Below are 71,317 nucleotides of genomic sequence, written 5' to 3'. Positions count from 1 at the left end.
CTGCCTGAAGCTGGCAGATGCCCACTAGCCTCAGTGCAAAACTCACATTACCTACAAAAGAATAAAATAGGTCTCATCACCTTTAATTCCTTCCCAAGAATCTGTGTCATTGGACTCATAGTGAGCCAAAAGAGGGCTCCCACAGTTGATTTCCTCTACTTCTTTAGTTTTGTGTGACTATGTGGACAGAAGGAGGAATAGATTATCTGAGCAGTGGGATTCAGTGAATAGAGGAATGTGACCTGAGGATGGCTGTTCTTTGGATTCAAAGGAAGAGCACCCTGATTAGATAGATTATTCTTTTTCTTAAGATAGAAATATAGAATGGGTTGGAAGAGAGCCTCGGAGGTCATCTAGTCCAAATCCCCTGTGCAGTGAGCAGGGACATCCTCCACTAGATCAGGTTGCGCAGATCCTTATAGAGCCTGACCTTGAATATCTCCAGGGATGGGGCCTCACTGCAACCTGTTGCAGTGTTCCACCACCTTCATGATAAAGAACTTGTTCCTAACATCCAATCTCAATCTCCTTTTCTCTTAAACTGGGTAAGAATTCCTTATCTGTGGAGTGAGGACATACCTAAGCACTTATCAAAAGAAGAGTGGCCAGCAGGTTGAGAAGCGATTCTGCCACTCTGCTAAGACCTCAGCTGGAGTACTGCATCCAGCTCTGAAGCCCTTAACACAGAAAGGACATGGACCTGGTGGAGCAGGTCCAGGGGAGGGCCACAAAGACAGTCAGGGGGCTGGAGCACCTGTGCTACAAAGACAGGCTAAGGGAGCTGGATGTTGAGCAGAAAGCTGTAACTTCAGGCTGATTCTGGACTTCTTTCCCACATAACATTTGCTGTGTAGCTGGCCCACAGAGGACATAGGTTAAGTGAGTATCACAGCATGGAGACGGCAGTGCTAGAAGATCATATTGGTAACCTCAGTGCTTTCTGGTAATTGTAAGGCCTCTTAAATGTGATAAAGGAACAGAAATACAGATCAGCATTCTCCTCAACCCTAGCCATGTACCTCCCCACCCCAAAGCATGGACATTGCACCTGTATGTTGATCATAGGTGCTGATTTCTAGGTCTACACATTTCCCATGCATCACCTATTTGCTGAAGATAATTTTGTATTTACTGACATAGCTGACACCATTTGACACAACCCATTCAGTGGCACTTCAGCATTTGTGTCTGAAGTCTGATAGTCTGAGTCATTTCACAGAATCACAGAATGTTAGGGGCTGGAAGGGACCTCGAGAGATCATCCAGTCCAACCCTCCTGCCAGTCCTACCCTATACCAGATCACACAGGAACTCATCCAGGCGAGTTTTGGATATCTCCAGAGTGGGAGACTCCACAAGCCCCCCAGGCAGCCTGTTCCTGTTCTGTCACCCTCACAGTGAAATAATTCTTCCTCCTGTTTCCATGGAACTCTCTACACCTCAACTTCCACCCACTGGCCCTTGTCCTGTCATTGGGCATTGCCGAGCAGAGCCTGGCTCCATTTTCTTGGCACTCACCCTTTACATATTTATAAACATGAATGAGGTCACCTCTCAGTCTCCTCCAAGCTACAGTGCCCCAGCTCCCTCAGTCTCCCTCAAAAGGAAGATGTTCCCAGTCTCCCTCAAAAGGAAGATGTTCCACTCCCTCAATAATTTTCATGGCTCTGTGCTGGACTCTCTCAATCAGTTCCCTGAGGTCCTTCTTGAACTGAGGGGCCCAGAACTGGACACAATATTCCAGATGTGGCCTCACCAGGGCAGAGTAGAGGGAGAGGAGAACCTCTCTGAACCTACTAACCACAGCCCTTCTAATACACCCCAGGATGGCCTTGGTCTTCTTGGCCACAAGAGCACATTGCTGGCTCATGGTCAACCTTACATCCACTAGGACCCCCGGGTTCTTTTCCTCTTCACTGCTCTCCAGCAGGTCAGTCCCCAATCTATACTGGTCCATGGGGTTGTTCTTTCCTAGGTTCAAGATGCTGCACTTGCCCTTCTTGACCTTCATTAAATTTCTCCCTGCCCAGCTCTCCAGCCTGTCCAAATCCCACTGAATGGCAGCACAACCCTCTGGTGTGCAAGCCACTCCACCCAGTTTGGTGTCATCAGCAAACTTGCTGACAGTGCTTTCTGCTCCCTCATCCAAGTCGTTGATGAATATATTGAACAACACTCATCCCTGTACTGACCCCTGAGTGAGGGACTCCACTTGTTACAGGCTTCCAACTAGACTCTGTTCCACTGACCACAACTCTCTGACTTCTTTCCTTCAACCAGTTCTCAATCCACATCGCTACCTGATTATCAGACCACACTGCCTCAGCTGAGCTGCAGGAATGCTGTGGGAGGCAGTGTCAAATGCCTTACTGAAATCAAGATAACCACATCCACTGTGGAAATGTAAAATTTAAAGTAGGACTGAGAAGCAAAACCTCTTTATGGATTTAAAGTAGGACTGAGAAGCAAAACCTCTTTATGGATTTCAGGAACAAAAAGAGTAACCCACCCATCAGAGCCCAAGAGGAATTACCAAATTACAGCTCTGCTGAAGAGTTCAGTGAGTTACTCATGAACTTGTGAGAAACAGATAGCACAAAGGTAACTATTTACCATGTGCTGAGGGTTCGTTCTCTATAGGAAGGATATATAGCACCCAGTCCCTATAACCCCCTATGCAGTGTGTGTTTGGCATATGGCCTGTGCCAGGCAGCAGACCTCATGTGTCCAACCCACCACAGTTTCATGTTCTGTAAAGAAAATTCTGGAAATTTTGTGGATGACACCAAGCTGTGTGGCCTGGTTGACACACTGGAGGGTAGGGATGCCAGCCAGAGGGATTCAGACAGGCTTGAGAGGTGGGCACAAGACAACCTCTTGAAGTTCAATGAAGCCAAGCACAAGGTCCTGCACCTAGGTCAGGGCAATCCCAAGCACAAATACAGGCTGGGCAAGGAGTGGTTCAAGAGTAGTCTTGATGAGAAGGAGGTGGGGATGTCAGGTGATGAAAAACTCACCATGAGCCTGCAGTGGTCGCTGGCAGCCCGGAGAGCAGCTGTGTGCTGGGCTGCATCCAAAGCAGTGAGAGCAGCAGGACAAGGGAGGTGATTCTGCCCCTCTGCTCTGCTCTGCTCTGGTGAGACCCCACCTGCAGTACTACATCCAGTTCTGGGCCCCCAAGATAAGAGGGACATGGAACTGCTGGAGTGGGTTCAGAAGAGAGCTATGAAGATGATCAAAGGGCTGGATAACCTCCCCTATGGGGACAGGTTGAGAGCATTGCAACTGTTCAGCCTGCAGAAGAGAAGGCTCCAGAGAGGCCTAATAGCAGCCTTACAGTACCTGAAGGGGGCCTGCAGGAAAGGTGGGAAGGGACTTTTACAAGGGCTTGGAGTGACAGGATGAGAGGGAATGGACTGAAGCCTGAGGAGGGCAGAGTTAGACTGGAGATTAGGAAGAAATGCTGTACAGTGAGGGTGGGGAGGCACTGGAACAGGTTGCCCAGGGAGACTGGGGATGTCTCCTCCCTAATGGTGCTCAAGGCCAGGCTGAATGAGGCCTTGAGCAAGCTGGTCTAGTGGAAGGTGTCCCTGCCCATGGCAGGGGGATTGAATTAGATGATCTTTAAGATCCCTTCCAGCCTAAACCTTTCGATGAATCTATGAAGTACCATCCCCTGCTTTCTGAATAAACTGCCCTCCACAGAGATGGACCAGCTGAGTCCACACTTCCTGCCTAGGGATTAATTTGCTTTTCAAAGGTGGGTTTTATTTGCAAGAAAAATGACATGGTTATATGTAAGTCATAGGCAAAATGTAAGAGCTGCAACTTCAAGGAGCTGCATCTCAGCAGATGTTTTTCTTGCCCCTCCTGTCATAACAAGTGTGGGAGAACATTTCATGAGGTGATGTCCAAACTATTGTATAAAGGTTTCAGGGCAGGTGGTTAAAGGATAATGTAGTTTTTCCCCTTCTAAAGAGCATTAAGGTGTTTTAATTGGTCAGATGTTACATGGATGGCAGTCAGCCACTGTGGAGAGGTCAAGTCAGCCAGACGGATGAGAAGCAACACTCCCTGATTGAGCAGAGAAAACGGCAATAGTATTTTTTCCCTTCTTAGGCTTGTCTCTGCAATTTCTCAGTGCCAGTCTCCTGGCAGCTCTGATGAAGAGGCTCTTGTCCCTCTTGCACCTAATGCTCCCAAGATGATGCCAGCAGCAGCTGTGGTGCGCAGGGCCAAAGCCAGAGGCCAAAGCCCTTCACACCAACACGGAGGCTGGAAAGAAGATGAAACTTGGAAAAGGGGTGCCCAGCCACCTTAGACAGAGTTTGCCAAGTTCATAGCAGCAGCCTCTGCTGCACCCTTTCTGCTGATAAACCCAGGACTTCAGTCTAGGGCTCTGTCACAGCAGGGCGGAAGGAATAAGGGAAGAGGTAATGAGAACTCAGAGAGCAGCTCTTGCCCATGGGCTGCTGAAGGCCAGGAAATAGAGTCATTGTAAAGCCTATTAGAGAACAGAATTAACTCCAGCTGGAGCTTTCGAAGTCAACTTTTTAAAACCTCTCCCTCCTTGTTAAGGGTATTAAGCAGTCACCTTTTTCAGGATCTCAGAGAGTATAACTTTCTTCAGCTTAATTCTGTCTTTCTTCAGATGAAGAAAGGCTCTTTTCTGCCTTAGTTCTAAGAAATAACTTACAGACCATCTACTAAAAACTACACAGTCTCACCAGAGAGGACTACAACTGAGAGATGAGTCATAGCTGCTACCGTCAATGATATCTTTTGTAAAAGGCAAGTAAAGTAAAGTTTTTTTCTAAGGTGTCTCAACTCTGCGAGCTCACAGAATGCTTTGAAAGTGTTGGAAGGTGGGGTGGGTGTTTTCTGTTAAAAGCTACTGTTGTGAAAGGTAGAACTACTGTAGAAGAAAGCATGCTTGCTATTGTCTTTCAAGGAGTAAGAGAAGTCTGGAGAATGCTTCTTCATCCTTTGTGGTCACCAGCTGCTCAGCAGGCTTTCAACAATAGGGACGTTAATAGCTTGTACGTGCTTTGCCAAGTGAAATGCTGTTTTCGGTCTGAGCCTAAGGGCATGATTCAGCAATTTCCTTGCCAGCAAGTACTTCAAACCTCTCCCGGAGTATTTTAAGACTTGCTATCACATGTTTCTTAGTAACAGTTTCCCTCTTTTGCTTTATCTGTGATTATACGGTAAATTGATTAATGTATCACTCATTAATAAGTTTGTTTGTGTGTTGGGTTATGCAGTATAGTGAGAAGACTTGAATGGATCCAGTGATCACTAAAGGTATTCCTGTTGACTGTAATTGTCTAAGGCACTCTTTGAGATACTTTAAATCTTGTGAGAAACTGAAGTTTGAACTGAAGAAAGCTAAAATCCATGAAATATAACCAGGACAGGGTCAACTTGTTTGTATTGCAGCTTACTGCTTGCATGTAAATTGCACAGAGGTGGGAAGATTTGTAATCTTCTACAGGCTACTAATACAGAGGGGGCTACCCCTGGGCTGGGGTTCCAGTTGCAGTTACTTGTTTGACAATAAAAATACACAGTGAGCAGAGATCAGGTGTAAGGTTGGAAATTTGAACTGACAGTCTAAGTGTGAGCATAATAGAAAAGGGAAAAATCAAAGAGCTTCAAACACAGGGGATGTGTGTGAGGTGCTCTTGTTGTACCTGCAGTGCGGTGTGGAGGGTTCATTCTGTACAGAAATACAGCATCATGAGCAGCAAGCATTGTTCTTGCTGCCTTTGTCATAAAAATCTTAACTGGAGCTAAAAAGGAAACAAAACTCATGTGATCGTTCAGCAGTTCATAAATCCCCTTTCTTTATTCACACAGGAAGACTTTTTTTTATTTTTCTCTTATTCTACATCTTATTAAAAAGCAGCAACCATTTTTGTCATGAATCTGTAACTTTACAGCCTTTTTATTGCCTTTAGTGTCCCAGGGCAGCCTTTCCAGGGATTTTTAGTTGTCAAAGAAGCAGAGTCATGCTTTGGCTCTTTCCTACTGTCTCGCTTGCTTTATTACTGCCTGAAGCTGGCAGATGCCCACTAGCCTCAGTGCAAAACTCACATTACCTACAAAAGAATAAAATAGGTCTCATCACCTTTAATTCCTTCCCAAGAATCTGTGTCATTGGACTCATAGTGAGCCAAAAGAGGGCTCCCACAGTTGATTTCCTCTACTTCTTTAGTTTTGTGTGACTATGTGGACAGAAGGAGGAATAGATTATCTGAGCAGCGGGATTCAGTGAATAGAGGAATGTGACCTGAGGATGTCTATTCTTTGGATTCAAAGCAAAAGCAACCTGATTAGACAGTAACAGATTCTTTTTCTCCTTAAAATATAAATATAGAATGGGTTGGGTTGGAAGACAGCTCCAAAGGTCATCTAGTCCAAGCCTCCAGAAGTAAGCAGGGACATCTTCCACCGGATCGGGTTGCTCAGAGCCTTGTGTTGAGCCTGACCCTGAAGATCTTCAGGGATGGGGCCTCAACCACCTCCCTGGGCAACCTGTTGCAGTGTTCCTCTGCCCTCATGGTAAAGAACCTGTTCCTAACATCCAATCTAAATCTGCCCTTCTCTAGTTCGATTCTGTTGCCCCTCATCTTATCACCATAGGCTTTTGTAAACAGTCCCTTTCCAGTCTTCTTTTAGGCCCCCTTCAGGTACTGGAAGGCTGCTGTTAGGTCTCCCTGGAACCTTCTCTTCTCCAGGCTGAACAACCCCAGCTCCTTCAGCCTGTCCTCACAGGAAAACGTGTTCCTCTGGAGAAAATTTTCATGGCATTTCCTATGCAGGGAGGGGCAGGGAATGAGAGGCAGAAAGAATTCCACCTGATAGCACAGTGTGCACTGAGAAGGCAAAGAATAATCACAGTACTTAGTGTAGTTTTGTGATTGCTGTTGTTCATAAGGGAATTAGGCACCTTTACAGATTTAGTCCATGATCTACAACTAACGTTTCCGTCTAGGCAATATAACCTTATTGGTTCAATGACAGAAGTGGGGATAAAGAGATTTTTTTTTCAGAAGGAGAAAACCCATGGGTTTGCTCAGCCTCAAACACTTGAATGTTCTTGGCAAAAAAACCAACCAAACAAAAAAAAAACAAAACAAAACAAAAAAAAACCCAAAACCAAAAACCCAACAAAAAGTTAATGAATAAAAGAACACACGCTCCAAAGCATACTTTGGGAAAGCCAAAATACTGAGCCTTATCCAAAGCATGACTTAAGAAGCAACATTCTTGAATTCTTGAAACCAAAGTAACTCTGCAAAGTAGAACACCAAAATGTTTTTAAATGTCAAACCCCAAACGATTTATTTGTTTTTAGACTGAAGGAAAGAGGAAAATATTCCCCCTCTACTCTGCTCTGGTAAGGCCACATCTAGAGTACTGTGTCCAGTTCTGGGCTCCCTGGATCAAGAAGGACAGGGACTTGCTGGAAAGGGAACAGCAAATGGCTATAAAGATGATTAAGCAACTAGATTGTCTCTCTTATGAGTAAAGGCTGAGAGAATAGAGTCTTTTTCATCTGGAAAAGAGAATATTGAAGAAGGATCTCATAAATGCTGATCAATACTTAAAGGGTGGGTGTCAGGAGGATGGGAACAAGTTTTCTTTAGTGGCTCCCAGTGACAGGACAAGGGTTAACAGGCACAAACTGGAACATAAGAAGTTCCATCTAAACATGAGGAGGAGCTTATTTAATTTAAGGGTGCCAGAGTCCTGAAACAGGCTGCCCATAGAGGTGGTGGAGCTTCTATCTCTGGAGACATTCAAAACACAGCTGGCTGTGTTCCTGTGTGAACATTTTCAGTGATCCTGCTGTGGCAGGGGATTTGGACTCAATGATCTCCAGAGCTCCCTTCCAAATCCTGTATTTCTTTGATATATTTATTTTGCTCAAGCTTTTCTGTGATTTAAACCGAATTCACACCATGAATTTCTTAACACTATAAAAAAAAAAAACACCACTGTCAAAATCACAGCTTGCTGATTTGTATCTTGAGGGGTACAAGATATATGAAAATGAAATCATAAGGATGAATGTTAGGTCACATCAAGGCATGAGCATGGCAACAAACCAAAGAATTAAGAAAATTAAACCCCTCCAAGAATAAATCCTTTATCCTTTGGTGAAGGTAAGACAAGAAAATGGCTGTGTCAGGTGTGGGGGCTCCTGTGTTCACTCAGCTGCTCATGGGCATGGTTAACACTTTGGCAGTGAAATGTAAATGTAGGGCTGTCACCTGAGCTTCTCTTGACTGAGAAAGTTGGAGCTGTTCAGCCTGGAGAAAAGAAGACTCAGGAAGGCCTAATAGCAGCCTTCTGGTATGGGAAGAGGGCCTGCAAGAAAGGTGGGAAGGGACTTTTTACAAGGCATTGGAGTGACAGGATGAAAGGGAATGGATTGAAGCCTGAGGAGGGCAGATTCAGACTGGAGATTAGGAAGAAATTCTTTATGGTGAGGGTGGGGAGAGACTGGAACAGACTGCCCAGGGATGTTGTGGATGCCCCCTTCCTGGAGGTGTTCAAGGCCAGGCTGGATGAGACACTGAGCAACCTGATCTAGTGGAAGGTGTCCCTGTCCATGGCAGGGGAATTGGAACTAGATGATCTTTATGGTCCTTTCCAATCCAAACCATTCTATGAAAGCTGACCTGTAACTACTGGCTAACACAATATGAATTGGTAACTTACAATGGAAGTGTTTTATTCTCCCTCCTGGATCCCCGCAGAATTTACATTCTTGTAAGCAAGCAAAGCCAAACGAAAATCTGAAAGCCTGACAGACCTCTGGGCTTGTCAGCCACTATGTAAGGCAAAGTTCAGCTATCTGCTCCCTGTGGCTCAGATTCTTGGCAGGCATGACAAAAGCTTTCCTCCTACCACTGCTGGAGCCTTGCCACCACTGTTTTGAATGTCTCCCTGTTTCAGTCCCTGAGAAGCTTACAGAGGATGTTTGACATTTATACCTGTATCTTTTTTTTTCTTTTTTTTTTTTCTTTTTTTTGTGAGGAAAAAAACATAAGCTGACTCCTGAAACTGCTGTGTTAGTTCTTTGAGAAGTTGTCAAAGTATTCAAATTGTCTTGGCAGCTCCAAAGACATCAGACAGATGTTTCTGTTAAACAGAAGTCTGTGGCAATCCAGAGTGGTGGTAAAGGTGATGATTTCACAATATCCTGCACTTAGTTTAGATTCTTTTAGCAAAGGTACTGGTGAAATTCTGAGGTGATGACAGCCTTTTCTTTCTGATTTGTTTGTTCTCCAAGTAAGGAAGTCCCTTATCAATACATGTTGTGCTTCTGGATGAATAGGAAGGACATGGACCTGATGAAGTAAGTACAGAGGAGGGCCATGAAGATGACTGTGGGGGCTGGAGTACCTCACTTACAAGGACAGGCTGAGGGAGCTGGGGTTGTTCAGCCTGGAGGAGAGAAGGTTCCAGGGTGACCTAATAGCAGCCTTCCAGTACCTGAAGCAGGACTGCAAGAAGGATGGAAAGAAACTGTTTACAAAGGCCTGCAGTGATAGGATGAGGGGCAATGTTTGGAATTAGAGAGGAGCAGATTTAGATTGGAGGTTAGAAACAAGTTCTTTACCATGAGGGTTGTGGAACACTGCAACAGGTTGCCCAGGGAGGTGGTTGAGGCCCCATCCCTGAAGATCTTCAGGGTCAGGCTCGACACAAGGCTCTGAGCACCATGGTCTAGTGGAGGATGTCCCTATTTACTGCAGGTGGTTTGGACTAGATGACCTTTGGAGGTCCCTTCCAAGCCGTTTTATGATTCTATGGTATCTTGACAGAATTATGATTTGCTTTTACCTGCTTTAGCTTTATTCCTCCATGTAAAACATGATGCTACTCAAACTACATGCCAGTGACTCTGAATGCCTGGAACATCAAACACCCTTTCAAAGCAGGCTCTGAAATCACTTCACTGGGTTCATGCTGCTTAATGAAAACAGGGAGAGATCTATAGGGGACCTTACATAATTTAAAAATTAAAGCAATATGGCCTTTACTACTCATATTTCATTTTCCTTTCTGAAAATGTTTATTATTAGAATGAGAAGGATGTAAGCATAAAGGTTGGATGCTGTGAATCTGATAAGGCAAATGATTTGAAGCCTAAACATTTATTTTTCAAGTAGAATTTAATTTCTACAAAGAAGCATTCTGCATGCATGGTTGCCTTTAGGAATGAGAAGGAGGATCTAAAAGTATTGCTTGTCTTAGTAGTAAAATATTGTCAGAATGACAACTGCAGCTGATCCCAGAAGAAGAGATTCATGGGTTGCTTTGGGTTTGAAGGGACCCTCAAAAGTCATCTTGTCCAGCCCCTGCACCCAGCAGGTGCACCTCCAACTAGATCAGGCTGCCCAGGGCCACACCAAGTCTAATCTTAAATGTCTCCATGGATGGGGCTTCAGCAACATCCCTGGGCAACCTGTTCCAGTATTTCACCACTCTCACTGTAAAGAACTTCTTCCTTCCATCCAACCTAAATCTGCCCCACTTCATTTGTAAACCATTCCTCCTCATCCTGTCACCACAAGCCCTTCTAAACAGTCCCTCCCCAGTCTTCCTGTAGGTCTCCTTCAGATATTGAAATGCTGCTATAAGATCTACAGCCCCAATTCTGTCAGCCTCTATTCATAGGAGAGAGGCTTCAGCCCCCTGACATCTTTGTTGCCCTCCTCTGGCCCCATTCCATCAGGTCCATGTCTGTCTTGTGTTGAGGGCTCCAGAGCTGGACACAGGTCTCACCAGAAGAGGTCTCACCAGAGGAGAACAGAGTGGCAGAATCACCTCGTCCAACCTGTTGGCCACACTTCTTTTGATGCAGCCCAGGATGCCATTGGCCTTCTGGGTTGCAAGTGCACACTGTTGTCTTATGTCCAGCTTCTCATCCACGAGCAGCCCCAAGTCCTTTTCTGCAGTGCTGTTCTCAATTTCATCATCCCCCAGCCTGTATTAATATTGAGGATTGCCCCAACATAGGTGCAGAACCTTATACTTTGCCTTATTGAACCTCATAAGATTCATTCTCCTCAGCCCACCTCTGCAGCTTGTCCAGGTCCCTCTGGATGCCATCCTGCCTTTCAAGCTTATCAACCACACCACACAGCTTGGTATCATCTGCAAACTTGCTGAGGGTGTACTCAGTCTCACTGTCAGTATCGTGGATGAAGACACTGAACGTCACTGCTCCCAGTACAGATACTGCTCCCAGTAAGTCTCCTTTTTGACTGTAGACTCTGTTTCACTGACATGAGTACAACTTCTACTCACAGGGTCAGGGAATGTGTGTTGTGTACTATGAGATAGGATTACTACTACTAATAGATATTTTGAATTGCATTAAGTTACAAACCAGCTTTTTGTAACACAGTAACATTTCCCCTTAAGTAGGAGACAGTTTGCTTGAAGGTAAAATGGTATAATCTGGTTGTTAGGATTTTAGAATCTTTTGCAAGTGCAGGCTTCTCTTTTAAAATAGGCTTCATAGTGAAGCAATCCCTAGAATGAGTTAAGCTTCATGAACCTTGTGGCACTCCAGCTCTATTATTTCTCCCTTTGCCTGTAATAGTGCTCATTATTGGCTCTGTTTCCTGAGTTAAACAGAAGCCAGGAGAACTATGCAGTTAACTTGAGAGAGTAGGTGTAAAAAATGCACATAGAAGCAGTTTTCCATAGCAGCCCTGTTTCTTTTGACTGGCTGAGATGTAGGGGTGGGCACAAGACAAAAATTACCTGCAGTAAAAAAAACGCTCTAAAAGAAGCAAGTTGAGGCTGTTCAGCCCGGAGAAAAGAAGGCTCCAGGGAGACCTTGTAGCAGCCTTCTTATTGGAAGGGGGCTACAAGAAAGCTGGAGAGGGCCTTTTTTATAAGAGTTTGTAGTGATAGGGTGAGAGGCAATAGATTGAAGATGGAAGAGGGGAGATTTGGACTGGAGATTAGGAAGAATCTCTTTACAGTGAGGGTGGTGAGAGTCTGGAATGGGTTGCCCAAGGAGATCATGAATGCCCCCTTCCTGGGGGCCAGGTTGGATGAGGCCTTGAGCAAGCTGGAAGGTGTGCCTGGCCATGTCAGGGAACTAGATGATCTTTAATGTCCCTTCCAGTCCAAACCATTCTATGAATAAGCTGTCGTGTTTTGAGAACAGGTTGTTGCTCAGCACCCACTGAGAAAAGCAACAAACTGGAACTCTTCCGTTTAACAGCTACTAAGGTGGGAATTTCAGCTGTCCTGCTCTCGAACAGTGAATATAAAGGTTCTCAACCAACTTTAAAGGTTATTCTACCATTCAGACCTGCTGATTGTATTTAGCTTGATATCCTAGCTCGAGCTTGTTCCTCTCCTGTGTTTCCATCAACATGGTAGCACTTTAAAGAGATTCATTAAGAAATGGCTATGAGAGCTCCTGCCTACATCACCATTATCCCCTCCGTCCTCCCTGGAGCACTGCATCTCCAAACACAGTGTGGCACTGCTTATGCTACAATCATAGTGTATCTGTAACTGGAAATTTGTAAGCTACTTTTGATGGAAAGATCAGTAGTCTATATTGTATTTTGTTAGGCTTCATATACTGATTTATTGACAAAATAGTGGAAATAGAATCATAGAAACTTTGGGGCTGGAACGGACCTTAAAGATCATCTAGTTGCAACCCCCCTGTCATGGGCAGGGACACCTCCTGCTTTCAACACTTCCAGGCTTGGAGACTCCACAGCTCTGAGCAACCTATCTCAGTGCCTCACCACCCTCATAGGGAAGAATTTCTTTCTGATATCTAATCTAAATTGAACTTCTTCCAGTTTGAAGCCATTACCACTTGTCCTGTCACTCCATGCCTTTGTAAAAAGTCCCCCTACAGCTCTTCTGTAGCTGCCTTCAGGTGCTGGAAGGCCATTATTACGTCTGCCTAGAGCTGTTTCTTCTCTAGGCTGAACAACCCCATCCTCACAGCATGGGGGGCTTGCCATGACTTTTAATGCAAGGATCTGTCAACTCCATGTTCACATACGTCTGTGTGAACCACAACATTCACATGATGCCCCTTACCTCAGGATCACTTGTTAGAACATCTGCTGTTCTTTCTGTACTTACAAAGTCATGTTTCTCAGCACAGATATAGCAATTGTCATCGTGCTGATACTTGTAATATGGGAGTTTCATTTCCTTGAAGCTCTTCTCTTTCCTCTGTCCTTGGAAAAACAGAAATGCAATTAGGAAGTCAAATAGCTGTCTATTGGTTATGTATGGAGAGCTGGCACATGCCTCACATGATGGTTATTTTTGCCTTGAAAAGAGCTAACATGCTCTTTCACCTTGCAGATGGTCTGCAGTGAACCCCTAGCTCCTGCAAAGAAGTTATTTTGTCTTTAACACAAGCTAGAAACGTAAAACAGCAGCAGCAACAACAAAAAGACAAGTTAAAAACTGAAGGTAAATATTTGATGAGCTATGAAGTGTGTGTGTGTGTGTGTATGTATCTGTATGTATGGTCTGCTCTAGTAAGGCCACATCTGGAGTGCCATGTCCACTTCTGGGCTCCCCAGTTCAAGAGAGGCAGGGAAATCCTGGAGAGAGTCAAGCAGAGGCTATAAAGCTGCTGAGGGGCCTGGAGCATCTCTCTGAGGAGGAAAGGCTGAGAGACCTGGGGCTGTTCATCCTGGAGAAGAGCAGCCTGAAAGAGGATCTTCTCACTACTGATCAATAGCTAAAGGGCAGGGAGCAAAAGGATGGGGCTGGGCTCTTTTCAGTGGTGCCCAGTGATAGGTCAAGGGGCAATGGGCACAAACAGGAGCACAGTTAAGTTCTACCTGAACTTATTTGATGTGAGGGTACCAGAGCCCTGGAGCAGGCTGCCCAGTGAGGTTGTGGAGTCTCCTTCTCTGAAGATTCTATACCCACCTGGACATTGTGATCCTGTGCAATCTGCTGTGGGTGTGCCTGCTTTAGCAGGGAGGTTGGACTGGAGGATCCTTTTGGATTCTAGGAAAAGGAAGGGAGTCTCAAATGACATTTGCATTAAAAAGCATTTTTGTAGAATTGGTTTTATGGGCCAAAATTTATTTGTGACATCATATGTGGTAGAAAAGTATGGCTGCTGAGAGGCACTGAACAGGAAGGGGTTGCAAAGATACTCAGACACTCTGAGAGGTTCATTCTTTACAGTGAGTGGTGAGACATTGAAACATCTTGCCCAAGGAGGTGGTGGATTCCCCCTGCCTGGAGGTGTTTAAGGCCAGCTTGGATGGGGCCTTGAACAACCTGGTCTAATGGAAGGTGCCCTTGCCCATGGCAGTGGGGTTGGAACTAGATGTTCTTTAAGGTCCCTCCCAACCCAAACCATTCTATGAATCTGTAATGAAAAGGTAACGAGAACAGGATAAAATCCAGTAAGATGTGGAAAAAAAGCAGCCTGTCTGCTTGTAGAGATGTAGGAAAGTTTTCTCTCATGTGTCATCTGCAGAAGTCATTCAGGTGATATTGCTATCTTTTAGCTAATGAAAGTTAGTTTTCATTCCGTTTTTTTATTGCAGCATCATAAAATGCAAGTTTTTCAATAAAGTCCTGAATATACTTGGGCCTCTCCAAACAGGGAAGGTGTTTCCCAGCTAGGTTTTGGTGGTTCTAATGGGTGGAGAACTACATTTTCAAGGGAAAACAGGCCATGCTACATCAGTCTTTGCTGATTTAGTGGCTGAAGGATCTGGGGTTGTTTAGTCTGGAGAAAAGAAGGTTCAAGAGAGATCTTCTCACTCTCTACAGCTACCTCAAAGGAGGTTGTAGTGAGGTGGGGGTCAGTCTCAAGGGATAGTACAAGAGCAAATGGCCTCAGGTTATGCCAAGGGAGGTTTAGGTTGGATATTAGAATCTTCTTTGCTGAAAGGGTCCTCAAAGATTGGAACAGGCTGCCCAGGGAAGTGGTGGAGTCCCCATCCCTAGAGGTGTTTAAAAGAGGCAAAGCTGTGGTGCTGAGGGACGTGGCTTAACACCAGCCTTGGTAGAGTTAGATGATGGTTGCAGTCAATGATCTCAAAGGTCTTTTCCAACTGAAACTATTCTACGTTTCTGTAATTTAGTACCAGAACCATACAATGTGCATCCTTATGTAAGCATACATCTCAGACTCTAACTGAAAAAAAAAAAAAAAAAATCAGAATGAGATCTTTCTTCCAGAAGGAAACCTTGGCTGTAAATAGTCTCTTTTAATAGATCAAACCCCAAGCTTAGTGTGTTCTGATTCCACCAAGAATCATGCTCTGTGATTTGCCCCTGGGAGCAATCACATTCATTGTGCTCATGACATGTGAAAATATACAAGGAATAATACTTCAGAGGTTTCACATCCTTTCACAACATAATCAGAAGACCCAGAAGTAGATGCCTGAGCAGTGATAGGAGTACTGTGCAGTCATATGTTTCCCATGGAAATCAGTTGTGACTTCCCGCTCTTTACTGCCACATGTCTTCAAAGCACAAACAGCTTCTGTTTGGAGCAGAACAATTATTTGCTTTACATCAAAGTTTGGATGTAGTTCTTCATTCAAACTTTGTTTCAAAGGAGCAGAATTAATGCAGCTCTGTACAACTCATGGGTGGCTTCCGCTCCTGGGACACTTTCTATTGATAGATCTTAGTATACTTCACCATCCTGGGCTGCATCAAAAGCAGTGTGACCAGTGGGGCAAGGGAGGTGATTCTGCCCCTCTGTTCTACTGAGACCCCACCTGCAGTACTGAATCCAGTTCTGGTGCCCCCAGAATAAGGGGGACATGGAACTGCTGGAGCAGGTACAAAAGAAGGTTACAAAGATGATCAGAGGGTTGGAGAGTCTCCCCTGTGGGGACAGGCTGTTGGGCGTGGAGGAAAGAAGGCTCCAGGGAGACCTAATAGCAGCCTTCCAGTAGCTGAAGGGGGCCTATAGAAAAAGATGGGAAATGACTTTTTCCAAGGGCTTGTAGTGCTAGGATGAGGGGGAATGGATTGAAATTTGAGGAGGGCAGATTTAGACTGGAGGCTAGGAAGAAAAGCTTTACAGTGAGGGTGGTGAGACACTTGAACAGGTTGTCCAGGGATGTTGTGAATGCCTCCTGCCTGAAGATGTTGAAGGCCAGGTTGGATGAGGCCTTGAGTAACCTGGGATAGTAGAAGGTGTCCCTGCCCATGATGTGAGTGGGTAATGTGAGTGTTATATAAGAGTTATATGTGTGTTATATGTGAGTGGGATCTTTAATGTCCCTTTCAACCTAAACCATTCTAGGACTTTATGAACATTAATTCAGTTGCTTGCCAGAAAGAAAATACATTCTCTGGGTTTGGAACAAGGCCTGCTGCTAATTGTTGCTCATTCCTTCTACTTTTGCAAAGACTTGTAATAGCAGTCATCTCCACACCTTACTTGGTGCATGATGGCAGAGTGATTATAGGCTGATACATCTCCAAATATTTCATTTGTTGCTGCTTGTGTTGTCCCTATGGGTAGGTTTCCCAAGAGCCAGGCCTGGTGTCTTATGCTGGACAGGTTAGACTGATGGGCCAAGGCTAAGTGCATGAAGTTTAACAAGTCTAAGTGCCAGGTCCTCCACCACAACAACCCTGTGATAAGCTACAGACTTGGGGATGTGTGGTTGGAAACCTGCAACTCAGAGAGGGACCTGGGGGTTCTGGCTGGCAGTCAATTAAATGTAAGTCAGCAGTGTGCCCAGGTGGCCAAGAAGGCCAATGGCATCCTGGCTTGTATTGGAAACACGGCAGCCATCAGGAACAGAGAGGTGATCATCCCCCTGCACTCAGCATTGGTGAGGCCACACCTCAAGCACTGTGTTCAATTCTGGGGCCCTCACTACAAGAAGGACATTGAGGAACTGCAGTATGTCCAGAGAAGGGCAGCCAAGCTGGTGAAGGGCCTGGAATACATGGCCTTTGAGGAGCATCTGAGGGAGCTGGGGTTGTTCAGTCTAAGGAGAGGAGGCTGAGGGGAGACCTCATTGCTCTCTACAATTCCCTGAAGGGAGGTTGGAGCGAGGAGGGGGCAGCCTCTACTTCTTGATGGCAAATGACAGGACTAGAGGAAAGGTTTCAAGCTGTGCCAGAGGAGGTTCAGGCTGGATGCTAGGAGATACTTCCTCACAGAAAGGGTTATCAAACATTGGAATGGTCTGTCCAGGGCAGTGGTGGAGTCACTATCCCTGGGAGTGTTCAAGCAGCCTGTGGGCCTGGTGCTTAGGGACATGGTTTGGTGTTGAACCTTCAGTGACAGGTCAAAGGTTGGACTGGATGATCTTTAAGGTCTGTTCCAACCAGATGTTTTCTGTGATTAAAGTGATACCTGAACAGGCTGTTTAATGGCACTCTTATGATTCAACTAAAACACTTGGGAAAGTGAATTAAAACCAGAAATGGGATTACTCACACTGTAAAAATCAACATGTTCTGTAGGAGTCTATCCATACAGGACAACTGTTGAACCTCCTTGAAAGGAGGTTGGAGTGATGTGGGGGTTGGTTTCTTCTCCCTAGTATCAGGTGATGGAGTGAGAAGAAATAGCCTGAAATTGTGCCAGGGGAGATTTAGGTTGGATATTAGGAAAAGTTTCTTTACAGCAAGAGTGGTCAGGCTTTGGAACAGGCATTGCCCAGTGAAGTGATGGAGTTACCATCCCCGGAGGTGTTCAAGAAATGTGTGGACATGGCACTCTGGGACATGGTTTAATGGCCATGGTGGTCTGAGGTTGACAGTTGTACTCGATGACCTTAGATGTCTTTTGCAACCAAAACAATTCTATGATTCTATAGACAACATTCCATGACAGCCCCCATTTTTTTCATCCAAGTATTAGACAACTTATTGTATTCTCAGATAAAGAGTTCAGTGTTAACTAGTGAAAAATGTGAACAGGAATATTACTGCCTTCATGCTTACTGAATCCTAGATCAAAGTCTCATCTGTGGTTGTGTGGCGTAACTGTGTGCAGTGTCTGCCACCACGGTGATGTGACTGTCCTGTTCTGTGGGACTCTTACTTCTGTCAGTGAAAATTGCTGGTTCTGCAGATTATTTGCAGAAAACCAGTTTTCACAGAATCGTAGAATGGTGGAGTTTGGAGGGGACCTGTGGAGATCAAGTCCAACCCCCCAGTCAAAGCAGGATCACCTAGGACAGAAATGCATCCAGGCGGGTTTGGGATCTCTCCAGAGAAGGTGACTCCACAAACTTTGTAGGCAGCCTGCTCCAGGGCTCTGCCATCTGCACAGTAAAAAAGTTTTCTTCATGTTGAGGTGGAGGTTCCCGTGTTCCAGTTTGAACCTGTTGCCCCTTTGCCCTATCACAGGGTTTCACTGAAAAGACAGTGACCTCTTCTTGACCTCCACCCCTCAGATATTTGTCAGCATTAATAAAATCTCTTGCCAGTCTTCTCTGTGCTAAACAGCTTCTAGTCTCTCAGCCTTTCCTCATAACACAATTTTGCTTTAGAAATTCACCCTCAGTCTAAAACTTATGCAAATGGAATGTTGTTTGTGTTTCCTGAAAAGGTTTTAAACTAACATGGATGCTGAAGTATCTGAGCCATTCCATCTGTAGTTCTCTCAGGAAGCTCTATGCCTGCATGCAGAATGAGAAGAGTGTAGTTGGCTTCCAGTATTACATTTACCTCTTTATAGCTCTTTATTAAAATGCTATTTAGAGTTGAAGATTTTTAAAGGAGGTTAAGTCCAAGAACAAAACTAAGACTTCTGGTTCATAGAATCATAGAATGGTCTGGGTTGGAAGGGACCTCCAAAGGGGCATCCATGAGGGGCATCCTCAACTAGGTCAGGTTGCTCTGTTGTTTCTTCTGGTCAGGAGCTGAGGTACCAAAAGTATTTTTCATTCCAGGCTGCAGTTACACTGGTGACAGCAACAGATGTATGCTGCTGCAGATGAGTAACTTTGTTTTCCTGACTGTGTGACTTAAACAGGCAAAGGCTCCTCTGGGAACAGGGAAACCTCACTCCTTAGTCCCAGATCTCCATCTCAGGCAAAATCTAGGTCAGGAGCAACAACTAAGTATCTTTTCTTGGTGTCTGGCTACACAATGCTGGTAACTTCTTTTTTTAATTTTATATTCTTACTTTGAAACTCCAGGGTTTCTTTCTCTGCTTACAGACCTTCAGTTCTTCAGCAAGATGCAATTCTTTCCAGGCCAGCATGAGAGGAGTCTTGGAAAGAGAAATAAAAATGAAGTGTTTAAGGAGTACAACTTGAACATTGTACTTTCTTCTTATCTCTTCAGCTGCATCTCTGCCTGCCTTCAGACTGGCTTATTTGTTCAGACTGCCAGACTTGCTGGAGTCAAATCCAAGGGGAACAACATGAACTCTGTTAACCCCAGTTCTCCCACATGGCAAACTCCTTAGTGGCTCTGAGGGATAATTTGTATAGTAAGGGTCAGAAAAATGTGGAAGTTAAAATTTTCTAGCAAGCAGAACCCGATGGAAGTCCTCACTCCTTAGTTCTCCTTCAGCACTGGGCAGAGTTAATTTACATGTTCTGCTTTTATTTTTTTTTTCCTCCTCCACAATGCATTTTCTGTCAGGGTGGCTGTGTGGAGTGGCCCAGGGCAGGAGAGCTGCTTCCATGCCTGGCTGTATGAACTATATTTCATCTCTTAAAGGAAGCCAGCTCTCAGGAACTAGAGGAAGGAAGTTGTTTTCCTGTTTCATATTTGCCCCAAAGATTCTAAAGCTACTTTTGTGACCTTAATGTGGTTGCAATTTGTCAGTGTAAAGACATGTGTGTTGTTTATCCCTGATTTTCCTCTTTGGAACTCAAGCATGATATAAAATCCTTGGTGTAGCTGTATTTTTTAATAGGAAAAATGGTGTATTTTCCTTCAGTCATATAGTTGGCTATAGATTCATAGATCCATAAAACAGTTTAGGTTGGAAGGGACCTTAAATATCATCTACTTCCAAATCCCCTGCCATGGACAGGGACATGTTCCACTAGAGCGGGTTGCTCAAGGCCTCATCCAGCCTAGCCTTGAACACCCCCAGTGAGAGGGCATCCACAACATCCCTGGGCAAGCTGTTCCAGTGTCTCAACATCCTCACTGTAAAGAATTTCTTTCTGATTTCTAGTCTAAATCTGCCCTCCACAAGCTTAAAGTTCTTCCCTCTCATCTCTACAAGCCTTTGTAAAAAGTCCCTTCCCAGCTTTCTTGTAGGCCCCCTTCTATTACTGGAGGGATGCTCTAAGGTCTCTTTGGAGTCTTCTCTTCTCCAGGCTGAACAGCCCCAACTCTCTGTCCACATAGAAGAGATTCTCTCCCCCTCTGATCATCTTTGTGACCTCCTCTGGACCTACTCCAGCAGTTCTATGCCCTTCTTATGCTGGGGGCACCAGAACTGGATGCACTGCTCCAGGTGTGGTCTCATGAGAGCAGAGTAGAGGGGCAAAATGCTCTCCCTCATCCTGCTGCTCACACTGCTTTTGATGCAGCCCAGCTTACAGCTGCCTTGTGGGCTGCCAGTGCCTGTTGCTGGCTCATGTTCAGTTCTTCAGTAATTGACACCCCCAAGTCCTCCTTGAGACTGCACTCAAGCCACTCCTCCCCAGACTATATTTGTGCTTGGCATTGCCCCAACCCAGGTGCAGGACCTTGCACTTGGTCTTGTGGAATCAACAACTGAAGAATGAATCTCCAATCAATCATAACTGGAAAACAGAAACACTCAGTGAGAGGCATACCTCATGCTTTCTCCATCTCAGGTGTTTGGTAGTTCTTTTCTAAAACTAGATTTTTAGCTAGTACAGGAGCCACATTTAGATGATTCAGCAGGGTGAGGCCACACAGCACAAGGTATACTTTGTGGGAAGTGAATGTTTAGGAATTGGCTTTGCTTCTGATTTTGGTCATTTCTGTGGTGCTGGAGGTCTTTGTGGGAATATGTTCCAGTGAAACTACTAACACAGTTCCTTTATCTACTGGGTGGTTCATTTTTTGGCAGGATACTTAAACAAACGACGTATAAAACTTAAAGGAAAAGCTGAAATGCATGGAGACAGGGAGAGAGCTTAAATGAAGACAGGGCATTACTCCATAGCTGTGTTGCTTACTGTGGTTATTCCAAGTGTCCTTTCTGTGCACAGCTGCCAGGATTGCTAAGCATGAAACATCCCCTTTGTGGCGGGTCCAAACCGCAGTGTATTTGCTGTGTCAGCTCTCATCAGCTTAGGTACTGGGAGCAGGGGAGAAGTGCTGTGACTCATGTTGGGGTCAGTGACCAGATTTTTCTGAAGTAAAAATGACCCTTACATCACATGGGTTTGATCTGGAGAAGGGATTCTTGGGATCAAGGCAAAGTTTGGCATAGTTTTCACCTTTGACTAAAAGAAACTGTTTTGTATATGGAAAAACTTAAATTTAAAAACCGTGTCTTGAGGGATTAAAACCTACAGAATATTCAAGTGGGCTCTGAACTGCTTTGGTGAGCAGCCCACAGTGACAGTCTTGTTCCCATGTGAGACCAGCATTTTCTTGGTAGCGGAAATGGTTGTGGATTGTGCTTTTAGCTTCAATCTCTGGGGTCTCCCAGGCCTCAAAACCAGTATAATTTCACAGAATCCCAGCATGATGGGGGTTGGAAGTGACCTCTGGAGATCTAGTCCAACCCCGCTGCTATAGCAGAGTTACCTATATCAGGATGTATGTCCGGGCGAGTTTTAAAAATCTCCAGAGAAGGAGACTCCCCAGGTTCTGATGAGCAGAGGGCTGGAGCACCTCTCCTATGAGGACAGACTGAAAGAGTTGGGGCTGTTCAGTCTGGAGAAGAGAAGGCTCCGAGGTGACCTTATTGTGGCCTTCCAGTATCTGAAGGGGGCTACAAGAAAGCTAGGGAGGGACTTTTTAGGATGTCAGGTAGGACAGAACTAGGGGGAATGGAAGAAAGCTGGAAGTGGGAAGGTTCAGGCTGGATGTAAGGAAGAAGTTCTTCACCATGAGAGTGGTGAGAGCCTGGAATGGGTTGTCCAGAGAGGTGGTTGAGGCCCCATCCCTGGAGGTGTTTAAGGCCAGGCTGGATGAGGCTCTGGCCAGGCCTCCATGGCAGGGGGGTTGGAACTAGATGATCCTTGTGGTCCCTTCCAACCCTGACTGATTCTGTGATTCTCTGGGCAGCCTGCTCCAGAACTCCGACACCCTCAGAGCAAAGCTTTTCTTTAAGTTCAAGTGAAACCTCGGGTGGGGTGTCCTAGTTTGTGCCTGCCCCCCCCTTGTCCTATCAGTTCAGCCCAACTGAAGAGAGTTGGGCCCCATCCTCTCACCCCTTGCCCTTTAGGTATTTATAAGCTTTAATAAGATCCTCTCTCAGCCTTCTCCAGGTAGAACAGCCTCAGGTGTCTTAGCCTTTCCTTGTCAGAGAGATGCTTCAGTCCCCTGATTATCTTTGTGACCCTAGGTTGGACTCTGTCCAGTAGTTCCCTGTCTCTCTTGAACTGAGGAGCCCAGAACGGGACCCAGTAGTCCAGATGCAGCTTCACAAGTGCAGAGTAGAGGTGAAAGAGAATCTCCTTCAACCTGCTGGTCAAACTCTTCTGAATGAACCCCAGAACCATTGTTCTTCTTGGCCAGAAGGGCACACTGCTGGCTTGTGGTGAACTTGATGTCCACCAGCATTCCCAGCTCCTTCTCCATGGAGTTGCATTCCAGCAAATCAGCCTCTAACCCATACTGCTGCAGGGGCTTATTCCCCAGCCCAGGTACAGAAGTCTACACTTGGCTCTTGTTGAACTTCATGAGATCCACCTCTACCCAACTCTCCAGCCTGTCTGCTGGCAATTTGACTCATTTGTCCTCAATTGTCATATTTTTACTCTGGTACTATTTTCATATTTCCTGAGTCTGTGGTCATAATCCCAGATGGTTTAATTTCTCTAGAAGTGAAAAATACACATACTGAAACATCACCAGTGTGATGTCCACCACTGTCAGCTGGACATGCAGTAAGAGGCCTTTGTTACCCAACACAAGATACCTTTTTTCATTGCACATTTAGCTAATCCTTTGCAGAAAGAAGGAAAAAAATTCAGATACTGACTAACAGCAATGGGAGCTTTGAATCTGATGCTTCATCCAAGAGTGAATTTTTTAGCTCTGACAATCTCCAGTATCTGAAGGTGGCCTAAAAAAAAACAAAAGGTGGGAAGGGACTTTTTACAAGGGCTTGTAGTGATAGGATGAGAGGGAATAGACTGAAGATGGAGAAGGGCAGATTTAGACTGAAGATTAGGAAAAAATTCTTTACAATGAGGGTGGTGAGACACTGGAACAGGTTGTCCAGGGAGGTGATGAATGCCCCTCCCTGGAGGTGTTCAAGGCCAGGTTGGATGATACCTTGAGTGACCTGGTCTAGTGGAAGGTGACCCTGTCCAAGGCCTCATCCAACCTGGCCTTGAACGCTTCCAGCAAGGGTGTAAGGCTCTAGGTTCTGGGAATTTGCTTGAAATTACTTGAGAAAGTCCAGAAAAGAGCCACAAAGATGGAGTAGAACATCTGTCTTACAAGGAAAGGCTGAAGGACCTGGGTCTCTAGCCTGGAGAAGAGGAGCCTGAGGGGTGACCTCATTCACGTTTATAAGGATGTGAAGGGTGAGTGTCAGGAGGACAGAGCCAGGCTCTGTTCAGTGATGCCCAAAGATAGGAAAAGGGGCAATGGGTGTAAGCTGGAGCAGAGGAGGTTCCATGTGAATATAAGGAAAAACTTCTGCTGTAAGGGTGACAAAACACTGGAACAGGCTGCCCAGAGAGGTTGTGAAGTCTCCTTCTCTGGAGACATTCAAAACCAGCCTGGACATGTTCCTGTGTGGCCCTGCTCTAGGCGATCCTGTTCTGACAGGGGGTTGGACTGGATGACTTCCGAGGTCCCTTCCAACCCCTGGCATTCTGTGATTCTGTGAAACTTCCACAAAATTTTCCCTCCCTTTCTCTCTTGAGAGAGCAGAAATGTAACTGAACTGTGTCCTCTGGAAACTTGAGGCTGAAGGTAGATTTATTGTCACAAAAACTTTCAAAGCCTTTCTCTCCCATTTCATCTTCTGTTTCTGTTTGTTCTGTACACATGTGGTGTGCCTTCCCCTCCTTGTATCCAGACACTGTTGCCATAAAAGATCATGTACCTAATTAAATCAGTTAAATTCTAATAGGCTACAAATATTTGAAGGATATGATGGACTTTCTAAAGTATTTTTGAGGTTACTCATTACTTCGATCAATTAATGTTTGTTGAAGTGCAAACACAGCTGTTTCGTATGTTTGGTTGGCTTTTACTCCTCTCGTGAGGGACTTGCCAAGTGAGCAAACAAAACATTGGGTTGACAAACCTGACTTCTGCAAAGCCCATAATCTCAAATGACAAATATTCCTGCTGTCCAAATTCAGTGGGGAGGAATCACAAAATGGTCTGGGTCGGAAGGGACCGTCAAAGGTGATCTAGTCCAACCCTCTCTGCAGTCAGCAGGGACATCCTCAACTAGATCAGGTTGCCCAGAGCCCTGTCGAGCCTCCCCTTGAATATCTCCGGGGACGGGGCCTGAACTACCTCCCTGGATAACCTGGTTCCAGGATTTCCAGTACTCATGGTAAAGAACTTTCCTAGCATCCAATCTAAATCTTCTCTTGAGGAGGTGGATAGGATATTGGTTAGGTTTTTTTCTGATGTTGTTTCCTTCTAGGTTCTACCTTACCCTTGAAGCCATGAAGTGAATAACACTGAGCTTCCAGAAATTGCTTTGAAGCTGGATCTTGTCTCTGTCGGTGTCACAGCAAAAGGCACAGACAGTTATGTTCACAGGGTCCCCTTTGTGCCACCTCTGGAATATATATTTGACTTTACAGGCCTTGAGCATCAAAACCCCACACATTTGCTTTTGTCTCTCATCTCTGTTGTGTCAGCAGCACAATTTCCCCTGTGCCCTGGGTGACTTTGGCTACTTCAGCAGCAGTCACCCCCCAGAACCCATGGCAGGCTTCACCTTGTCAGAAGCAGCACTGGTAACCTTTTCCCTTAAAAAAAAACACCCCAACTTGGATCAACAAAATATTTGCTTGTCCCTTTTAACCCCTGTGATCTGAAATATGCACAATGTAGCTCAATTTTACTGTTGCTTCACCAAAACCAACACCAGAAACATCTCCTCCTTTTCCATCTCCCCCAATAACACCTTTCTACAGGGCACTGCAGCATTTCCCAGTTGTTCCAAATTTTTCCAGAGATCTCTAATATTCTAGGTTTTGTTTCTTTAAGTATCCATTCCCTTCATTTTATGTTAGTTTGTCTTTCTGAACAGGAAATGCCTGACCTTCTGGATAGCTTGAGCAAGGAGTAAATAGGGGATTAGTGGACTTGTACAATGGCTTGGTTCACATTTCTCTATTTGCAGTGTGATCTCATTAAGGAATAGTCAAACTGAATTTGGAAAATGAATGCAGGATTAAAAAAAAAAAAAAAAGCTGCTTTGTACCTCTCAGATTCTACTTAAGAAATAATTACTGTTGACTGGATCTAATTAGAAGGTAGCCTTTTTAATTTAGCATTTTAAATTGAATGTTTATCATGAAATTCCTTATTTCTTGAGAAATAACAACACCTAAAGATCCTGAGATCATTTTTCTGGAACCCTGCTGATTTCATTCTCCCTAAATTCTATAGATCTGAGCCTACAGCTATTAATGCAACAGAAAGGAAAACGACAATTAAAGTGATTATTTCAGTAAAACGTTAAGAAAATTAACCTAATCCCTATTGTGAAGTGGACAGATTGTCTTCTTCCCCCCCCCCCCCCCCCCCCCCCCGTCGAAAAATAAATGATAACAAATACTCATAGAAAGATTTAGTTTTGTAACTACATTAAACTTTCTTTAGATCAGAGCCATGTTTGCATTACTCTGGATGGTGTTTCATAATAACTCTTGAAGCTCTCTTAAAATGATGTCTATAACAAGCTGTGTGGTTTAGATTCCTTAATGCAAGTAGCCTACTTCTGCAGCTCAGTTCTGCTTTCTTGTTAATGAGCATTTGGCACAATAAACAGAGCACAATGGCTTGTTCCCTTTTTGTGATGGATGTCTAGCACCCAGTAGCTGTGAATGCTTCATGTCTAGAGCATTTTGTTTGATCAGCAAGTACTTGTGAATGGAAAAAGTGTGTGTGCTTTGAAAACAAGGAAAGTCGACTGCCTCTGCCAGTGCTTTGCTTGTGCTGAAGCAAACTGCAGCACCACAAGTGTGATGGCCAGACCTTGATTACTTGAGGAAATTCAAACAAACTAAAAAAGCAACAGCTCCCAGATGGTATCGGTATCACAGAATCACAGGATGTTAGGGGTTGGAAGGGACCTCGAAAGATCATCCAGTCCAACCCCCTGCTAGAGCAGGATCACCTAGACCACATCACACAGGAACACATCCAGGTGGTGTTTGAATGTGTCCAGAGAAGGAGACTTCAAAACATTTTACTCCTCTGTAAAGCTCTTCCTTGTTTTTGAAGAGCCTTGGTTTTTTAATGTTTTAAATTTTTTTTTTTAAGTTCCTGAGATTATCAGTTAGAGGATTATAGAGCTGGCAGTTATTTCCTGTGGATTTACTGAAGTTTCACAAATTTCTCCTCTCTTTAGCATCTGCTGTCTGCTTTCTTTCACCTGATTTGATTTCTGTTGTTTTAATTATCATCTTCATGGCTTGTTTTAAATTCATGGAATCACAAAATGTTAGGGTTTGGAAGGGACCTCAGAAGATCATTCAGTCCAACCCCCTGCCAGAACAGGATCGCCTAGAGTAGGGCCACACAGGAACATGTCCAGAGTTTTTGAATGTCTCCAGAGAAGGAGACTTCACAGCCTCTCTGGGCAGCCTGTTCCAGTGTTTTGTCACCCTTACAGCAGAAGTTTTTCCTTATATTCACATGGAACCTCCTTTGTTCCAGTTTTCACCCATTGCCTCTTGCCCTATCATTGGACATCGGTAAGAAGAGCCTGACTCTGTCTTCCTGACACTCCCCTTTGCATGCATTATAACCATGAATGAGGTCACCCCTCTGTCTCCTCTTCTCCAAGCTAAAGAGCCCCAGCTTTCTCAGCCTTTCCTCAGAAGGGAGATGTTCCACTCTATCATCTTTGTTGCTCTGCACTGGATTCTCTGAAGTAATATCAAGCAAATTCCCAAAACTTAAGCCTTTCGCCAATAAAGTTTTCATTTAAAACAAACCCAGTGTGGCCCACAGTCAAAGATAATCTCTTCTATAGTGTCACTTTCTACTGTGTCATCTGCTGCACTGATCTTTGAAGTTTTTGGGTTGTGTCTGGTTGAACTCTATATAATGGGAATTACTGTCATAAAATGATTACAAGCTTTCAGTAACTTTTCAGGTCCATTTGACATGGCTTTAGGAAGCCTCTTTTCTGCTTTCCTTAATGATTCTTACTTAGAAACCATGATCTGGGCTGAATTTGTTAGATTTTATTTTGTTGAATATCTTTTAAAGTCTACAGGTCAGCAGGGTCTTGATGTGGGATTCTGGTCCCTGTGCATCAGCACAGGATCATCTGAATCACTTTCCATAGCCCAGTACCAGGGGTGGACAAGTGTGTGAGTAGAGGGGAAAGGCACAGGAGCACCTCTGCAACTTGGCATGACTAGGAGAGAGTTACACAAAAGGAGAAAATTGATTTCTAGGTTGGTTCCATTAGAAAAATGAAGCTGCTGTATGCAGCTTCCTCCCCTCCCCTTCCAAATAACTTTTGAACCCTTTGGTCGGTTTTAAGCCTGTTGGATCAAGAGGTTGCACTCCAGGAAGTTAATTGAGATGAGCAGTTGGTAAAAGGAGAGAGCTGCCATGAGTATCCTGCTGAAGAGGAGTCTGTAGCTTGGCACCAGAGAATGCAGATGGAAGAGAGACATGAATGCTCCAGGTAGATGGGAAGCAGTTGCTGGAGATTAAACAAAACTCAAAGCCACAAAACCACGGGAAAACTGGCAACGCTGGGCTGTGCATGGAACTCTTTTGGCTTTCCTTTTCCTGAAGAATTAAGGCATGTTTCCCTGTTCTTTTGGTTTCTGGTTTTTTGGGGGTTGGTTTGGTGTTTTGTTTTTTTTTTTTTCTTTTTTTTTTTTGGTGTCAGTTCCCCTCTGCTATTCCTCCTCTTGCTGGCACTACTCTTGCAGTCTGAGCAGGCACTTGAGTCTCTTCAGATTCATTCTTTCTTGTGTAACAAAGAGCTAAGGATGCTTAAAATAGATTTGGTATTTAGTTGTATTTAGCCTGAAAAACTGTTTGAGAGCTGCTTGAATGTTTATTGTATTGTAAACAGGCAGCTCTATTGTTTTTGAAATGTTTGTGTTTGAGCTGGTACTCTAAGTTGAAGTCTCAAGCATGGTTGTGTTACATAGAGAGAGATACATACAACAGATATCTTTGCAGCATTGCTGTGGGGTCTGCTGGATTGTTTTGACTCAAATCTGAGTGTTTTGATTTCTTACTGAGCTGAGAAGAGCAATAGAAAACCTCCACTATTTGTGTATTCCAGGCCATCTTTAAATGTTTTTTTTTTAAGTAGTTCTGCTTACAGTGCATTGTTCACAGCTGAAATGGTTTGGGAATGTTCTTTGCTGGTTAACTGGAAAGTTCTTCTTTATTGCTTCCAGGTGATTTGCACTGGTCTGCAGTCAGGGTGGCTTTCTGCCTTCCTCTAAACCAGTTGGTTTAGAAGGTGGGGTTTTTTTGTTGGTTGTTTGGGTTTGGGTTTTTTTTGTTTTTTTTCATTTTGCAAGGGATGTGAGTTTTTCTTTCCATTTAATCCTTGAGATCAGCAAGTGGGCTTCAGGTTGAAAAGGAAAGATAAACTGTCAGTGTATCTCAGGTCTGCTCACAGCAAATGCAGTCCAGAAATAACACTGTGCTGACTGCTGAAGCAAACACTCTGAAAATTTTCCTTTTCTACCATATGTGGTAGTTCTCAGAAATCTAGATCCTATTTGCACTGTGCCAAGGGGTAAAGGGCTCTTTTCAGGAGGGGATGCTGCAGGGTTTAAATAGTCTCTTTGTACCGAAGGGGGATATGTGTTGCCTTCAGTTTTGCTTATATTTTTAGTACTTTTCCTTCTATGACTTCGAAGCAGCATGGGAAATAGAGTTACCATCTGCACATGAAAAATAAGGAGACTAAAGTGATGCACTTTGGGACTTGCACTTCACTGTCCTGGCAGTCACGGAGGATGTGCTCCTGATCACTGTGCATAGAGCAGAAGGTGACCAGCCCACTCTCATTCTCCTTCCAGGTCATGTCTTTAAATTTTTAGTTGTCTTCAGTACAGAAAAATCCTCTTTGACATAACTTCAATGAACCCCCTGAACATCTTATGACATTAAGTTTAATTTTTCAAAGTAGGAAAATAAAAGCTCTTCCTGCTCTTCCCCATATTTCATCCTTAGAAGAGCTAGGGCTGATTATAAGAGTGGAACAGATCCCAAAGAAGCTCAGAGCACAAAGGGAATTTAACCTGAACAAAACCTTTCCTTGCAGAAGTGAAAACTGCATTTTTGGCTTTGAGTAACAAACTTTACTAGAGTGCCAAGTTACTATTTTTTTTCTTTACTATTCATAAAGCAAGTGGCTAAAAATGAAGGAGATGCTATCTCGGATAACATCGGAGAGTTTGTTTGTTGGTTGGCTTGTTTTACTGGTTTGAGGAAGACCTGAAAACTCAGTGAAGGAAATAAAATAGCAGATATACCTGAAGATTTGATCACAACCTTAATTCTAAAAATAAGATTCTAAACTAAGCAGCACTGTGAACAAACATGGGTGAAGGCATCAATAACCAAACCTGATAACCAGCCTTATGGCTGAGATGATTTAATGTCTGTGCTATTTTCAAATAAAGGAATTACCATTTTGAGAGAGCCTTTTGGAAAACATTGACACAAAATCAATCTTGCATTTCTGGGTACTGCTTTCAACCTCAAAACTTATTCTTCTGTTCCTGCTCCCATGAAGTAATGAGACAAGTTTGTGGCTGCAGTGTCAGGTAAGCTTAATTCTTAGCAACACAGATGAGTCTGAGAAAGTCAATAGAGGGCAAAGGTCATGCCTCCAATAATACTTCATTACATGTTAAAAAACTCCTAATTCTTTTAATTTCAGAAGCTAAGGAAATATTCAGATACATAGATTCATAGAATGGTTTATGCTAGAAAGGACCTTAAAGATCATCTAATTCCAACCCCCCTGCCATGGGCAGGGACACCTTCCACAAGATCAGGTTGCTCAAGGCCTTATCCAGCCTGGCCTTGAACAGCTCCAGGGAGGGGACATTCACAGCCTCCCTGAGCAATCTGTTCCAGTGTCTTACCACTCTTGCTGTAAAAAAAAAAAAAAAAAAAAAAAATTCTTGTTAATCTCCAGTCTAAATCTGCCCTCCTCAAGCTTCAATCCATTCCCCCTCATCCTATCACTCCAAGTCCTTGTAAGAAGTCCCTTCCTGGCTTCCTATTAGGCCCCTTCAGGTACCGGAAGGCTGCTATTAGGTCTTCCTGGGTGCCAGCCCCAGCTTTCTCAGCCTGTGTCCGTAGTGGAGGCTCTCCAGCCCTCTGATCATCTTCATGGCTCTTGTCTGGACATGCTCTAGCAGTTCCATGTCCCTCTTATGCTGGGGGCTCCAGAACTGGATGCAGTGCTCCAGGTGGGGTCTCAGAGGAATAAAGTACAGGGAATCACCTCCCTTGTCCTGCTGGTCACACTTTGTAGTGCAGGACATGGTTGGCATTCTGGGCTGCATTCCTGCTCAACAGTTAAATACCATGCTAGAATCAATCTTGAAAGTCTTTTCTTTGAACTGCAGGGCACTGCTTTATTTGAAGTTTGTTTAGCCTATTAGTTTGGGAGAGGAGGAAAAAAGGGTAAGAGGAAACCAGGAGTTGCTCATGGGAGCTGAGGTGTGTAGGTGCCATGTATGACATCAAACACCTCTCAGGAATGCTCTGTGTGTGGTTGCAGCTCTCCCTCGCGCAAGGCATAGGCTCTGTGAGAACAGTGGGATTGGGGGTGTAGGGTATTAAACCCTCATCTCCTGAGCATACAAAAATCTCTTGCTGTCCTTCTCTGTTCTTGATGGAACTTGGCTGTAGTTATGTGAACATCTTAAACTATTTATTTATTACTTAGTTTCATTCTAAGTCAGATTTCCCCCCCCCAGCCTAGTTCCCCACAGCTTGTGTTGGCACAGGGGATGCAGAAACAAGCAGCAGATGTTAGCTGGAAGGTGGGAAACCTTTCCATGGTGGCTGCTTACGCTTCCAAGAAACCTGCAAGGTCAGGAACTGCTGATGCAAGCATTCCCGGAGCTGTGAGGTGCCTCCTCCTCATAGCCAGAGTCTGGTATTTGCCCAAAGCCTTCACCCAGTGTCTTATGAACAATACGAAGCAGCTCTTTACAAGTAGCTTTGACTACATTCACTTTCAAACCAAACACTCTGCTCACTGCACAGATTACAGCAGTATTTCAAGATTTAGTACTCTACCTTGCTGTTGGCTCTGTGTCTTTGTGGCCTTGGACTTTCATAAATAAAGCCCAAGGGTGCTTTCTCAATGGCTTCTGAAGAGTCAGGATTTTGTGCTGAGCTGCTTTATTCTAACACACATTTCATCATTTCTAACACCCAGTAATGATTTTACAGATTGCATTGGGTTGGAATGGACCCTCAAAGATCATCTTGTCCAACCCCCCTGCAATCAGCAGGGACACCTCCAACTAGAGCAGGCTGCTCAGGGCTGCAATAAGTCTGATCTTGAATGTCTCCAGAGAGAGGGCTTCAACCACATCCCTGGGCAGCTTGTTCTAGTATTTCACCACTCTCATTGTAAAGAACTTTCTCCTTATGTCCAACCTAAATCTGCCCTGCTGCACTGCCCCTTGTCCTGTCACTCTAAGCCCTTCTAAATAGTCCCTCCCCAGCCTTCCTGCAGATTCTCTTCAGATATTGAAATGTAGCTGTAAGGTCTCTCTTTTCCAGGCTGAACAGCCTCAATTCTTTCAGCCTCTCTTCACAGGAGAGGTGCTCCAGCCCTCTCTGATGATCTTCATGGCCCTCCTCTGGACTCGGTCCAGCTGGTCCAAGTCTCACTTGTGTTGAGGGCTCCAGAGCTGGATGCAGTACTCCAGGTGAGGTCTCACCAGAGCAAAGTGGCAGAATCACCTCTCTCAACCTCTTGGCCAAGCTTCTTCTGATGCAGCCCAGGATGCATGCTGGGTTGCAGGTGCCCATTACTAGCTCATGTTTAGCTTCTCATCCACCAGCACCCTCAAGCCCTTTTCTGCAGAGCTGCTCTCAATTTCATCATCCCCCAGCCTGTATTGATATCCAGGGTTGTCCTGACCTAGGTGCAGGACCTTGCACTTTGCCTTATTGAATTTCATGAGATTTTTCTCAGCCCACCTCTGCAGCCTGTCTAGGTCCCCCTGGATAGCATCCCTCCTGTGAAGATATTCTGTGGTAACAAGTTCTTCACTTTTGGTGGCAAATTAGCAAAGTAGTTAAAATCCTGAGCTGTATGGTCTTATTTATTTTGCAACCTTAGGGGTGAGTAACCCTGCTGCCTTGGCTAAATTCCAGTTTACATAATTACAATCTACTGAACTCCCCAAAGAAATTCTATGCAGAGGTTCAAACTGTGCCTGCACTGCTTAGTCTGAACTGGGGTCTCCACAGGGAACAGAGCCCCGCAGAGATTCTGCAGCTGGAGCAGTGTTTGCTGTGTAATGCTGTGGTGGTAGCTGGGGTGTAAATTGCTGCCTTGCCTTCTGCCATCACCACAAAAAAAAAAAAAAAGAAAAAAGACTGCAGCAGATTCTTAAAGGTAATCAGCAAGGAATACAAGCCAGGACAGAGAAATGATAGGCTTTAGGACTATCTAGAAACATTTATTAGTATTAAATGACCCTGACAAAATTTGCTCATGGAATGAGTCAGAAAAATGTTAGACCTGTAAGAAATTAACCTAGAGAAGGTCTGGAGGAGAATTCTGATTTTTCTGAGGGCCTGGAGGAAAGCAAAGATGAAAGGTTAAAGGACAGGACAGATAGATCATAGCATGACTTTTATCAGAGGGTTGAAAAACCAGCTGTCAGGAGTAAGTAGAGCTCAGTTACTCTGCTTTGGGGCAGGACAGGGGACTAGAAGATTCGTTGACATCTCCCTGAGTTACATTTCAAGTTGTTGTTTGTCCTGTTTTCTGAGGCCTCTAAATCCAGCTCTTACCACAATGCTCTTTGCAGGCTGGGATGTTGCAGATTGGAGATACCTGCTAAGCCTGCCCACCAAGGACCAGGGCATGTTTACTAGTAACTAGTCACAGGGATTTTTTTTTTTTTTTTCTTCTCAGTTGCTGTGGAACTAAGCTTGACTAGAAGCAGTTGGTTAAAATTACCTCTCTGCATTTAGAGCAGCACCTGAGCAGGGAAGCAGCATTTTGGTCAAACCCCATTGCCATAGTCTGGGAACTAAACAATTCCCTTTCTAGGCTCCTGTCCTTCTGCCTAAATGAAACTTTGACTGCTGCTGTGAAAATCACTGCCCTCTGGTGATCCATGAGGCATCTGTACCTAGTGAACACTGACCTCTACATGCTGCAGAGGTGTTTTATTACCTGTTGTATTTTATCATGTAACTAGAATCACAAGGTTAAGTTGGGTCTTCTTCTTAACATCCAGCCTAAGTCTCTTCTCTAATTTCAAACCATTGTCCCTTGTCCTGTCACTGCAGTCCTTTGTAAACAGTCCTTCTACAGCCTTGGTGTAGGCCCCCTTCAGGTACTGGAAGGCCACTAATTAGGTCTCAGTGGAGTCTTCTGTCTCTTCTCCATGCTGAACAACTCCAGCTTCCTCAGATTGTCCTTGTAGCAGAGGTGTTCCAGCCCTCTGATCATTTTTGTTGCTCTCCTCTGGACCCATTCCAGTAGGTCCATGTCCTTCCTGTATTGAGGGCCCCAGAGCTGGACACAGTACTCCAGGTGAGGTCTCCCCAGAGGAGAGCAGAGTAGCAGAATCACCTCTCAACCTGTTGGCCATGCTTCTTTTGATTCAGCCTCCAATGCAACATGCATCCTGGGCTGCAAGTGCCCGTTGTTGACTCAGGTTGAGCTTCTCATCCACCAGCACCCCCAAGTCCTTTTCTGCAGGGCTGTTCTCAGTTTCATCATTCCCCCAACCTGTACTGATACCAAGCGTTGCCCTGACCTAGGTGCAGGACCTTGCACTTTGCCTTATTGAATTTCATGAACTTCTTCTCAGCCAACCTCTCCAGACTGTCCAGGTCCCTCCATATGCCATTTTGTCCTTCAGTCTTATCAACCACATCACTCAGCTTGGTATCATCTGCAAACCTGCTGAGGGTGCACTCCGTCTCACTGTCGATATCATTGATGATACTGAACAGCACTGGTCTCAGTACAGACCCTTGAGGGACACCACTTGTCACCTGTCTCCATCTGGACACCGAGCCATTGACCACTGCCCTTTGTATGCAATCATCCAGCCAATTCCTTATCCACTGGACAGTCCACACATCAAATCCATCTCTCTAGCTTAGAGAGAAGGATTTTGTGGGGGAACATGTCAAAGGCCTTGCAGAAGTCCAGATATGATGACACTGATGATAGTCTGAAGAGCTACAGTATGTAACGTCAGTGGCTGAGAAGCTGCAGAAGCTCTTTGCTGCCAAGTAATTAAAGCTAACCCAGCTGGTTTAGTCTGAAACAGTAATAATGATTTTTGATTAGAAGGAAATAGAGTGTGTAGTGCACTGCCATTGGACAGCTCACTCTGTTGCATCAAACAGATTCTAAGGCTCTTTCTGCAGTGTCTGTTGAGGTGGTCATGTGATGTTTCCTGCATTCTTGTTTTGATATCCAAAGTCACAGAAGAATAAAGTGCCCCAGATCTTCCACTTTCCTATAGTAATCAGTTTAAAACTGAATTTTGTCTTTGATTCAGCCAGCACTCAGACCTACTGGTAGACTCAGTTTTAATATGTCTTCTCAGTGCAGTGGCTGTTTTCAAATGATTGCTGTATTCTAGAGCAACTTTTCATGAGGGTGTCTAGAGATAAGACAAAGAGGAATGGGTTTAAGCTGAGGAAGAGCAGGTTTAGACTGGATCTTAAGAAGTACAAGGGTGGTGAGACTGTAGAACAGGTTGCCTAGAGCAGTTGTGGATGCCTCCTCCCTGAAGGTGTTAAAGGCCAGGCTGTATGCAGCCTTGGTCAACCTGCTGGTGGCAGGGGCATTAGAATCAGACTTTAGATCAGAATAGCTCGGGTTGGAAGGGACCTCAGAGATCTTAGTCTTAACATCTAGAGAGGAACTTCTGAGGAGGAGCCTTTTTGCTTCTCTGTGCATTTTACTAAGGACTCTTCTGATTTGCACTACCAGAGCTTTCGTAGTCCTTTGGCAGCAGCAGCCCAGCCTTATGGGGGCAGACTTTCAGCAGCTTACCTGTCACTTGGCTAACATGATCACTAGCCAGATCATGAACTCAGTTTCGCTATTAGCCTTTTAAATGTGCCCACAAGGTGTGTGTGGGGGGACCCCCCCCCAGCTTAAACATCTTCTGAAGTCACAGAGACTTTGAAGTAGGAGCAGAACCAGCTTTTCAAAACCTGAATCCCTCCCCACCAGTTCTCCTTTCTTATAGGATTAGGTCTGTTCCAGCTCAAACCAGGACAAAACTGCTAGAATTTATGGCCGGAGAACCTTTTTGTGAATAATATTTAATCCAGAAAGCTTCATCTTGCAGTATAAAACCCCACCAAGATATCTGTTTAGAAAGCTGCTATCCAGCTGTAGTCCATTTTCCTTATTTTCCGTAGCTCTCTTTCCTGGGATTTAGACAGTTTACATGGCAGCTCTCCTAATGATTCCACAGGACTTGGATCATCTTGTTCCATTTCAGCCACATCTCTTTCCTCCTCTGAATCATCCTCTGCTTGTTCATTTTCCATTTCCACTTCATCAGCAACAACTTCCTCAGCACTGTAGGGAGATGATGATTGGAACCAACCAGTGAAATTAACAAGTACCTTTACACACTGTAGCATCTCAGACTATAGGATGGAGCTAAGTAGTTATGCAAGTATCTAAATCAACATTACATTTTATTTGGTTTAATCTCAGGCTACTTACAACCAACTACACATCTCTTGCTAGCCTCATTACAAACTGAAAAAGAACCAAGAGAGTTTGGAGTTTTATTGTGGTTTTATTTTGTTTTTTATTACTTCCTTTGGTGTTTTGTTTTGTTTGTTTGTATTTGGGGTTGGGGTGGGAGGGGTTTGGGTGGCAGTTTGAGGCTAGTGCCTTTAAGAAAACCACAGAGTTAGAGATCTCCAGAAGCTAAAAAGGTCCAGGAGGTGTACCAGTAAGTATAATCTTTGTATTTCATACCCCTAAGTCCACCCTCCCTATAAAACTGGCTGCAAAATCAATTTTCTTCCCTTTTCCTTCCCTTTTTCCTCCTGGGAAGGACAAGCAGGTTCTTGTCTCTGTGGCAGGAGAGTAAGGCCTGGTCGACCTTGGCAATTTGGCCTGGAGCAGCTTAATTGGGGCCTGGAGTTGCCAAGCTGAATTTTGTGCTGTGTCACAAATGGAGTGGTATGGAGGGTAGAGAGGCCTGGTAGGGAGGGGGAGGTTTGTTTAATGAGCTTTCTTTGTATTTTATATGCTTTGCTATGTTTTGCACTATGCCAGTGAAGCATTGTAGTTGTGAAGAGCCTTTCCCTTTAAACTTTCCAATATTCTCCAACCCTGTGTGTGAGTGGTTTTTCTTTTGCCCCTTTTGGAAGAGGTAAAAGAGCAATCTGTCCTGCTCTAAAGTACAATGGTGTGGTTTGGTTTTTCATAGCGTAGGGAGGTGCTTAAAGTGGCTGCTCCCTTCTGCCTGCTGGAGTTTAATTTGTGCTGAAGTGGGAAACATGCTTCCAAAGAGTTCTATAGAACAGTTACCAGTAATTAATAGAATTAATTCAAATGTACATTGTACAGATGTTTTGGATCTCATTTAGAATGAGCTGCATGGCAGAACAGTGGCCTCCTAAAAATCATCTGGTCTACTACCTACCATTTATCATTCTCAAAATGGTCAAATGTGTGTAATACATTAGCATTATACTGCCAAGGAGAAGAAATGATGTAATAAGAGAATTCAGCTATAGGAATAATACATCTTTGACATCTAAGGGCTCCTGAAGAATGACACTTTAAAGGTTAATCACCAGTGTCAAAGTATGAGCTTTACACCTGCGAATATTTACACAAGCCCCTGACCTCCCAAGTTCCTCAGTACTAAAGCCACATGCAAGTGTCTATTCCTTGTATTACCTGGGTGCCAGTGTCTTGTTGAGGTGGCAAGAAGACTGTTACAGGTGTGATCCACTAGGAAAACCGGCCACCACAACTGCGGTTGTGGCAGGATGGACTGCACACACCACAACTGCTCTAACTGGTGTTACTTTCTAGGTAAACCACAGCAAATGGCATCCATCCTCTCACTGGTCTCAGGAGAGCAGCTGATTCATCTCTGGCTGAGCAGAGCTTCCTTAAACATTTTAAACAAGATTGGCCTCAGTGTAAGTGAGGAGATGTTAATCCTGCCACAAGACTACAACCCTAACCCTTCTCCTGCATTCATTTTCTAGCTGCATAGATCAGTCTCAGAGGAGCAAGCTAGAATCTGTTTTAAGTATCAAGCTACTCTTACTAAACTGGGATGAATGCATTATCAGAACAGCTTAGCTGTGCTCACACTATACTCTCATATTTTGTAGCTTCATTGGGAATGAAATTTGTGTTCTGAACACAAACTGTTAAGGTGAAACATGCTAACTTCTTGGCATGTCTAGAAACAGAAAGTAAGAATTCCACACAAAGTTATTACACTACCAAAATTGAGAATGTGACATTTATCCAAAATATCACTAGAAAAAATCCAATTAATTCCATGGAATAAAGTTCAATTCCTAAAGAACATTTGTGTACATAGGCAACATTTTGTGCATGAGGGCATCACACCAAACAGCAAGAGAAGAACCAACACACTAAACAAAAGAGCCAGTCCCCCTATATCCCAAAAACAGAGTTACTCTAAAAAAATCTTGCTGTCATAAACTTGGGTCAATAGAAGGAGTGTTGGAAATCTGCTTTTAAACAAAGTTACTTTGAATTATGTACATCTAACTAAAGAGAGGTCTGAATTTCTTCTTACCTTTTGTTCTCTTTGGAGATGAGCAACGAATTAATAAATATGGTGCAGAGGAAGGACGCAGATGGCAAAACATGGGCCGGAGTGTGCAAAAGCTGCAAAGAGAAACCAGAAGCCTCATGAAAGCTTTTTGTCTGTCATGGCTTTGTAATGAGTGTAATTACTCCGTACCTCTTTGACTGCAGGTGACTCTTGCTCATGCTGCTTCTGAACAACTCGTTTTCCAAGGTCTGTGTCCTCTTGTGACTGATGGTGCCTGTGCTTTCCCAACAGCAAGCTGAATGGGGTCACAGGAAGACTTTCTTCTACTGCCAGCTGGAAAAAAGTGAAAGTTTTCAGTACAACTGCAGCATCACAAACCTCCGTTCCATCTTCTTTTGAGTTACCAAAATTCAGACTCAATGCAGGTGACAAAAATTCTATGCTCAAATTGAACTTAGCTGAGCCACATGGCTCTTTGTACTCATGCTCTGACAGATGTACTGAGGGCATCCTACACACAGGTAGTAGGAACTTCCCAGGAGCTGGATTCAGGAGCACTGTTTTTCAGTTGCTTGATGTAGCAATTAACTCCCAAATATCGAAGTGGGTATGTGTGCCAGAGAAGCCAAGGATGGCTTTCAAATCCCACTATAAGATCATTTGTACCTCCAGCATTTATCTTCTGAATCATTTAATTACATAGACACATAAAATGGTTTGGATTGGAAGGGACTTTTAAGATCATCTAGTTCCATGGGCAGGGACACCTTCCACTAGCCCAGCTTGCTCAAGGCCTCATCCAGCCTGGCCTCCAACACCTCCAGCGAGGGGACATCCACAAGCTCCCTGGGTAACCTGTTCCACTGTCTCACCACCCTCACTCTATCACTACAAGCCCTTGTAAGAAGCCCCTTTCTGGCTTTCTTGTAGGCCCCCCACTTGGGTACTGGAAGGCTGCTCTAAGGTCTCCCTGGAGCCTTCTCTCCAGGCTAAACAATCCAATTCTCGCAGCCTGTCCCCACAGGGGAGGTTCTCCAGCCCTTTGATCATCTTTGTGGCCTCCTCTGGACCTGTTGTAGCACGTACTTCCACATCCATCTTGTGGTGGGTCCCCCAGAACTGGATGCAGTACTGCAGGTGGGGTCTCACAAGAGCAGAGGGGAGGGGCAGAATCCCCTCCCTGTCCTGATGGTTTACACCGCTTCAGCAGCTGTGTGCTGGGCTGCAAGTGGCCCAGCTTTTCATTGACTGCCACCCCCCAGTCCTTCTCCTCGAGACTGCTCGTGAACTGCTCCTCACCCAGCCTATATTTGTGCTTGGGATTGCCCTGACCCAGGTGTAGACACCTTGTACTAGGCCTTGCTGAACTGGAAATAAAACATGGAAACTTTCCTTCTAATGCCACGCTCCACAGAAACTGATTGTTTCTAAGCACATTCCCATTGGATTCTGTATTAGAAAGATACTAAATTCTACTTTGATCTATTTATCCAACAACCAAAATGAACCAAGTGCTACTGTTTTATCCTGCTCAGTGGGCCGGAAACACTTCTTCAGTGGGAATTTCAAAGATAAAGTTTCCCAGCCTAGCTCTCCACAGAAAAACACTCCGGAATGTAAGTGAAATTTGTCCTTACTGAGAAGTCCCAACTGACTGATGTGGTTCATCCTCATCAGAATGTGCGGCTCAGGCCACACTCGAGGTTCCAAGTGTTAAGAGAATCAAGAGAAGGAAAGAACTTATTCCAACATCAAGTGGTTTTGCTTCCTTTGTGTAACCTGAACCTTTTTAGCTATCATTTTTTTTTGTTCAGGGGAAATGAGAAAAAAAAGCAGAGGCTTATTGATACTTCTTGAAGGTTTTTACAGACAGCAATTCTGTCAAAAAAACCCCAAACCACTAAGCAAACAGAGATTACTGCCCCTGCAGCTAAGTGCCTGTGATTCCACCTAAGAATCTGTTTTTTCTGACAGAAAGTAAGCTGAACCTGGCAAACTGAACACCAGTAATTTTGAGCTGCTCTAAGAGGTACCTGTTTGCTTGACAGTGTGAGCCTTTCTTCCAGAGACTTTGTGCTAAGAGTTATCAGCTCCTGAAACACAGAACAATTTGCAGTTAGAGGATTTGGAACTGCTTTCCATATTGCCATATCTGGCCTAAAAAATGCTTTCAACTGGCCCCAAAGCTTTTGTCAGTCAAGACAAACATTTCTTTTCCTTTGTATTATAAAGGAAATAGGAACAGAGCTAGAGGCTCTACTTCTTTTGGGAAGACAAATAAAAAAACCACCCACCCACAAGTTAGAGGAAAACTGAGTATCACATGAAACATCTGGATAACCAGCAATAATACAGCTTCTAGGAGGCTGGCTAACTGAAACAGCTCAGGTCCTGATCCTAAATGATCTGCTTTCTTGTATGAATGAGACAGCAAAAACTACCAGCAGCAACAAACCAGTAAATAATCAACTTAGAACTTGAGCTGAGTATTAACAGTGGAAAGCTTTCCATACAGAACAATGTGTGGCTTACATTGCCTCAAAATCACAAAGAGAAATTCTTGCTCTCAACAGCAGAGCTCTGAATTAGTAACAGCCCACATTCAGGAAATTACTTTTTTTCCCCAGAAGCCACCTGCCAATCAGTGTTTCTTACTTGTGTCTCTGTAAGGAAAAAGAGCTGGGATCTTCTTAGCCAGAGGTATTTTTCTGAGCTGACCATTTCAGGTTCATCTCTTGGAACGAAGGCAGCGAGCTGGATCTTTAGTCTACAGAGGTTTCTCTGGATGTAGACTGGCTGTGTCTCATTTGGTTTAAACACAAACACTGCAAAACCAAGAATGACTCCTCTTGACATCACAAAATCCTTGCCTTCTAAGATAGCTGTCAAAGCCTAAGCTCAATAGTTGGACTCGAAGTTCTTCAAGGTCTTTGCCAGCCTGAATGAGTCTATCACAGGCAGTACAGGCTAGACAGGATTGTCTTTAAGCACTCATCTGCAGGAATGCTAACTGCAGATGCTTAGTACAAAGTACTAACCTTACTGCTTAGTACAAAGCACCTTTCACAGTATTGCAATGCAGAGAACATACTCCGAGATAAATGTTCCTGTAGAACAACAGCTCTAGGAAGAGTAATCTTCATTTATAAGCAAAACTCTAAAAAAGGAGCTCTACAATCCAGCCACAGTTTTGCATTTACAAGAGAGGGTCAAGAACATTCACAACCCTCAACCAGAGAGCATGGTTAATCCTGTACAAAAATTAACTGTTGGATGAAAAGATGGGGAGCCAGCATGCTCCTACAGCTACCTGAAAGGAGGCTGTAGTGAGGTGGGTGTTGGCCTCATCTCCCTACGAACAAGAGATAGGACAAGAAGAAATGGCCTCAAGTTGCACCACGGGAAGCTATTAGAAGGAGGATATTAGAAGAAATTTCTTCGCTGAAAGGTTTCTCAAACACTGCAACAGGCTCTACAGGTAGGTGGTTGACTCTCCATCCCTGGAGGTGTTTCAAAGAGGCAGAGATGTGGTGCTGAGGTTTAGCACCAGAATTGTTAAATAACAGTTGGACTCCATGACCTTAAAGGTCTTTTCCAAGCAAAACAATTCTGTGATTCTGTGATGTATTTGACTGTTGCTGTCAGACATGGCTCAATCTTCCACAGGTGCAAACAGGCTTGGGTCTGTCTTATGGCTTTCATGGGGCTGGATTCTAAGAAAACCTTTTCCAGAAATGATGCTTTCAGTTTTGAATTCCACTGGCTGTTACTTGTCAAAGAAACCTTTGTACTTACAGCTGGACTCCTCTGGAAGCCAGGAGACAGCAGCAATGTATTCTGAAAGGGGATCAGGTTGCAGAATTAAGACGTTGATGTGGGCACTCCATTCCACTGAAAAGCAAACACAACACCAGCCAGGAATGAAAAGGCAGCATTCAGTTTCGTCCCACCACTTCACCAAACAAAAGGTCAAACGGGAATGACACGTGGGGCCTCAACTCCTGGAAGAGGGACACAGCCTCACTTATACCCAGGTGAATAAAACTACACAAATACTATCAACTTCTAGCCAGAAGGAGGAAATTCTAGCCATGACTGAGTTGTCAATTATCCAGCTTGGAATTTGTTGTGCACGTGCACCCAAAGCACAGGCATGCAGCCCAGGAAGTACCTTAGCTGAAGTATGAAAATCATTACAGTTCAGCAGGACATTTGTAATGGGTCAGTCTGGAATCAAACCAGAATTACTTGAAGGTTTCATAGCAAATTCAAGTGTAAAATGTTACCACTGTACCACACATTGAAGGTGATCTTACATGCACAACTGAGCAGGTTCCAGCAACACAGAAAGCCACAATCAGTGCTACCAATAAGGTACTTGGAACAGGTTAGTCTCCCAAAGCACATGTTCCTACAGAAGTAAAAAGTCAAAGCATGTTAGTGACCTTCATCTTTGTCTCTCTATGCTGTAATCACAGTATCACAGCTCATTAGAGGTTGGAAGGGACTTCCAGAGATTGAGTCCAACCCCCCTGCCAAAGCAGGGTCACTGAGGGTGAGCAGGAATGCATCCAAGTGGGTTTTGAAAGTCTCCAGAGAAGGAGAGTCCACAACCCCCCTGGGCAGTTCCAGTGCTCCATCACCCTCACTGTAAGGAAGTTTCTCCTCATGTTGAGGTGAAATCTTCTATGTTCAAGCTTGAACCTGTTGTTCCTTGTCTTATCACTGTGAAACACTGAAAAGAGCCTGGCCCCCTCCACTTGACACCCACCCCTCAGATATTTAAAGACATTGATCAGATCCCCTCTTCCCAAGACTAAACATCCCCAGGGCTCTCAGTCTCTTTTTACAAGGGAGATGTTAAAGTCCCCTAATCATCCTCACGATGATTCACAAGGCAAAAACCATTCAGTTAAGGTTTAGTTCTGATATTTAAATCAGGAGAAGTTTGATTTTTTTTTTTTTTGCTTTCACCTCCAGTGGAACAAAATTTCACAAGCTACAACCAGACAGGTCTGGGAGATTTAAAGGAATGCATAAACCTACAAGAATTACATGTTCCTACAACACACTGATTTCAAGGAGTAATTCCAAGCTCTTAAAATTTACAGACCACAAGTAAGAGCAATTGTTTGCATTTGGACTGGAAAATAAATTCCCTATGTAAAGAATTCCTTCTATTGCTGTAGGCACCAAAAAAGTTATTTTCACAGTTGAAGAAAGTGATTTGTTTACACTGATTTTGATTTCCCATCCTTGTTTGAGAAGAATGAGACAGACTTTTGAATTCTAATGCTATAGAATGTTTTCAAAACAGCTACTAAGGGATGGAATCTCCTCATTAAAACACAGCCCTTTGAAACTATGTAATTAATAGTCATTTAAGAGTAATAATTATCCTGTTAATATAGCATATAGGATACAAAAGGAGCAGTTAGCTTTGGGAAAAGCCACCATATCAAGTTTTCTCCACAGACACAGCAAAGGTGGGAGACATGAAGGCACCACGATTCTCCTGCATGCCTTTTTGAATCTTGTTTCTAAATTTCTACTCTTAGAGGACCAGCATAAACAAAACTGACTCGGCCACACGCAAGAGAAAACTACAAACATAGAATCATAGAATCACAGAATTGTCAGGGTTGGAAGGGACCTCAAAGGTCATCTACTTCCACACCTCCTGCCACAGGCAGCGACACCTCACACTAGATCAGGTTGCTCAGAGCCCCATCCAGCCTGGCCTTAAAAACCTCCAGGGATGAGGCTTCCATCACCTCCCTGGGCAACCTGTTCCAGTGTCTCACCACCCTCATGGTGAAGAACTTCTTCCTAACATCCAATCTAAATCTACCCATTTCTATTTTTTTCCCATTCCCCCTAGTCCTATCACTACCTGACAGCCTAAAAAGTCCCTCACCAGCTTTCTTGTAGGCCCCCTTCAGATACTGGAAAGCTACAATAAGGTCTCCTTGGAGCCTTCTCCAGACTGAATAACCCCAACTCTGAGTCTGTCTCCATAGGAGAAGAGCTCCAGCCCTCTAATCATGCTTGTGGCCAAACACACACACAAAACCATGGAGGTGAGAAATCTCTCTCTCTTTCTGTGATTCTTTATGTCAGCCTTTAAATCACTGTTGACCATGCAATGTTTTCCATGGTCATGCATAGTAGGCATGCATCTACCAGGAGGCAGGTAGATGAAACCCTTCTAGCATTACTGCAGGAACGATTGTGAGAAGCAGTCAGAAAAACCTTAACCCTGAAAGAGAATGCTGCAGAAGGTTTGTAGCTCCTTCCTGCTTCAGCTATTTAAAGCAGATGAAGCAGCGAGCTCACCTACTGCCCTACTTTGTTCAAGAGTACCATAAGAAAAATTATACTTTACCTGGATCAGAAATTGCTGCCTATTTACACAGTCCAGGAAGCAAATTAAGTCCTGTTCTTTGAGTCTCTTATCTCCACGAAAGTCCTAGGGCCATTCCTCATTATCCTCACACAACACAACAGTATCTAGACCTGCAGGATCTTTTATCATGAATGGCTTAGGTTGGAAGGGATGTTCCCTTCCCCTGCCATGGGCAGGGATGCCTCTCAACTAGACTTGGTTTCCCAAGGCCTCATCCAGTCTCCAGGGAGGGGACATCCACAACCACTTTGGGCAACCTATTCCAGAGTCTCACCACTTCCTAAGATCCAGTCTAAACCTACTCTCCCTCAGCTTCAATCCATTCCCCTGGTCCTGTATTTAGACACCCTATTAAAAGTCCCTCTCCAGCCTTCCTTTAGGCTCCCTTCAGATATTGGAAGGACCCCCAGCACCCTCTCCATGACAGCACACGATGGAGCATGCTGGGCCTGCCTGCCAGGCAAACACAGGTTTAAAAAAGGACCAGTATCTGCTTTTTCTAATACAAGTAAGACAGATATTTGTGTGCATGCCTATGTGAATAAAGGACAAACTTCTTATATTTATACTTTTTCACTATCTGGACTCATCCCTAGATTAAAGGGGAAAAACAGACCCTGCTGTATGCCCAGTGGTACACATCTGAGTGTGGGAGGTACACCAGTCTGAGAGCAAGTAAGATGGAACTGCAAGCTTGATATTCTTAAGAACCACCTAAAAGCCATTCTGAAATCTTTTCTATGAACTTACAGCTATGAAAGTCCACATTTATATGAAGATATACAAGGGCTTGGACTACTGTGAACTGGTGCTTTCTGTCCTGAGAAGTCAAGACATAAAAACCAGATGAAAAATATACCTGATTTTTCCAGGTGGATAGCAAAAGGTACACTTAAGATCCCAAGTAACTGAATCCCAGACGGTGACAGTTTCTTCAAAGCTAACAGCGAGCAAAGAGCCATCTTCTGAGAAACAGCAGTTGGTAGCTTGGTAGTTGTGGTAGCTGCCCACAAAGTCACAGCTCCAGCTCACTCTCTGCTGTGCTGCATTGAATAAAGAAGCTGGTTAATTCCAGTCTATAAGCAAAGAAAGAAGAATTCCAAGTATTAAGATTGCAAAATGGGCTCAGGAGCAAGACCCTTTTGTTGCAGAAGGCTTACATTTTTGAAAGGTACACAACCTGTCCTGTTCTAGTACAAGCAAACATCCAGCAGGTTTTATATCTGTCCTCAGTTTTGCATTTGAGCAGTGAATGCTGAGACAGACACAGTACAACATTCATGTTTACTTTGCCATCTACACTAACTGTGCCCTCCAGCAGGCAGGTGTTAGATAAAACAGGTACTGAAGGAGATTCAGCACTTGGTGTGCAGAAGCAGACTGCTCTTCTAGAACTGTAGCAATAACATGAGCAATACTAAACATCTGAAAAGAGGTTGCATTTCAGTCCAAAGCAGCTCAAGAGTAATTTACAAGAACTTTTGAGGATCACAGTGACCCCCTCAGCCTGCTTCCTTTCCTTGTTAACCTGCCAGAGCATTCAGCTGAGAGATCTTCCCCACAAAATAAACGTAAGCAAAGTGATGTGCTTACCAGAGAACATAACATTTCCCAGCATAAATAAATTTATACAGCATGCTTTTGAAACATATGAGTGAGGAAAGACAGGAAAAGAAGTTTTTCCCAGTGCTAAGATACCCTTTATAGAAGGAGACAAGTTGATGATTAAAAGACCTGCCTGTAAAAAACACCCTAGAAACATTTCACTACTTTCAACTGCATGGCACCATCTAGAGGCACAGTCTAGATCTGCTCCATATACAAACATGCCTGAGGGTGTTCTACTCAGCAACTACTTAACTTATTAATCTTAGACTGAGAGAATTGTTTCAGTTGGAAAAGCCCTCTAAGATCATTGACTCCAACCTTCAACCTAACACCACCGTGGCCATTAAATCATGTCCTGAAGTGCCATGCCCATGTTTCTTGAACCCCGTAAGGGATGGTGATTCCACCACCTTCCTGGGTAACCCAGCTCCCAGTTTCTACCTCAGCTGAGGTGCTGCACCATGCAGCCCTCTATTCTCACTACAATCATCCTCTGAGTGTTTGCAGACACTAAGGGTGGATCTTGCTGTCTGTCCAGAAAGGAGAAGCTGTTCCTGTAGGTCTGTGGAGGTACAAGAGCTGTGCTGTTTTGGAGAAGGAAATCCAACAGGCCAGAAGCTGGGAGAAGTATGGGAGGAGCCAGAAATGATCATACAATAATAAGGCTGCTTAATTTTTCCACTTAAAAATTTACCTACAGTGCTGAAAACAAAACGGCTGGCACGAAGGAAGATGACCCCATCAAACTCTGGCCTCTTGTCACTATCAATAAATCATAGAATCATAAAATTATTAGGGTTGGAAGGGACCTCAAGGATCATCTAGTTCCAACCCCCTTGCCATGGGCAGAGACACCTCTCACTAGATCTATCTCTTGTGTTGCCAATAGGTCTAGAGGTTCCTATTTGCTCTTGTCCAACCAGCATCTCTTTTTTCCATCTTTCTTGTCCCTTCTAAGGCTCTGTGGCATAGTACTTGCATGGAGATGTATTTTCACTATGATTGTCAGCTGGCAAATATCTGAAACCTTGTCTTCACTGGTAGTTGCTAACTTCTAAGTTTAAGGGGCACTAATCTTTGCTGCACAAAAGCTGCAGCATGCTCAGTCTTTCTACCTGAGCATTCCTACTCTGCTCCCATTGGGTGAATACACCACAGGGGTCAGCACTTTTGTACTTTTTACACACACACCATGCAAAACATCTGTCTGGTCACTGAAAAAACTAACCAGTCAAAAAATGACACACAACCCCCCCTGAGGTGGTCAGGAAGCAGATATAAAACTATGAGGGTGATTAAGGGACTTGAGCATCTCTCCTAAGAAGAAAGAACAAGAGAACTGATACAGCTTAGTCTGGAGAAGAGAAGGCTGTGAGGGGATCTTATTAATGTCTACAAGGACCGTAGGGGTGGGTGTCAGGAGGAAGAGGACAGGCTCTGTTTCAGTGGTACCTGGTAATAGGACAAGGAATAACGGATATAAGCTAGAACACAGGAAGCTCCACCAACTTCTTTACAGTGAGGGTGATGGAGCACTGGAACAGGATGCCCAGAGAGGTTGTGGAGTCTCCTTCTCTGGAGAATTTCAAAGCAAACTTGGAGGTGTTCCTGTGTGACCTGCCCTAGATGATCCTGCTGTGGCAGAGGGGTTGGATCCAATGATCTCTGGAGGTCCCTTTCAACTCCTAATACTCTGTGAAAACTATCTTGTGGAAGGAAATAAAAGGAAACAGACCCCCACTGGATTTCATCCTCAGCCCACACTGTTGTCAAAGTATGTGCTCATAAAGTTAAGATACAAGTTAGACTTAGAATCATTTATAAACAAAAAAGAGAAGAGAAAAAAACTTCTTTGAGAGATTACTGAGGGAGTTGCTATTAATCAAGCTATATGGATAAATCCTAGTAAAGGAACACAAGCCTTTGATTTCGCCAGTAAAAGGAGTAGAGGAGGAGCAAACGGCTTGGAAAGATTCAGTTTGGTAAAGTTAAGTTTGCCAAACAGAAATCTCAGTAGTTCAAAAGTACTTCTGTTCTCTCCTGCCCATGAAAGCACAGAGCAAACTGGAAGCAGTTCATCAAGACCACTGCTGTGGCTGTTTGGGAACATGGAAAGGTAAAACACCCACCCAGAGGGAGAAAGTCAGCTCACTTCAGGAAAAGGAAATTAAGAAGCAGGAAATCTTTCCTGTGTCATATCCAAAGGCTTGCAGTTTAATGCACATCCTTCAGATGTTCTGTCTGAAACAAGTGGATGTTGGCATTTGGAGAGGTGAAATGAGGCTACTTTAGTTGGAAGTGGATCCTAAATACCTATTTTAGCATGTTCAGATATCTAGCAGGAAGGAAGGATGTTCAAAATGTGATCTCTGATGTGGTGGAGCTGCAGAATAGCAAAGTATTATTATTTTACACTAAGTCAGTTAAACCAGAACACCACATTTCTGCATCCTGCTCCCTTGAGCAAAAGTCTCAAAGAAGACGACTACCCAGAGGAGTAACAAAAATCCATTTTTTCAGCATGCAAAAATCATTACCACAACCAATCCTTGAAACAATCATCACAGGCTGCCTTTCCCTCCTGCAGTTCTCAGCAAGGTCTTTGCTATTTCAAGAACCTCCATTATCAACCCATAACACAGCAAAATTAGGCAAGAACTCCATCACAGAGGGTGCTCAGGAGAACACAACACTCCATGCAACAGCAGAAACAGATAAATGTGTGGGACCGGAGGGCCTAGTTCTGAAAAGTTGAAGTTAGAACGAGAAGTTCTATAGTGTGTTACATAGTGGCAGGAAGAGCAAGTTCAGTTTGGACCATACTTACCTTCTGGGTCAGTGTCTTCCACCATGAGCCAGACTTTAAACACACGGTCTTTGCCAGTTGTTACCAGTATCAGAGAGTCATCTTCCAATTCTTCCACCTCACGGAAGCACATGTCTGTTATGTGGTCCTCATGGGGTGTATTTATTCGAGTATTCAGCTTAAAGCTACAGGAAAAGAAAGCAGAAGCTTGTCACTTCGTTTCATTTGCAACTTGGGCAAGATTTCAGTTTAGGAAGATTCTGGAAGGGGCAGGGAAAAAAGAGGAATCAAAGCAAGCATCGATTTTAAATCTTCAGTCTGAACTCTGGGCAGCCTTTCCAGTACTTAGAAAAATCAGTCACAGAGTCACTACACAGATCTCAGAATTGTCAGGGTCAGAAGGGACCTTGAAGATCATCCAGTTCCAAACCACCCACCATGGCTAGGGACACCTCACACCAGATCAGATGGCTCAGGGCCACATCCAGCCTGGCCTTAAAAACCTCCAGGGATGGGGCCTCCATCACCTCTCTAGGCGTGTTCCAACGTCTCACCACCCTCATGGTGAAAGATCAGCTTTATTTTCCTTTGGTTCTTCTTTAAGAAAGGAATAATTTGTATTCAAAGTATGGTGGGGTTTTATTTAGTAGATAGGAAAAAATCAGGGAAAGTGTCTGAACCAGCTGCATAAGTTAGCTAAAGAAAAATAAATTTAAAAACTCAGTAATAAAGCCATAATCAGCCTAGGAGGAGTAATAATTAACGATGGATTAGACAGAGGTGGGAAAACTAAACAACCCGTAGAATCATTCCATTAAGTCCAGGATTTTTAATACCAAAGAAATGGGGCTTTAAGTGCCTGGTTAAAACAGCTCAGCTCATTACTTTAAGTAAATTAGTTCCAGAAAAAGCATTTCCTTCAGCTCTCTGAGTTGTTTGAGCTGCATGCAGCACACAAAAACTCTCCCTAAGGTGTTCCCCAGAATGTTATTAGCTGACCTGGAAAAACTCTGCATGAGAAAGCCTGGGTGTGACACTTAGTCACAAAATGCATCAGGTTGGAAGGGACCCTCAAAGGTAACCTTGTCCAACCCCCTCTTCAGTAACCAAGGATATCCCCAGCTAGATCAGGTTGCTCAGGACCCCATCAAGTCTGACCTTAAATGTCCCCAGGGATGGGGCCTCAACCACATCCCTGGGCAACATGTTCCAGTGTTTCACCACTCTCATTGGAAACAACTTCCTCCTAATGTCCAACCTAAATCTCCCCCTGCAGTGTCAAACCATTGCCTCTCATTGTATCACCACAGGCCCTTCTAAATAGTCCCTCCCCAGTCTTCCTGTAAGGACCTTCAGGTACTGGAAGGCTACTATAAGGTTTTCCCAGAGCCTTCTCTTCTCTAGGCTGAACAAACCCAATTCTTTCAGCCTGTCCCCACAGGAGAGGTGTTCCAGCCCTCTGATCATCTTTGTGGTGACCTCTGGACCCAATCCAGCTTTTGACACCTGGAAGGCCAGCTCTGTCATGGTTACCTTTGCGTTTCTTCATTAAAGAACCACAGCTTCAACTGTAACTCGGGGTCAGTCACTTCTTCTCTCTCTTCCACTGTTGCTAACCACCTGCCCTGTGCACCAAATGCAACTTTAACCAAGTCAGCTTGGTGTAAACCTGCTTGATGAATGTATTCGCGTTGCACGATATCCAACTGCAAAACAACAAGGCCAACATCAAGTGTCCAAATTCAAGTGCAGATCGAGAGGTATCATTAATAAAACCACACAAAAAGATGTTCTGAAAGTGGTCATTAGAGCTGACTGGGCTTCAGCACACCAAAAATGCAGGGGCAACACAATGAGGTGAAGTGTAGGAAAGAAAACGAAGATAAAAGCTATCTTAGAGGGATTTTGCTTACAAATTTTGGACATTTAAGGGGAATAGCACACTGTGTCAAAGCATTTCCTCAACTATCACCAGTTAGCTGTGCTGAGCAAATCAAGCAAGTTTATGATAAAGCTGAAAACATCTGAGCTTGGAATCTACTCCTGGAGTGAAGCCGTTGGCTTTCTCCCTCTTTGCCATATTAAGCCTGTCATGGTTTGAGGCTGGACCTTTCTGGTCCTCCTGGACATCCTCAACACTGTGGTTCTTAAAAGCATCCAGCCTCAAACCATAACAGCCCCCACATAAATTCTGATGCATAACTTCCTGGAACAGGTTGCCCAGTTGAGGCCCCATCCCTAGAGATACTCACAGTGAAGCTCAACAGGGCTCTGGGCAGCCTGATCCAGTCGAGGATGCCCCTGCTGACTGCAGAGGGGTGTGGGACTAGATGACCTCTGGAGATCCCTTCCAACCCAGACCATTCTATGATTGAATAAGTGAAAGATTTAGGATAAGCCCAACCAACTTACACTAAAGAGCTGTTGGTCAGTTTGGAGACAGTAGAACTGCAAGTGGCCAGGCTCTCCGTTCAGGACCAAAGCTTTGGTTCTGGGATCAACCACTAGACCAGTCTTGATATTTGGACCTGGAGAGACAAATCAGATGAAAATGTTCCGCGAAGGGAAGTGACACATTCTGCCCTGTAAGTGGAAGATCAATTTTATTGCACTTACTTTTGATTAGACCTTGAATGCTTTTGGAGAATCTGAGGTTGCTGTCGATTAGTGTAATTCCTGAAAGGAAAAGCAGATAAAGTCTTGCAAAAAGGCTTCTGCAGCACAGCCACATCTGATGACAGGAAAGGGACCTCATCCAACTGTATTTCACCCCATAAATCTATCTTGTCATAATGCAGGACACCTCTTCATCAAAGTAGAAAGCCAGGTGACACCAGTCACCAGGCAGCTTCATAGAACTCATGAAAGAAAAGATCCCCTCAAGCATCAGTTCTTTCAGATCAGTATTATGTTTTTACATAGCATCTGGGTAACTAATCTAACAGCAGCAAAGCAAAGCTCCTGCAAAGCAGCTCTGCATTCCATGCTGCATTAAGTGATACTTAACAATATCTTTTGACTTACTGTTGTCTGTGTGCAAAGTGCAACACTGTGAACCATCAGCTGCCATGGAGATGTGCTCAATAGGAGATCCCAGCCGAGGAAGGAAATCCTTCTGGCGGTCTGATTCGTTGGGCCACACCACCAGAACAGCTTCAATGCCACCACTCAGCAAGTAGGTCCCTTTTCCAGTAAGAAAAATGCAGTTAAAGGTTTCGCTTACAGTGACAAACAGGTCTCACAAAAATCCCTTAAACTGTCAGATCCGAAGCAATGGCTCCTCAGATCGAGTCTGGGCAACACACATAGCTATGTTTCTTATCATCTCATGTTAAATTGCTAGAGGAACTTGGATTAAGCAACAAGAATTTGTGCCTACAGGAGAATTTAAACAGTGCTTTGGGAGTAGTAGGGTCTGTTCCTTTCTGAATCAGCCAAGGATCTGTAATAGAATCACAGAATCCCAGCATCGTGAGGGTTGGCAGGGACCTCTGGAGATCATCTAGCCTAACCCCACTGCTGAAGTGTCTGAGTGTCTGAGTATCTTTGCAACATCTTCCTGCTCAGTGCTTCTCAGCAGCCCTACTTTTCGAGCAAGAATAATACGACAAAGAACTTTTAGCCCTTAAAACCAATTCTACAAAAATGCTTTTTAATGCAAATGTCATTTGAGACTCCCTTTCCTATCCTATCATCTGAAATTAATTGAAGCTAATATTATACAAAGTCCTGGCAAGGTGAGTGTTGGAAGGGACCTCTGGAAATCATTCAGTCCAACGCTCTGCTAAAGCTGGGACACCCACAGCAGGTTGTCCAGTATCACACTATCCAGGAGCATTTGAAATCTCCCCAGAGAAGGAGACTCCACAACCTCTCTGGGAAGCCCACTTCAGGTCTCCAACACCCTCACAGCAAAGAAGTGTTTCCTCATGTTCAGGTGGAACTTCCTGTGTTCTGGTCTGTGCCTTTTGGTCCTTGTCCTATCACTGAGCACCACTGAAAAGACTCTGGCCTCATCCTCTTGACTTCCACCCTTATAAATATTGATCAGCACTGAGAAGGTCTCCTCTCAGGATGCTCTTCTCCAAGCTAAACAGCTCCAGATGTCTCAGCCTCTCATCACAGAGATGCTCCAGGCCTCACATGACCTTTATAGTCTCCACTGGACTCTCTCCGGTAGCTCCCTGCCTCTCTTAATTGGGGAAACCAGAACTGGACCTAGTACTCCACATGTGGCCTCACAAGGGCAGAGTAGAAGTGAAGGAGAACCACCCTTGACCTGCTGGTCACACTCTTCTTCATGAACCTCAGGAGACCATTGACCTTCTTGGCCACAAGAGCACGTTGCTGGCTCACGGTGACCTACTTGTCCCCCAAGACTCTCAGGTCCTTCTCTGCAGAACATAGCTGAACATTCTCCTTCTATCAAGAGTACGTTGTAATGAGAAATACTCTAAGGAAAACAGTCCAGATCACACAATTCAGATGAGTGTTAACGGATTTTTTGCTACTAGGTTTGAGCTTCGACAGGACTAGCTTGTTCTATTCGAATGCAAACAAGGCTCTAGCCAGAACAGTGGGTGGGAGTGAAAGTGGGGGAGAAGAGGTGGGCTTAGATTTTACATTCTGCCACAGAAGGTAGATACTCAGCATCAGGAATGCCCGTCAAAATACCCAACTCCTATTTTTATTTCACATCCTTCCTGGACACACTGAAAATCATAAAATTAATTTGTTAGCAAGTGAAAATAATTTTAACTTGTATTCTTTTTTCCCTCCCTGCTGCAACTTTGACATTGAGAGTCTATTTTTCCATTTGTTTGGGGTTTTGTTTGTTTTTTTTTTTTCTCTTGTTTTGGGGGCTTTTTAGTTTGTCTTTTTAATTTTTCTGTCATTGTTTTGTTTGGGGTTTTTTTGTTGGGTTTGGATTGTTTGGTGTGGTTTTTTGGCTGGTGGGGTTTTTACAGTTTGCTTGCTGTTTTGGGACTTTTTTTGTGTGTTGGGTTTTTTTGGTCTGTTTGCTGTTTTGGGGTGGGGTTTGTGTGTTGAGGTGTGGTTTTTTTTGTCTGTTTGCTGTTTTGGGGTGGTTTTTGTTTGGTTTTGTTACTCACCCTCCACAGAATAAGCTAGATCCCTGACAGTATCATGATGCCAGTGCAGCGTGGAATATGTGTACTCTTTCTTGTGGTGGAAATTTCTCCTATGTGGGGAAGAACAGAGCAGTTCCATGAGCACAACAGATCAAATGAAAGGAAATACTCAACCAAGTACACCATCTTCTCCTCTAACACCTAGACTAGTTTCTTTTATGCCACAGTAATGCAAAAGTGTCCCAATTTGAGCTCAGTGCCTTTAAAAAGGAACCATAAAGCAGACCTCCAGAAGGGACAGAGTGTCCAGAAGGTATACCAGAATGTGTAATCTTTGTAGTTCCTTCCATAAATCCTGAATGTCTATAAATCTGACTGCAAAGTTATTGTCTTTCTTCCCTTTCTCCTCCCTGGATGGAGTGAGCTACCTTATCTGGTTTGAAGGGAGAACAGTTCCAGTCTTATCTGTGGCCTTCAAGGCCTGATAATTTTTACTGTGCAATCTTGGCCTATTTAGGTCTAATGCCAGGGACTAAAGGGAGGTTGTTTCAGGCCTGGCCAGCCTGAATTCAGCCTAGCAACAATGGGGAAGAAAAAGTGTATGTTAAGCCCCAGGTGGAGAGAAAAGGAGTACTGGGGGTTTGGTCTGATTTGATGGAGGTTTTGCATGAAGGTTTTTTGCTTAATGAGCTTCTATGCTAAACCCAAATCATGTTTTCCTTTGTATTTTATATGCTTTGCTATGCTCACCACTACGTAACTGCAGCGCTGCAGCTGGCTAATAGCCTTTCCATTTAAACTTTCCATCGCTCCCCATTCACTCCAATTGTGTGACCATTATTCTTTTGCCCCTTCTTTGTGCAACAGAGCAGTCTGTCTGCTCGTTAAACCACGACGAAAGGGAGGGAAGGGTCCACATCAGCAGGGTTTTGGCACCTTCCTGATGTACACTGTGCATCTTGGACATGGTTAGAGCCATTGATGGGGTGCCCAGGTGAACCAAGACATGCGTACCAGATTCGAATCTTGCCATTACTGTGGCCAGTTGCGATGCAGTCCTCCGTAGGATGGCAGGCTACACAGGAGAATTGATTGCTTCCTTCAATCACCTTGGATGGGCGCAGAGAAAACCTTCAAGAGTTCAGAAAATCACTTCTGATTATGTGCCTCCTTTGGCTTTTCTTAATTAAAGCTTCAAAAGGATCACCCAGCACACATAAATGTCGTTCTGACTAGCAAAAATTAAACATCCCCCAATTGCTAGTTCTATTTACTCTCCAGAGAATAGTGACAGATCCATTTTTCTCTTCATTAGTTCTTGGCCTCTAATCAAGCAGAAAGGTTTTTTCCCTTCTCTCTCTCTCTCTCCCCTCCCACTGCCCCTGTTTTGGTACTGACTACATTAGGTCCCTTGTTTCATTCCAGCACCAGCCTAAGTATTTACCTGCAAAAAATACATGCCTGAGCTGAGGAAGATAAGCTACTGCGGTCACTGCAGCACCTCACTGTCTGCCTCTACAGGAAGCTGCTTATTGACTGGTAGAGTGAGTCCAGAGGAGGGCCACAAGGATGATCCAAGGGCTGAACACCTCTGCTGTGAGGATAGGCTGAGGAAGCTGGGGTTGTTCAGCCTGAAGAGAAAGTGACTCTGGGAGAACCTTAGAGCTGCCTTCCAGTACTTGACGCGAGACTACAGGAAAGATGGAGAGGGACTTTTCATAAGGGTGTCTAGTGACAGGACAAGGGAGAACGGTTTGAAGCTGAGGGAAAGTAGGTTTAGACTGGATTTTAGGACGAAGTTCTTCAGTAGGAGAGTGGTGAGACTCCGGAATAGGTTGCAGAGAAGCATTGTGGATGTCCCCTCCCTGGTGGTGTTTTAAAGCCATATTGGTTGAGGCCTTGAGCAATCAAGTCTAGCTGTGAGGCATCACTGCCCATGACAGCGGGGATGGAGTAGATGATCTCTGAGGTCCCTTCCAACCTGAGCCATTCTGATGACTACATTCCCTCCAGCATAAAACCAAATGGTTGCTGACAAACACAAGATGATCTGTGCACACATCACCAGTAAGGATTGGACTGAATCAATACCTGACATTTTCAGTCTTACCTTTGTGCCAGCTTCTTTCTAAAGAAGTAAATGTTGAGATCGGATTGCTTCACTGATACCACATATTCACCCTGTCATGGCAAAACAACAACAGAGGATATACAGATTGTCTTATTCCACATAAATAAAGATCATGTTTCACTACAAAGTACTTAAAAGTTGGCGGTAACATATGGTAGGAAAATATTTAACGTCAGCTTATCAGTAGTGGAGGTTCTTCATAAAGAAAGCAGAGGTCTTCCACACAGTCACTCAGCTTCAGTTTTGTTTCAGTGCTGCTGTGCTTGTGCAAAAGCATAAAGAGCACAGAGAGGACAAAACCCAACCCACCCACCAGAAATAAAAGCCCCCAGAGGTGAGTGTACTTCTCTTCCAAATGCGATGCACTTTGGGGACGAGTCCACACCACTCAAGATCACCGACAGTTCCTTGGCTTCCACAACTTGCCCTGCTGCTTTTGTCAGCTTGACTGAGATCAGCTGGAATGGACCTAACAAAAAAAAAAAAAAAAAAAATACATCAATTATCTGTTGTCAAAAGGCTTTTTCTGAACACGTTTATGTAATGCCCTTTACAAGGAGGATCTATGTGGAGACTGAAGGGATTCTGCCTTGGGGATTCTGCCTTCAAACTAAAAAGTGTAAAACTTCAGACTTGTAAGTTAGCAACTTCTAGTGTTTTTCTAAGTGTGAGAAAGTTTGTAAAAGCTTTCAAAAAACCAATTGTTTCAGGTATTTTGACTCAAACTGGAAGATTGGATAGTGGATACCAGTGGAACTATAGGCAGAAACCAAGCAAAGCTATGTATTTGCTCTTGCTCTGAAGTGACCTTTGTTACAATATACTAAGACTAAAGCCAAGCTGTATTTCTATTTATTTCAGGCAAAAGCTAGGAAAAAAATCCCTAAGCTTGTTGTTAACCAGGACAAGTCTAGTTCTGTTAGTAGTGCTTCAAGTGAAAGAGTAGTCTTGAGTACCCTTCTGTTATGGTAAGCACTGCTTGAAGGTTTATTGGATTGCCTTGCTGCAGAGCAGTGTAGGGGAAAGGGACCTGGGGATCCTGGCTGACAGAAGGATGACCACAAGCCAGCAATGTGCCCTTGTGGACAAGGAGGCCAATGGCATCCTGGGGTGGATTAGAAGGGCTGTGGTTAGTAGGTTGAGAGAGGTTCTCCTCCCCCTCTACTCTGCGCTGCTCAGGCCACATCTGGAATATTGTGTTCAGCTCTGGGCCCCTCAATTTAAGAAGGACCTCAGGGAACTGCTTGGAAGAGTCCAGCACAGGGCCACAAAGGTGATGAAGCGAGTGGAACATATACCTGATGAGGTATATATGCTCCCTGGGGGAGCTGGGGCTCTTTAGCTTGGAGGAGAGATTGAGGGGTGATCTCATTCATGTTTATAAAGATGTGAAGGGTGAGTGTCAGGAGAATGAGAAGGATTTAGCTCACATACTGTACCTCTGTTACCATTCTTGGCAGCCACAACAAACACTGAGTCCTCAAAAGCAGGAGGTGCATAGAGTGCCACAAGTACGGATCCTACAGTGAAAGTCTGATGAAAAACAGATAAGGAACTCAATAATCATTACGCTTGTGAATATGGTTCTCACCAGTGAAAAATGCTGGCTTTAAAGACACTTGGATGTGCTAATTAAGATTCTCCATTCTAAGACAAATAAAAAGACTTTTCCTCTAACACAAATGTTAAAACAGTACTGATAAAATATGAGATACTAGATTTACTGAAAAAAAAATGAAGGTATCTTACCCTCAATGCAAAGCAGAAGACTACAAGAAAGTGCTTCCATTTAGCAGAAAATGGAAACAATAGGGCAGTTAGCAGCCCATGTTTTAAGCCATCATAGCAATTCCTATTCACAGAACAGAACGTTTTAGGTTGGAAGGGACCTTTAAAGGTCATCTAGTCCAACCTCCCCACAATGACATCTTCAACTAGAGCAGGTTGCTCAGAGCCCTAAACAGCCTCACCTTGAATAGGTTCAGGGATGAGGCATCTACCACCTCTCTGAGCAACCTGGGCCACCTTCAGTGTAAAAAATGTCATCTTTGCATCCAGTCTACATCTCCCCTTTTAGTTTCAAACCATCACCCCTTATCCTGTCACTACAGGCCCTGCTAAAAAGCCTGTCCCCAGCGTTCTGTTCTGCCCTTCAAGCACCGAACCGCCCCAAGGTCCCTTCAGAGCCTTCTCTTCTCCAGGTGAACAACCCCAACTCTCAGCCTATCCTCACAGCACAAAGGTTCCAGCCCTTGAATCATTTTTGTGGCCTCCTCTGGACCCTTTCCAACTCTCTCTTGTGTTGAGAACTCCAGAGCTGGACACAGTACTCCAGGAGAGGTCTCACTAGAGCAGAGGGGTAAAATCCCCTCCCTCAGTCTGCTGCCCACACTGCTGAGGATTCAACCTAGGGCAAGTTTGGCTTTCTGGACTGTGAGTGCACATTGGTGGCTCATGTCCAGCTTTTCACCAACCAAATGACATGCCTGTTGGCACAGTCACAAACTACAGCACACTTCCCAAGAGACTCTGAACTGCAGCAAGTAGCAAAGTTGGTATATCATTACCTACCCCATCTTTCCCCCCCCCCCAACAAATCCTGACTTTCAGCACTGACACACACACATCAACTACCACATTCTATTCCTGCCACAAACAGATGGTTTTGAGGCTGTGTTAATGACAGAACACCACCATCTCAGACTGATTTGTGCCCATTTGTAGCAACAGCTGCAGAAATCCTTATCCTGACTCTCAAGAATAACTTTACCACGTGCTCAACATAAAGAAAACCACATACTTTAATGGCAATCCCATCCATGAAGTCCCACAGCTTAATAGTGCCATCAAGAGAAGAAGAATAGAGCTGAGGAAAAAAAAAATTAAATAGGTAAGTTAAAGTAATATATCAAAGCCAGCTGTTACACCAAATCATAGCTTAAAAGTGGAAGGATTGATCAATGGAACTGCAATTCTGAGTGGCTGAATTATTGCCCTCAAAGTGCAATAGAAATACAATACTGTTATTTTAATCTGAAGTACACACTGCCATGGAGTGTGAACAAAAGAACAGGTACCTGTGTTTCATCACTTGAGACTAACAGAAGATACAGAGATTTCCAGTCTGTGAATACTACCATTTGCACCAGATTTTGCAGGGAACATTCAGATGCAGTCCAGCTGGGTGAATAATGCTTATTTATATACAGATACAAAAAACACCCAAACCCCAAAAATGAGCAAACAGAGCGAAAGCAATGATGAGAGAAGACAGAGAGCTGGCCAAATTCAAGGGATTTAGTAAAATCTGCATCATACCAGCAGATAGAGAGTGTCAAACAACCACAGTAAACACTGATTTTTGCAAATGTTTTCCCCATTTCAGTCATTAAAAAAAAGGAAGATTTTCTAATATATCCATTCTATTGTCATTCCATTCATGATGTTTCACATTTTCAATTGTGGAAAACAAATATAATATTCACCTAGATTTCACAGATTCACAGGGTCATTCAGGTTGGAAAATACCTCTAAGCTCATAGAGTCCTACTGTTAACCCAACATCACCAGGTGACCACTAAACCACATCCCTCAGCACATCTACACTTTTCTTGAGCGCTTCCAAGAATGGCAATTCCACCCCATTCCTGGGCAGCCTGTCTCCGGGTTCGATGATCCTTTTAGTGAATATTTTTCCCCTGCTATCCCACCTGAACCTCCCCTGGTGCAACTTGAGACGGTTTGTCATACCTGGGAAAAATATATTACCTATACCAATGCTACAAGCGCTTCCAGCTCGTTCTCAAATGCCGGCCAACCCTCAAACACTCGCGACAGCCCCCGCAGAATCACGTAAACTCGACACAGGGGGAAGAAGCCCCCCTAGAATCCCCCACAGCCCAACCTTCCCCTTCCAAACCTGCATGTGGTTGTGGGGGTTGAGCTGGATGCCCGTCACCCGGTCGGCGTGGCCCCCTATTAACCGCAGCGTCTCCTCGGTGGCCACACTGTAGACCTTCACGAAATCGCCAGAGGCGCAGAGCAGGTACCTGAAGGAGGAGGACGACAACAGTTACTCGCCGCCCGCAGGGGAATGAATCCAAGCACCCCCGGGGCGCGGCAGGCCAGCCGCCAGCCACCCCCGCTGCAGAGCTCAGAAACCCCCCTCCCAAGGGCAGAAAGACCGAGCCTCAGTGCCACTTGCTTGGAATCGGCGGAGAAGACGGCCCTGGCCCCGTGGTGGTTGCCGCCGCCACATCGCACCACGCGCAGCTTTGCCGGCGCCACCATCTTGCCTTGGCGGAAGCCGCCACCTTTCACCCCTAACCCTGCGCCCCTCTGGCCGTGGCTCCGCCGCCGCTCGATGGTGCCCGGGAGCGAAGCTCCGTAACTTCCGCCCACCGCCGGCGCTGATTGGCTGCTCGGCTGTGACAGGTGCAGGATAGGCCGCTCGTGTGCCCTCGTGAGTTTCTCAGGGCACCTCTCAGTGAGGGGAGTGAGGGGAGGAGAGAGGCGAGTGAGGTGAGGCAGGGGAGTGAGGCGAGTGAGTGAGGGGAAAGAGGCCAGTGAGTGAGGGGAGGCGAGTGAAGGAAGTGATGGTGGGGAGTGAGGCGAGTGAGTGAAGCGAGTGAGGGGAGGAGCGAGGGGAGTGAGGCGGGTGAGGGGAGGGGCGAGGGGAGGAGGGAGGGGAGTGGGGGGGGGAGGGGAGGGGGGAGGGGGGGGAGGGAGGGGAGTGAGGGGGGGGAGGGGAGGGGCGAGGGGAGGAGTGAGGGGGGGAGGCGGGTGAGGGGGAGGAGCGAGGGGAGGAGTGAGGGGAGGGGGGGTGAGGGGAGGAGCGAGGGGAGGAGTGAGGCGAGTGAGGGAGTGAGGGGAGGAGGGAGGGGGGAGTGAGGGGGAGGGAGGGGGAGGAGCGAGGGGGAGGAGGGGGGAGGGGGAGGGGAGGAGCGAGGGGGAGGAGGGGGGAGGGGAGGAGCGAGGGGAGGAGCGAGGGGAGTGACGTGGGTGAGGCAGGGGAGTGAGGGAAGCGCGTGAGGCAGGGGAGTGAGGGGAGGAGGGTGGTAGGAGTGAGGGAGGCGAGTGAGGGAGGCGAGTGAGGGGAGGAATGAGGTGGGTGAGGGGAGGTGAGTGAGGGAAGGAGTGGGGCAAGGGGAGTCGAGTGAGGAAAGGTGAGTGAGTGAGGCAAGGGGAGTCGAGTGAGGAAAGGTGAGTGAGTGAGGGGAGGAGTGGGGCAGGCGAGTGAGTGAGGGGAGGAGTGGGGCAGGCGAGTGAGGCAGGCGAGGAGAGGCCAGTGAGGCAGGGGATTGTGGCGAGTGAGGGGAAGAGTGGGGCGGTGAGTGGGGCAGGAGAGGCGGGGGAGTGAGACAAGGGGAGGTGAGTGAGGGAAGGAGTAAGGCGAGGGGAGGCGAGTGAGGAAAAGCGAGTGAGTGAGGGGAAGAGTGGGGAGGGTGAGGGGAGTGAGCGAGGCAGGGGAGTGTGGCGAGTGAATGAGGCGAGGGGAAGATTGGGGAGGGTGAGGGGAGTGAGCGAGGCAGGGGAGTGTGGCGAGTGAATGAGGCGAGTGAACGAGGCCGGGAGCAGGGAGTAGAGGGCAGGAGGTCCGTCCTGGAGAACAGCGTGTCTATCTGCCAGGTCCTGCTTACAGTAGCATTTCAGTACCTGAAGGGGAGCTACAGGAATGCCGGGGAGGGACAGTTTAGAAGGGCTTGTAGTGGTAGGATGAGGGGCAATGGTTTGAAACTGGGTTTAGGATGGCTATAAGAAGAAAGAAGTTCTTTACAATGAAAGTGGTGAAATACCAGAACAGGTCACCCAGGAATGTGGTTGAGGCCCTGTCCCTGGAGACATTCAAGATCAGACTCACTCTGGCCCTGAGCAGCCTGCTCTAGTTGGAGGTATCCCTGCTGACTGCAGAGGGGTTGGACAAGATGACCTTTGAGGGTCCCTTCCAACCCAGTGCAATCTGTGAATTCTTTATAACTTGCTCTGGCACCTACCCCACTCCTCCAATCCCACGCTGTGGGTGTGGAGGGAGCACTTGAGCAGAATCTGCCAGCCTAGGCAGAGCAGCACTGCTGAGCTCCAGCAGCATCGATTTGTGGCAGCCTCTGCTTTGCTCGAGTTCACCCAGACCCCCAGTGGTGGCTGTTGAATGGCCTGAATTGTAGAATCATTTGATTGGGAAAGACTTCTAAAACCATGGACTCCAATCATGATTTTACTCTGCCAAGTCCCTAAGCGCCTTATCTATGTGGCTTTAAAACACCTTCAGGGATAAGGATTCAACCACCTTCCTGGGGAGCCTGCTCTGGTGTGGGAGAACCCTTCCAGTGAAGATGTTTCTTCTAATATCCAACTTAAACCTCCCCTGGCGCAACTTCAGGCTATTTCATCACATCCTAAACATGCTGCCGTGGGTTCCACAGGCTGCCAGGCGAATACTAGGACTGGAATTGTGCAGGGAATCTGAGGGAAAACATGCATAGCTCCTGTGTTTAGGACAGCAGAAAAGACTGAGCTGAAGAAATAGGTGGGTATGCTTTATTAAAATCCTAGTTATTTACTGTCTTCAAAAAATTGTCAGTTTGCTGAGTTATGAAGGACATCACTGTAGAATCATAGCTGGAAAAGACCTCTAAGATCATCGAGTCCTACTGTCAACCTAAAACCTTCATGGCCATCACACCGTGTCCTGACATGCCATGTCCACATGTTTCTTCAACACCTCCAGGGGTGGTGACTTTACCACCTCCCTGGGCATCTTGTTCCAATGCCTGATCACTCTTTACATGAAGAAATTGTTCCTGGAGTCTATCCCAAACCTCTCCTGGCACAATTTCAGGCCATTTCCTCTTGCTCTATCAGCTAGTACTAGAGAGAAGAGACCAACTCTCATTTCACTCCAACCTCCTTTCAGGGAGCTGTAGAGAGCAATGAGATCTCCCTTCAGCCTCTTCTCTAGACTAAGCTCCAGTTCCCTAAGCTGCTCCTCATAGGACTTGTTCTCTAGATCCTTCACCAGCTTCATTGCCCTTCTCTGTACACACTCCAGCACCTCAGTGTCCATCTTGTAACAGCCCAAAACTGAACACTATTGGAAGTGCAGCCTAATCATAGAATCATAGAATCAAGAATGCTGGAAGAGACCTCAAAGATCATCAAGTCCAACCTGTCACCCTAAACCTCATGACTATTTAAACCATGGCACCAAGTGCCACGTCCAATCCCCTCTTGAACACCTCCAGGGATGGTGACTCCACCACCTCCCTGGGCAGCACATTCCAATGGCCACCCACTCTCTCTGTGAAGAACTTTCTCCTCACCTCCAGCCTAAACCTCCCCTGGTGCAGCTTGAGACTGTGTCCTCTTGTTCTGGTGCTGGTTGCCTGGGAGAAGAGACCAACCCCCTCCTGGCTACAACCTCCCTTCAGGTAGTTGTAGACAGCAATGATGTCACCCCTAATGTTCTCATGCCTGAAAGAAAACTGTCAGAAGTGATCTGACTGTTTGGAATAAGCCATGATTTATGATGGCTGAGACCTTTGCTTCACCTTGAGACTAATAGTGACAATTCCTACACAGCTGTGAAGTTTTGGCTGCTCTTTACCCCATAAAAACAATCTCTGGTATGCATGAAATTGATTTTTAAACAGTCCAACTTAAAATAATGATAACAGTAACAGGTGTCTTCTGGAAGGCTAATTGTGGTTGTCCTGCTGTAGGCCAAGTTACCTGCTTTTCTTAATTACAGGTCACAGGATGTTAGGGGTTGGAAGGGACCTGTGGAGATCTTGAGTCCAACCTCCCTGCCAGAGCAGGACCATGGAAGGTAGTGCAGGTCACACAGGAAGGCATCCAGACAGGTCTTGAAAGTCTCCAGAGAAGGAGACTCCACAACCCCTCTGGGGATCCTGTTCCAGTGCTCTGTGACCCTTACAGTAAAGAAGTTCTTCCTCATGTTGAGGTGGAACTTCCTGTGCTGTAGCTTCCATTCATTTTTATATCACAGCCCCCTTTTCTGTCACAGGGTTCAAGTGAGCAGAGGCTGTCCCTTCCTGACACCCATCCCTCAGATATTTATAAACATTTATGAAACCCCCTCTCAGTCTTCTCCAGACTAAAAAGCTCCAGGTCTCTCAGCCTTTCCTCATAAGGCAGTGCTCCAGTTCCTTCATCATCCTTGTAGCCCTCCAGTGGACTCTCTCAAGTAGATCCCTGTCCCTCTTGAACTGGGGAGCCCCAAACTGGATGCAATATTCCAGATGGGGCCTCACTAGGGCAGAGCAGAGGGGGAGGACTTAATTGTAGTTTGGAGGTTAAGTGAAGATCTTGCAGGGAGAGCACCAAATGCATAGGAGTATTTTGGTTATAGGGAACTTGGAATGGGTGTGAGAGAGCTTAATGCATCAAGAAGCTTGGCTCCTAATCTCAAATTTTAACAATTAAACTTTCTGGAGCTGAGAGCAGAAGTTCTGCCTATTGGAGTTGCAGGGCTGAAGAGCTGTGTCATTCTCTGGTTGTGCTGGATGTTTTAGGAAGTGAAGGCAGATGCACTCTAATGCTTTTCCTGTGTGGGACAGTGTCACACAATAAAGTTCTGAGCCCAGGCCAGAGTTCTGTCATCAGGGAAAACCCAAGGTCTTTAGGAAAAGACCTTTTAATTAAGGTCCCTTTAATTTAATCCCTATTAGGGAATGGAAAAAGTTTTACCTCTTTAATTGTAGCCTACACTAAATCAAGTCAAGCCTAGTTAAAACCAAGAAATTTGACCTGTTTAGCTTTCTGCTAGATGAAGGAGAAAGACAAATGCCATGTGCATCTCAATCCATATGCTTTTTACTGTATAGTTGTAATGCACATTTTATCATTTTAAGAAGTCAGTCGTAAGTTTTGGAGAGAATAAACTCTGTAGAACTCAAGATTACCCCCCAAACTGGGGATGTGTGTTAAATATCAGGTCTGCTACAGTGACATAATCAAGTAGTGTTTAGCACTACTAATATCTTTGGACAGCATTACTTAGAATAAATAGACAGTGCACCTACAGATGAATAAAATCTGTAATTACAGCTACCAGATGGTCTTTTGCTACTGAAATCACAATAGCTGTATCACTGCTTTCTAAAGCTTAAGTGTGGTAAGGAAAATGGGAATTAACTTGTGCTGCTGGAAGCAGAGAAACCAGTGCTGGAAGCAATGAGCATGCTTGGGGGAATAGTGTTCTGCACTGGTAATGGTGGTGTGTGGTTTATTTTATATGTTTTTGCTTCTGTCCTCTGCTCTATGTTCTTTTTCTACTCCTTTCTCTCTTTTAAATTTTTTTATTTGAACTTTGTCCTGACATTCTAAAACCACAACATTGATCCATTTGAGTGTTTTTCTCTTGTGATGTTGTGAGTAAAGAGACCACACTAGGAAGCCAGTTCAAGAGAGACTGGAGAGAGTCCAATGGAGAGCTGCAAGTGTGATTAGTGGACTTGAACATCTCTCCTATGAGGAAAGACTGAGAGATCTGGGGCTGTTTGGAGAAGAGAAGGCTGAAAAGGGATCTTATCAATGTCTATAAATATCAGAGGGGTGGGTGTCAGGACGAAGGTGCCAGGCTTGTTTAGGTGGTGCCCAGTGATAGGACAAGGAACAATGGGTACAAGCTGGGACACAGGAGGTTCCACCTCAACATGAGGAGAAACTTCTTTACGCTGAGGGTGATGGAGCACTGGAGCAGGCTACCCAGAGAGATGGTGGAATCTCCTTCTCTGGAGACTTTTAGAACCTGCCTGGATGTGTTCCTGTGTGACCTGCCCTAGGTGATCCTGCTCTGGCCGGGGAGTTGGACTCGATGATCTCTAGAGGTCCCTTCCAACCCCTAACATTCCTTGATTCTGTGATCCTGAAAACCTTGTCTCATATTTAAGAACTGTAGCAGTTCTGGAGGGTTGAGATAGTTTAGAGATGCTGAAAGTATCTGTTTTGTGATATACAAAGTGGCTGAGGAGCAAAGCTTATCTCACCCGTTGTTTGTTTTCATTTGGTTGGAGAGGTGGCTTTGTATGGTTTTCTGATTTGTTTAAATTTACATTTAATGTGTCCACACATTTCTTGAACACCTCTAGGGATGGTGACTCCACCACCTCCCTGGGCAGCCTGTTCCAATGCCTGACCACTCTTGCAGGAAAGAAATTTTTACTAATATCCAACATAACCTCCCCTGGAACAATTTCAGGCTGTTTCCTCTTATCCTATCACTTGATACTAGGGAGAGGAGACTAAACCTCATCTCTCTCCTACTTTCTTTCAGGGAGTTGTAGAGAGCAATGAGGTCTCCTCTCAGCCTCCTCTTTTCCAGACTAAACAACTTCAGTTCCTTCAGCTGCTCCTCACCGGACCTGTTCTCCAGCCTCTTCACCATCTTTGTTGCCCTTCTCTGGACCTGCTTCAGCACCTCAGTGTCTTTCTTGTAGTGAGGATCCCAAACTGAACCCAGTATTGGAGGTGTGGCCTCACCAGTGCTGAGTACAGGAGCACAGTCACTTCCCTACTCCTGCTGGCCATACTACTCCTGATCCAGGCCAGGATGCTGTTGGCCTTCTTGGCCACCTGAGCACACTGCTGGCTCATCTTCAGTTGACTGTCAACCAGCACCCCCAGGTCCTTTTCCACCCAGCTGCTTTCCAGACACTCTGTCACAAGCCTGAAGTGTTCATGGGGTTATTCTGACCCAAGTGCAGGACCTGGCACTTGACCTTGTTGAACCTCATACAACTGACCTTGGTGCATCGAGCCGACCTGTCAAGATCCCCTTGCAGTCTTCCTACCCTCCAGCAGATCAACACGCCTTCTTAATTTTCGAATTCCCAAGAATGCATTTGGCCTGATGCTTATGAAGGAGGAATTACTCTGTGACTGTTTCGGAACTGACTGTAAGTACTCCAAAGTGTAATTTTTACAACTGGTTTATTAATGTATTGCAATGAATTGAACAAAGAGGCCAAAGATGTGTTTGCATTTGAAAAGCACTGTGTGACTGTGAGCATAATTCTAGGTGAACTGATGGGGGAGGATGCATTTGTACCTCTGAAGCATTCATTTTTACTGGTGTAGTTGAAAATAGAATTACTTTTGAGTATGTTATCAACTTAGAAGGAAATCTTTCCAGCCCAAGAGGCAAGTTCTTTCTAAATACCTGTTACTGGTGAAGCTTATGTACTGTGGCTGGACTGAAAATAACACAGTAAATACTACTGGTGTAAATAATAGAGTGTGAGATTGACGAGGAGAAAGCCACAACCCTGACTCCAAGGCAGGGTGTGATACCCTACTGTACCATTGTAATCCCTGAAGTCAGGAATATAATTTAGGCCAAAACCTGTTTTGAAATGCCAGTTAGGTCTTAAATTCGACTTCGGACGTGCTGTAACAAGTCCAAAAAAGGGCCACAAGGATGAGCAGAGGGCTGGAGCTCCTCTCCTCTGAGGACAGACTGAGAGAGTTGGGGTTGTTCAGTTTCGAGAGAAGGCGGCTCTGAGGATACCTTATTGTGGTCTTCCAGTATCTGAAGGGGGCTATAAGAAAGCCGGGGAGGGACTTTTTAGGATGTCAGGTAGTGATAGGACTAGGGAGAATGGAGCAAAACTAGAAGTGGGGAGATTCAGATTGGATGTTAGGAAGAAGTTCTTCACCATGAGGGTGGTGAGACACTGGAACAGGTTGCCCAGGGAGCTGGTAGAAGCCCCATTCCAGGAGGTTTTTAAGGCCTGACTGGATGTGGCTCTGAGGAACCTGATCTAGTGTGAGGTGTCCCTGCCCATGGCAGGGGGGTTGGAATTGGACTGAGGTCCCTTCCAGCCCAGACAATTCTATGATTCTATGATTGATTCCTTTTCATCAGATTTCTTACTTTCTTGGACCTTACTTCATCTCAGTCTTGCTTCTTAATTGAATATTCAGCTATGTATCCTTGTCTGTTCTGAGGCTGCTCAAGGAGAGCTGTCGTCAGCTCCCTTGTCTCCTGCAGCTTTAATGTTGAGATCTCTGCTGGCTAGAATTTCAGCAGGAAGGTGATTTACACTCCAGTGTTGGTCTTGATTGTCTTTTTGTCATCATAAATCCAAATAATAGAAAGCATCACTGATAGTGACAGCTCTTCCAGTTTGTGGTTTGTTTTGTTTTGTTTCTTTGTTTTCTGAATTAGCCTGTAGGTTGCCAAGAGTAGAAATGGGTTCTGATATCCATGCCTTGTAGTCTTCTGTAATAAAATAAGGGATAAGAAAAGCTGAATGCTTTGAGAACTCCATCACTTAGGAGTTGATTGACTCACAGAATTAATTACTGATTTGCCCTGTGTGCACTTGGCTAAAGCAAGGGCAGTGAATTAACAGGCTAGTTTCACAGATTACATTGGGTTGGAAGGCACTCTCAAAGGTCATCTTTTCCAACCCCCTAGCAGCCAGCAAGGACACCTCCCACAAGATCACACTGCCCAGGGCCACATCAAGTCTGATCTTGAATGTCTCCAGGGACAGGACCTCAACCACATCTCTGGGCATCCTGTTCCAGTATTTCACCACTCTCACTGTAAAGAACTTCTTCCTTATGTCCAACTTAAATCTGCCCAGTTTCAAAACATTGCCCTTTGTCCTATCACCACAAGCCTTTCTAAACAGTCCCTCCTCTGCCTTCCAGTAGGTCCCCTTCAGATACTGAAGTGGAGCTCTAAGGTCTCCACAGAGGCTGAACAGCCCCAATTCTATCAGCTTTTCCAGTTTTGAAACAGATTGATTTGAAGGGAACTGACATTGCCTTCCTTTCTGTGGTTATTTTCCTTTCTGTGGTACATGAAAACTGGAATCTCATTCATTTACTGAAAGAAAGCATAACATGACCAAGGTGACAGCTCAGTGAGTGACAGGGACACATGCTGTAACGGGAGGCTCCTACAATGGAACACATCAGTAGTTTTCAGGTTAGGAAAGTAGCTCTTCCTAGAGAGGAAGATTGTTTTGTAACATTATGGTGTCCCCGTTTTAACAGTGATTTCCCACAGCTGTGGGCACCAGAGGGTGCTAGAAGAATGACTGCAACACTAAGACCTCGGTTTTTAAAAACCCAGCAGACCAGAAAAGTGGTCAGGCTGTGCTGCACAAATCCCTTGGCCACAGCCTGGGCTCACGCAGCTGGATGTATTTAAAGGTGGTTGTGATGTGATGCTTGGCGATATGGTTTAGGAGTAAACCTTGTAGTGTAGGGTTATTGGTTGGACTCGATGATCCTGAGGGTTTTTTTCCAACCTGAATGTTTCTGTAATTCTGTGAAACAGAAAAAACTGTAATGTAAGAGGCCAGCAGAAGCTCACTTCATGGTGGTGCAGAGATGCTTGACGTTTTTTTCATTCACTGCATTGTGCCTTTATCTTCAGAAGGGACATTCTGTGGAGATGGCAGTGTCAGCTCAACTCCACACAAGTACAGCTGTACTTGTGCAGGTTGTGAATTGTCTTCTAGCCCATATGTGGGACCTGTATATGTCCTATGTCCCATAGAGCAGCTTTAAAAAGGTCTGCATTTGATGCATCTGTGTGTGCCTTACAGCAGTGCAGTCACAGAAGAGTCAGGGCTTCATCTGGGGGAGCAAGTGCCTGGTAAACTGCCAGGAGTATCTTCTAGATCGACCCAACAGAGAAAGTGGAGCCCATAGTATTTATCCAGATGCATTTTACATCCCATTTTTGCTCCGTGTGAGGTAGATGCTATGTGTGGTACACTTCTATGATGGCAGCACCAGTCAAAGTTCTGAAATAGATGAGAGGAAGTCTTTTGTAATCAGTCAGCGCAGTAAAAGACTTTAAGCTTCAGCTTATTGATAAAGCATTGGCTACTGCCAGACATTTTTCATAGAATGATAGCATGGTTTGGGTAGGAAGGGATGTTAAACATCATCTATTTCCAACCCCCCTGCCATGGGCAGGGACATATCCTACTAGAACAGGTTGCTCAAGGTCACATCCTACCTGGCTTTGACTGCTTCCAGGCTTGGAGCCTTCTCTAGGCAACCTGTTCCAGTGCCTCACCACCCTCATTACTGGGATGAATTTCTTCTTGATGTCTAATTTACATCAAGCTTCTTCCAGTTAGAAGCCATTATCCCTCTCTCTGTCACTCCATGCCTTTTTAAAAAGTCCTTCTCCAACTCTCGGGTAGCCCCCTTCAAATACTGGAAGGCTGCTCTAAGTTCTCCCCACAGTCTTCTCTTCCCCAGACTGAACAACCCCAATTCTCTCAGCCTGTCTTCACAGAAGAGATGCTCCAGCCAGCTTTCCATTTCCACAAAAATAAGAAGAGAGCTGCTCATAACTTCCTAAACAGATGTTGAGTATTCCAAATACTAAAGCAGTTCTGTGCAGAGAATCTGCTATAAAAAGACAGACATGCTTCAAGGATATATTATTTTGTGTGAAGACCTGGCTTCAGGGTTTTGTTCTCTTTTAGCTAGTGGCTGTTAGTGAGCAAGGGTAGAGTTTGAGAGGAGTGGGGGGTCATACGAGCCCCCTGAGCTTATTTACCCCTCAAGCAGCTGCTGAATATCCAGTGTCTCATGTACCATAATCTCTTTGAAGATTTTATTTTGCTTACTGCTAGCAAAGAAGACCAAGCTTTGTCCAACCAGGGAAGTTGAATACTGCAGTATTTACACAAAGATTCTGGATTAAAAGGAGATATTCTCAGTTTTTTGGAAACCCTGTGCTTGTAGTCTAGCAAATGCTCAGGGCCCTTCCTCTGATACAAACCAGCTGCAGTTTTATGTGTAAACAGCATTCTCCTGCTCTGAGCCTTTCCAACCACAAAGCAACAGGCTGTAAGCTTTAGTGTTCTCTTTTCGTCTGACTTGTGCTTCTTCCCTACTACTGATCATAACTGATTTTTAAATCTCATCCCATTCATAGAATCATAGGATCACAGAATTGTCAGG

The 71,317-nt window shown here is 44.9% G+C and overlaps 1 protein-coding gene across 1 annotated transcript; it reads right to left on the bottom strand.

The window, feature by feature from the left end:
- Positions 1–35,898: 35,898 nt before the first annotated feature.
- WDR75 (WD repeat domain 75) lies at positions 35,899–60,646 on the bottom strand. Its single transcript, XM_054380992.1, has 21 exons — positions 60,561–60,646; positions 60,276–60,405; positions 59,157–59,222; positions 57,796–57,889; positions 56,701–56,825; positions 56,336–56,406; positions 55,240–55,356; positions 54,247–54,335; positions 52,160–52,318; positions 51,752–51,811; positions 51,548–51,663; positions 50,669–50,841; positions 49,157–49,320; positions 45,581–45,764; positions 42,632–42,726; positions 42,111–42,206; positions 40,971–41,140; positions 40,349–40,408; positions 38,505–38,648; positions 38,337–38,428; positions 35,899–36,109 (listed from the first exon to the last, which is right to left on the bottom strand). The coding sequence occupies exons 1-21, from the start codon at positions 60,644–60,646 to the stop codon at positions 35,899–35,901; spliced, it is 2,502 nt and encodes an 833-aa protein (XP_054236967.1).
- Positions 60,647–71,317: the final 10,671 nt, after the last annotated feature.

This window comes from Indicator indicator, chromosome 5, assembly GCF_027791375.1.
Source record: "Indicator indicator isolate 239-I01 chromosome 5, UM_Iind_1.1, whole genome shotgun sequence".
Lineage (NCBI taxonomy): Eukaryota > Metazoa > Chordata > Aves > Piciformes > Indicatoridae > Indicator > Indicator indicator.
This window is presented reverse-complemented; position numbering and strand designations above follow the sequence as displayed.

What these genes read in the sequence shown, in the direction of transcription:
- WDR75 (XM_054380992.1), bottom strand. Translation starts at nt 60,646, where the DNA reads ATGGTGGCGCCGGCAAAGCTGCGCGTGGTGCGATGTGGCGGCGGCAAC. An exon ending in GGAAGACACTGACCCAGAAG is followed by an intron (nt 45,765 to 49,156) that starts GTAAGTATGGTC and finishes TATTCAATGCAG; the next exon opens with CACAGCAGAGAGTGAGCTGG. An exon ending in GCTTCCAGAGGAGTCCAGCT is followed by an intron (nt 41,141 to 42,110) that starts GTAAGTACAAAG and finishes TTGGTTTTGCAG; the next exon opens with TGTTTGTGTTTAAACCAAAT.